Source organism: Choloepus didactylus, chromosome 6 (assembly GCF_015220235.1).
Source record: "Choloepus didactylus isolate mChoDid1 chromosome 6, mChoDid1.pri, whole genome shotgun sequence".
Lineage (NCBI taxonomy): Eukaryota > Metazoa > Chordata > Mammalia > Pilosa > Megalonychidae > Choloepus > Choloepus didactylus.
The window spans coordinates 81,838,588-81,910,676 of NC_051312.1; the positions used below are offsets into that span (position 1 = coordinate 81,838,588).

The 72,089-nt window shown below is 37.2% G+C and overlaps 1 protein-coding gene and 3 pseudogenes across 1 annotated transcript; 1 reads left to right on the forward strand and 3 right to left on the reverse strand.

Moving 5' to 3' along the window:
* Positions 1 to 12,830: 12,830 nt before the first annotated feature.
* Positions 12,831 to 25,919, forward strand: LOC119537118 (annotated as a pseudogene).
* A 2,091-nt stretch (positions 25,920 to 28,010) lies between these two features.
* On the reverse strand, positions 28,011 to 30,151 carry LOC119538527 (annotated as a pseudogene).
* A 1,572-nt stretch (positions 30,152 to 31,723) lies between these two features.
* LOC119537119 lies at positions 31,724 to 32,575 on the reverse strand (annotated as a pseudogene).
* A 13,890-nt stretch (positions 32,576 to 46,465) lies between these two features.
* Positions 46,466 to 47,425, reverse strand: LOC119537120 (olfactory receptor 51G1-like). The gene has a single exon (XM_037839709.1). It carries the CDS (start codon positions 47,423 to 47,425, stop codon positions 46,466 to 46,468), a length of 960 nt encoding a protein of 319 aa, XP_037695637.1.
* Positions 47,426 to 72,089: the final 24,664 nt, after the last annotated feature.

The following is a 72,089-nucleotide window of genomic DNA, read 5'->3' on the forward strand; positions in this document are numbered from 1 at the left end:
CTCTAAAGAAGGCAGTAGTGCTAGCTGTTAACTGGAAGGCTGGGTCACTTCTGTAGGCTCAGATGGTTTGGGAGAATAGGAATGGTCAAGATTTTGAATGCAGCAACTCATATGCCCTATCTTTTATGTTAGATTTCCATTATTCTAACTAAGGCCCTGACCTTGGCATTACAGATATGATTTGGCTGCAATATTAACATTTCTATTTTGTGATAAACTTGTTTATTTCATGATAATTTTAGATTTACAGAAATGTTTCACAGATAGTACAGAATCTCCCATCTGTCAAAAACCCAATTCTCCCTATTATTACTATCTTACATCAATATGATACATTTTCACAGTTAATGAACCAAAATAGATATATTATTATTTATTAAAGTTCATACTTTACTTAGATTTATCCAAATTAAAGGCAGATATTGTCAGATTGAATAATGAATCAAGTCTTTAAGAAACCCATATGCTGTCTTTAAGAAAGCCAATGTAATGTGAAAATACATGAATTAAATACAAAAGGATGAAAAACTTTTATCTGGGTAATACTAACCAAACAAAATCTAGAGATACCATATTAATATCAGAGAGAGTAGACTTTAGAACAAGGGATATTATTATGGCTAAAGAATTTATTTCATAATAAAGAGGTCATTTCATTAGAGTGACATAAGAATCCCATATGTGTATGAACCTAATAAGAGTGCTTCAAAGTTCATGAAGAAAGATAAAGAAAAGAACTGAAAAGAAAATTAGACAAACCATTGTTATACTTGCAGATTTCAACAATCTCTCTCATTAATCATTTGAATAAATAGAATATCAGAAGATCTGAACAATTCTAACACCAATTTTGTTATTAAGTTCTGTAATGTTTACTTTGTGTGAAACTGATAGAGCCACCTAGCTTTTGGAGAACATCGAGAATACCCTTTACCCCTTTCTCTGCTGTGGGTGCACCGCAGAGTCCTGGATGCCTCTCCTCCTAGCTCCATCTTCCAGTGGGCAGTTCCTTCCCTCTGTGGCTCCAGCTTCCATTTTTTTTATTTGACTCTTGGTCTCTCAGAACACCATTTCTTCCTTTTGTTTCTCCAACATTGGGTCTTTTCCTGCCATTGTTCTTTTCTGGATTGCCCGGCTATCCTCTATTTTCAGCTCATCCTACCTTAGTAACTAGTCATTTAAATGTTCTCTGACTGATTTGATTCTTGGTGAAAGAAGTGATCCTATGAAACAAATCTTCAAGCCAATATTTTGAGATTGAGTTGCTAATTCCTCTGTAATTTATAGCCCATGTTAAATGTTCTCTGTTAAAATAATTGGCATGGATTCTGTTTCATTGATGGGACCCAAATAATGTACCTACCTTTGCATCCTTTGTGGGCAGGTACACCCCACTCACTGGACTCTACAATTTATTAATTCATTCAGCCAGGAAACATTATCTGAGTGTCTTCTCTGTACCAGACACAATAATAACTAACGTGGGTATGTAAATGGAGATGGCAAATGAACACGGTGGGGGAGACTAATAAGAACAAACCAACAAGCAAAACTATATACATGTAAATGAATACATGTATACACCAGGTTATATGGAAATACAAAGTAATGCTACTAACTAAATCAAAGGAGGAAGTTTATGAAAAGCCTCTAGGAGACTGATGCATCAGCAGAGTCAATGGAAAATCAGTTTGTCAACTCGTTCCAAAACCTTGAAAATTTCAAACCATTAATTAGCATAAAATTCCATTTACATTTTCAAATCCTATAATGTGAGATTTTAATGAGGTCATTTATTTTCCTGTCAAAAATCATGCCTTGGATAAAGGAAGTCATTAGCCCATCTAAAGCTTTGATGTGTTATTCCCATACCTTTCTCATAGGTCATCTCTCAAGAGCCACATTATGAATGCTGTCATTATTATTAAATATAAAAATTCACATTCAAAGTTTCTTCAGTAATTTCGTTAGTAATTAAGTTTTTGGAGGCAAATTTCCCTTAACTAACATAAGTATAATCAGGTCATCAATCTTACCCTGCACTACTCTACTTATTACAAAGATTTAATTGAAACTGTATTTCTCCGTGGCTGGTTTTTCTTTATGTGCTCAAAGATCTCTCCTCTCTACCACAAAACACAGTACTAAAAAATAAACAGGATAAAGAGCTTAGGAAACCAAGCAAAAAGTTTTTCTCAAATTCTGTAACTAGGAAAATAATTAATGAAGACAAGCCTACATATTCAATAAGATAATATCCACACCATTGGGACTTAGTTGCATAAAAAAATCACTTAATTGATTTAGATTAATATCCTACTTTGGGAAAGAAATCCTAAGGGTAATAGAATCTTTTTGTCTTATAAAGAGTCAGAAGAAAATATCCACATGAGTTTTAACATGAATGTAAGAGAGGTCATGCAGATATGAAAACAATTCAAATGCATTTTACTCAGTGGTGGACTCTAGGGAACTACTCAGAATAACATTGTCTAAGCAAGCCAGATTCTCATGGAGAAAACTCAGGAGGATTCAAATGCAGGCTGGTAAATGCACACATGCATACCCACATACACACACAAAGATATATAGCTTCCTTCTCGCAGATATAAGTTTAGGAACATAACCTTTCTGTCTTTGGTCCAGAAGTACAGACCTACTATTTGTGGAGGGAAACCAGGCAGCTCTTTGGTTTCTAACTGAAGTGCCAGGAAAGGGATGGATTCAAAAGGTAATTGTTATCCCTAGAATTATTTCCTTTCCAAAGTCTGGTTATATAAGTTGTTAGAGGCATGTGGAAGGATGTTTCCTCTTGAGTCTTTGCTTCAGTATCCCTATTTCCAAAATAAGGAATGGGATGTTAAATGCAAATGATACATCTTCAGTAAATAGATATGGGATGCCCTGCTATTATGTTAGGTGAATTCGTGGGATTTTATTTAGGAAATGTATTACCTTAAAATGTTTCCTAATTGTTTCTGTAGTCAGCAACCATGGATTAAGGCAATATATTTGGTGTTTTAAAATAGATAAGAAATGTGCAGTTGTCATTTAAGAAATATTATTAATAACCAATGTTTACAAGAAGACACTATGTACCAGGTTCTGTTTTATATGCTTGATATGAATCACCTAGTGTAATCTTCCTGGTAACCATACACAGTAAATATTACTATTAAGTTACCCATAATTTATAGGCCTGAAGATGTTAAGTAAATCACCCAAGGTGACAAAATTACCGAACACAAGAAGATCATGTGCTTTTCTTTTTCATGTAGTGATATGACTAATTAAGGAATCAATATTATGTATGGAAAAATTCATGGGGTACACATTTTCCACTGAGTTAAAGTGTTAGTCCTCTAGCTTAATAGCTGTTTCTGGAGAGACACTTTACTTTTCTAAGCTCAAGACCTCACCTGAAATTAGGGGTCAGCCAGAAATTTTTACATAGGGGTTTCATAAATTTCATGGAGAGGATCTTGTAAAGTGTTAAAGTTCCAGTGCATAGTAATATTTCATTCAGTAATGCTAACTATTATTATAAATTACAGTTTCCTTGAGAAAGGAAAGGTATTATTGAAATTAATAAACTGCTCCCTTGCAGCCAATCCTCTACAATGTACCTAGAACTATCTTTTAAAATATAATTTTAACTATACCTTTGACCATTACACACATACATATATTCTCAAAATTAATATTCTCATATTTATTTTATTAATTTGAAATTATATAAAATTTGTTAAACACTGCTTATTTCTCTAGCATTATTTCATGCTACCACTCAAGCCAAGACTTTCCCCACATCCAAAAATTTTTCTGCAATATATTATAGATTCCAAAATGTGTCATCCTTTCTTGTGTCTCATGGATTCTCCAAATTTTTTCTCCATTATTTCTCACTTATTTAATCCCATATCATTTTAAAATTAAACTTAAATTCAGAAACTAGAAACAGTTTAGCCAACTTCACATAGTGAGGGTCAGAGGTAGAGCTAGGATATGGATTGCATGAACCTCAGTCTTATTTTACATTATTTGCTGTTAAGATTCAGTTGTGAGATTTAGCATTTCAGTGGTCTTGCTCTCTGCTTGTGGTGTCTCCGCCCTTCCCTGAGTCACAGCCCTGGAAACTGAAAAGGACTGGGGCTTTCTCCACTGAGCCAAAAAAGAAACAGATATTACCCTTCAGACCCAGTCCAAGGCGACCCTCCGGCTCTCCCAGAAGTCAACTAAAGGGTCCATTGTCCTTGACCACGTATTCCGTCACATAAACCTTGTGGAGATAGATTATTTTGGGCTGCGTTTCTGTGATAGAAGCCATCAGACGTACTGGCTGGATCCTGCAAAAACCCTTGCCGAACACAAAGAACTGATCAACATTACTCCTCCAGGAAAGTAGGTAAAAAGCCAGGAACTGCGTGGACTGGACACCACAGAGCAATCTGTCTTTGGGCATACTTCATACAACACTCATGAAAACGTGGAACTGCTGAGATCAGCGAAATCTGTAAGTTTTTGCGGCCAGGGGACCCGCGCCCCTCCCTGCCAGGCTCAGTCCCGGGGGAGGAGGGGCTGTCAGCTCCAGGAAGGAGAAGGGAGAATTGCAGTGGCTGCTCTTATCGGAAACTCATTCTACTGATTCAAACTCCAACCATAGATAGACTGAGGCCAGACACCAGAGACTCTGAGAGCAGCCAGCCCAGCAGAGAGGAGACGGGCATAGAAGGAAAACAACACAAGAAGCTCCAAAGTAAAAGCAGAGGATTTTTGGAGTTCTGGTGAACACAGAAAGGGGAAGGGCGGAGATCAGGCCTTGAGGCGCATATGCAAATCCCGAAGCAAGGCTGATCTCTCTGCCCTGTGCACCTTTCCTTAATGGCCCTGGTTGCTTTGTCTATTAGCATTTCAATAACCCATTAGATCTCTGAGGAGGGCCGGTTTTTTTTTTTTTTTTTTTAAATCCTTTTTGCTTTTTCTAAAACAATTACTCTAAGAAGCTCAATACAGAAAGCTTCAAAGAATTGAAATTTGGGCACGTCAAGTCAAGAGCAGAACTAAGAGAGCTCTGAGACAAAAGGCAATAATCCAGTGGCTGAGAAAATTCACTAAACAACACAACTTCCCAAGAAAAGGGGGGTGTCCGCTCACAGCCACCATCCTGGTGGACAGGAAACACTCCTGCCCATCGCCAGTCCCATAGCCCAGAGCTGCCCCAGACAACCCAGTGTGATGGAAGTGCTTCAAATAACAGGCACACACCACAAAACTGGGCATGGACATTAGCCTTCCCTGCAACCCCAGCTGAATGTCCCAGAGCTGGGAAGGGGGAGCAGTGTGAATTAACAGAGCCCCATTCAGCCATCATTTGAGCAGACTGGGAGCCTCCCAACACAGCCCAGCAGCCCAGAACTGCCCTGGGGGGACGGCACTCACCTGTGACATAGCACAGTCATCCCTCAACAGAGGACCCGGGGTGCACAGCCTGGAAGAGGGGCCCACTTGCAAGTCTCAGGAGCCATACGCCAATACCAAAGACTTGTGGGTCAGTGGCAGAGACAAACTGTGGCAGGACTGAACTGAAGGATTAGACTATTGCAGTAGCTTTAAAACTCTAGGATCATCAGGGAGATTTGATTGTTAGGGCCACCCCCCCTCCCCGACTGCCCAGAAACATGCCCCACATACAGGGCAGGCAACACCAACTACACACGCAAGCTTGGGACACCAATTGGGCCCCACAAGACTCACTCCCCCACTCACCAAAAAGGCTAAGCAGGGGAGATCTGGCTTGTGGAGAACAGGTGGCTCGTGGTCGCCACCTGCTGGTTAGTTAGAGAAAGTGTACTCCACGAAGCTGTAGATCTGATAAATTAGAGATAAGGACTTCAACTGGTCTACAAACCCTAAAAGAACCCTATCAAGGTCAGCAAATGCCACGAGGCCAAAAACAACAGAAAATTATAAAGCATATGAAAAAACCAGACGATATGGATAACCCAAGCCCAAGCACCCAAATCAAAAGACCAGAAGAGACACACCTAGAGCAGCTACTCAAAGAACTAAAGATGAACAATGAGACCATAGTACGGGAGACAAATGAAATCAAGAAGACCCTAGAAGAGCATAAAGAAGACATTGCAAGACTAAATAAAAAAATGGATGATCTTATGGAAATTAAAGAAACTGTTGACCAAATTAAAAAGATTCTGGACACTCATAGTACAAGACTAGAGGAAGTTGAACAACGAATCAGTGACCTGGAAGATGACAGAATGGAAAATGAAAGCATAAAAGAAAGAATGGGGAAAAAAATTGAAAAACTCGAAATGGACCTCAGGGATATGATAGATAATATGAAACGTCCGAATATAAGACTCATCGGTGTCCCAGAAGGGGAAGAAAAGGGTAAAGGTCTAGGAAGAGTATTCAAAGAAATTGTTGGGGAAAACTTCCCAAATCTTCTAAACAACATAAATACACAAATCATAAATGCTCAGCGAACTCCAAATAGAATAAATCCAAAAAAAACCCACTCCGAGACATATACTGATCACACTGTCAAACATAGAAGAGAAGGAGCAAGTTCTGAAAGCAGCAAGAGAAAAGCAATTCACCACATACAAAGGAAACAGCATAAGACTAAGTAGTGACTACTCAGCAGCCACCATGGAGGCGAGAAGGCAGTGGCACGATATATTTAAAATTCTGAGAGAGAGGAATTTCCAGCCAAGAATACTTTATCCAGCAAAGCTCTCCTTCAAATTTGAGGGAGAGCTTAAATTTTTCACAGACAAAGAAATGCTGAGAGAATTTGCTAACAAGAGACCTGCCCTACTGGAGATACTAAAGGGAGCCCTACAGACAGAGAAACAAAGACAGGACAGAGAGACTTGGAGAAAGGTTCAGTACTAAAGAGATTCGGTATGGGTACAATAAAGGATATTAATAGAGAGAGGGAAAAATATGGCAAACATAATCCAAAGGATAAGATGGCCGATTCAAGAAATGCCTTCACGGTTTTAACGTTGAATGTAAATGGATTAAACTCCCCAATTAAAAGATATAGATTAGCAGAATGGATCAAAAAAAATGAACCATCAATATGTTGCATACAAGAGACTCATCTTAGACACAGGGACACAAAGAAACTGAAAGTGAAAGGATGGAAAAAAATATTTCATGCAAGCTACAGCCAAAAGAAAGCAGGTGTAGCAATATTAATCTCAGATAAAATAGACTTCAAATGCAGGGATGTTTTGAGAGACAAAGAAGGCCACTACATACTAATAAAAGGGGCAATTCAGCAAGAAGAAATAACAATCGTAAATGTCTATGCACCCAATCAAGGTGCCACAAACTACATGAGAGAAACATTGGCAAAACTAAAGGAAGCAATTGATGTTTCCACAATAATTGTGGGAGACTTCAACACATCACTCTCTCCTATAGATAGATCAACCAGACAGAAGACCAATAAGGAAATTGAAAACCTAAACAATCTGATAAATGAATTAGATTTAACAGACATCTACAGGACATTACATCCCAAATCACCAGGATACACATACTTTTCTAGTGCTCACGGAACTTTCTCCAGAATAGATCATATGCTGGGACATAAAACAAGCCTCAATAAATTTAAAAAGATTGAAATTTTTACAGCACATTCTCTGACCACAATGGAATACAATTAGAAGTCAATAACCATCAGAGACTTAGAAAATTCACAAATACCTGGAGGTTAAACAACACACTCCTAAACAATCAGTGGGTTAAAGAAGAAATAGCAAGAGAAATTGCTAAATATATAGAGACGAATGAAAATGAGAACACAACATACCAAAACCTATGGGATGCAGCAAAAGCAGTGCTAAGGGGGAAATTTATAGCACTAAACGCATATATTAAAAAGGAAGAAAGAGCCAAAATCAAAGAACTAATGGATCAACTGAAGAAGCTAGAAAATGAACAGCAAACCAATCCTAAACCAAGTACAAGAAAAGAAATAACAAGGATTAAAGCAGAAATAAATGACATAGAGAACAAAAAAAACAATAGAAAGGATAAATATCACCAAAAGTTGGTTCTTTGAGAAGATCAACAAGATTGACAAGCCCCTAGCTAGACTGACAAAATCAAAAAGAGAGAAGACCCATATAAACAAAATAATGAATGAAAAAGGTGACATAACTGCAGATCCTGAAGAAATTAAAAAAATTATAAGAGGATATTATGAACAACTGTATGGCAACAAACTGGATAATGTAGAAGAAATGGACAATTTCCTGGAAACATATGAACAACCTAGACTGACCAGAGAAGAAATAGAAGACCTCAACCAACCCATCACAAGCAAAGAGATCCAATCAGTCATCAAAAATCTTCCCACAAATAAATGCCCAGGGCCAGATGGCTTCACAGGGGAATTCTACCAAACTTTCCAGAAAGAACTGACACCAATCTTACTCAAACTCTTTCAAAACATTGAAAAAAATGGAACACTACCTAACTCATTTTATGAAGCTAACATCAATCTAATACCAAAACCAGGCAAAGATGCTACAAAAAAGGAAAACTACCGGCCAATCTCCCTAATGAATATAGATGCAAAAATCCTCAACAAAATACTTGCAAATCGAATCCAAAGACACATTAAAAAAATCATACACCATGACCAAGTGGGGTTCATTCCAGGCATGCAAGGCTGGTTCAACATAAGAAAAACAATCAATGTATTACAACACATTAAAAACTCGAAAGGGAAAAATCAATTGATCATCTCAATAGATGCTGAAAAAGCATTTGACAAAATCCAACATCCGTTTTTGATAAAAACACTTCAAAAGGTAGGAATTGAAGGAAACTTCCTCAACATGATAAAGAGCATATATGAAAAACCCACAGCCAGCATAGTACTCAATGGTGAGAGACTGAAAGCCTTCCCTCTAAGATCAGGAACAAGACAAGGATGCCCGCTGTCACCACTGTTATTCAACATTGTGCTGGAAGTGCTAGCCAGGGCAATCCGGCAAGACAAAGAAATAAAAGGCATCCAAATTGGAAAAGAAGAAGTAAAACTGTCATTGTTTGCAGATGATATGATCTTATATCTAGAAAACCCTGAGAAATCAACGATACACCTACTAGAGCTAATAAACAAATTTAGCAAAGTAGCGGGATACAAGATTAATGCACATAAGTCAGTAATGTTTCTATATGCTAGAAATGAACAAACTGAAGAGACACTCAAGAAAAAGATACCATTTTCAATAGCAACTAAAAAAATCAAGTACCTAGGAATCAACTTAACCAAAGATGTAAAAGACCTATACAAAGAAAACTACATAACTCTACTAAAAGAAATAGAAGGGGACCTTAAAAGATAGAAAATATTCCATGTTCATGGATAGGAAGGCTAAATGTCATTAAGATGTCAATTCTACCCAAACTCATCTACAGATTCAATGCAATCCCAATCAAAATTCCAACAACCTACTTTGCAGACTTGGAAAAGCTAGTTATCAAATTTATTTGGAAAGGGAAGATGCCTCGAATTGCTAAAGACACTCTAAAAAAGAAAAACGAAGTGGGAGGACTTACACTCCCTGACTTTGAAGCTTATTATAAAGCCACAGTTGCCAAAACAGCATGGTACTGGCACAAAGATAGACATATAGATCAATGGAATCGAATTGAGAATTCAGAGATAGACCCTCAGATCTATGGCCGACTGATCTTTGATAAGGCCCCCAAAGTCACCGAACTGAGCCATAATGGTCTTTTCAACAAATGGGGCTGGGAGAGTTGGATATCCATATCCAAAAGAATGAAAGAGGACCCCTACCTCACCCCCTACACAAAAATTAACTCAAAATGGACCAAAGATCTCAATATAAAAGAAAGTACCATAAAACTCCTAGAAGATAATGTAGGAAAACATCTTCAAGACCTTGTATTACGAGGCCACTTCCTAGACTTTACACCCAAAGCACAAGCAACAAAAGAGAAAATAGATAAATGGGAACTCCTCAAGCTTAGAAGTTTCTGCACCTCAAAGGAATTTCTCAAAAAGGTAACGAGGCAGCCAACTCAATGGGAAAAAATTTTTGGAAACCATGTATCTGACAAAAGACTGATATCTTGCATATACAAAGAAATCCTACAACTCAATGACAATAGTACAGACAGCCCAATTATAAGATGGGCAAAAGATATGAAAAGACAGTTCTCTGAAGAGGAAATACAAATGGCCAAGAAACACATGAAAAAATGTTCAGCTTCACTAGCTATTAGAGAGATGCAAATTAAGACCACAATGAGATACCATCTAACACCGGTTAGAATGGCTGCCATTAAACAAACAGGAAACTACACATGCTGGAGGGGATGTGGAGAAATTGGAACTCTTATTCATTGTTGGTGGGACTGTATAATGGTTCAGCCACTCTGGAAGTCAGTCTGGCAGTTCCTTAGAAAACTAGATATAGAGCTACCATTCGATCCAGCGATTGCACTCCTCGGTATATACCCGGAAGATCGGAAAGCAGTGACACGAACAGATATCTGCACGCCAATGTTCATAGCAGCATTATTCACAATTGCCAAGAGATGGAAACAACCCAAATGTCCTTCAACAGATGAGTGGATAAATAAAATGTGGTATATACACACGATGGAATACTACGCGGCACTAAGAAGGAACGATCTGGTGAAACATATGACAACATGGATGAACCTTGAAGACATAATGCTGAGCGAAATAAGCCAGGCACAAAAAGAGGAATATTATATGCTACCACTAATGTGAACTTTGAAAAATGTAAAACAAATGGTTTATAATGTAGAATGTAGGGGAACTAGCAGTAGAGAGCAATTAAGGAAGGGGGAACAATAATCCAAGAAGAACAGATAAGCTATTTAACGTTCTGGGGATGCCCAGAAATGACTATGGTCTGTTAATTTCTGATGGATGTAGTAGGAACAAGTTCACTGAAATGTTGCTATATTATGTAACTTTCTTGGGGTAAAGTAGGAACATGTTGGAAGTTAAGCAGTTATCTTAGGTTAGTTGTCTTTTTCTTACTCCCTTGCTATGGTCTCTTTGAAATGTTCTTTTATTGTATGTTTGTTTTCTTTTTAACTTTTTTTTTCATACAGGTGATTTGAAAAAAGAAGGGAAAGTTAAAAAAAAAAAAAAAAAAAAAAAAAAGAAAAAAGACAAACAAGGGAAAAAAAAAAAAAGATGTAGTGCCCCCTTGAAGAGCCTGTGGAGAATGCAGGGGTATTCGCCTACCCCACCTCCATGGTTGCTAACATGACCACAGACATAGGGGACTGGTGGTTTGATGGGTTGAGCCCTCTACCATAAGTTTTACCCTTGGGAAGACGGTTGCTGCAAAGGAGAGGCTAGGCCTCCCTGTATTTGTGCCTAAGAGTCTCCTCCTGAATGCCTCTTTGTTGCTCAGATGTGGCCCTCTCTCTCTGGCTAAGCCAACTTGAAAGGTGAAATCACTGCCCTCCCCCCTACGTGGGATCAGACACCCAGGGAAGTGAATCTCCCTGGCAACGTGGAATATGACTCCCGGGGAGGAATGTAGACCCGGCATCGTGGGATGGAGAACATCTTCTTGACCAAAAGGGGGATGTGAAAGGAAATGAAATAAGCTTCAGTGGCAGAGAGATTCCAAAACGAGCCGAGAGATCACTCTGGTGGGCACTCTTACGCACACTTTAGACAACCTTTTTTAGGTTCTAAAGAATTGGGGTAGCTGGTGGTGGATACCTGAAACTATTAAACTACAACCCAGAACCCATGAATCTCGAAGACAGTTGTATAAAAATGTAGCTTATGAGGGGTGACAGTGGGATTGGGAATGCCATAAGGACCAAACTCCACTTTGTCTAGTTTATGGATGGTTGTGTAGAAAAGTAGCGGAAGCAAACAAACAGACAAAGGTACCTAGTGTTCTTTTTTACTTCAATTGCTCTTTTTCACTCTAATTATTATTCTTGTTATTTTTGTGTGTGTGCTAATGAAGGTGTCAGGGATTGATTTAGGTGATGAATGTACAACTATGTAATGGTACTGTAAACAATCGAAAGTATAATTTGTTTTGTATGACTGTGTGGTATGTGAATATATCTCAATAAAATGATGATTAAAAAAAAAAAAAAAAAAAAAAAAGATTCAGTTGTGAGAAACAGTAAAGAGAAAAATCAGTCTTTGCATTTTATCCTAACATGGCTCTAGGGTTCTGTATTCATGGAATCAGTTTCTAATTTAATCAGGTATGTTAGACTGCTATCCTCTTTGTAATGATGTGGAATCTGAATGGATGACATGCTTATCTCCCTTTGATTCTCTAGTTCAGTTTTCCTAATGTGCATAAAGACAGATACTAACCACTAAGAATAAAGGAGAGGTTTTCCACTCCCTACCTAACTCCCTAAGTTAGATTTTAATCTCCTAACTAGTTTTATATTGTCTTTTGAGAGCACATTTTCTATTGAAAGCTGTGAAGTTAATTTCAAACATAACAATTACCTATGATATTTCATGTCCTGATTAAATTGATCAAAAAAGGGGAAATTATAGTTCATATGAGTTTTATATTATAATTTATTGTATAAAAGTTAAGTAGGGCCTCTATGTTTCTCTTTGACTCTATCTTTGAAAAGGCAATGAAAAACATTTATGTAGTACCCACGATAAGCTCATGAGATAGAGGTTTTCATGTTAAAGGGTTATGGTGATGATGTGCTAATCTGGACTCTCTTACTCTAGGGGTAAAAGATGATTGACCCTGTGCACCTAATTAGACATGATGGACTTTTTCAACAGCAGTGACTACAGACCCTTCCTCCTGGCTGGTTTCCCTGGCCTGGAGGCTTCCCATCCAGTGATCTCCATTTTGTTTTGTGCCCTGTACCTAATTGCCCTTGTAGGTAATAGTGTCATTTTAGTATTTATCTGGGTGGAACAGTCACTCCACACACCCATGTACCTTTTTCTCTCCATGCTGGCTGGGAGTGACCTAGGGCTCTGTGTTGCCACCCTGCCCACCCTGCTCCAACTTTTCTGGTTCAGTGTGCATGAAATAAACTTTGATGTCTGCCTCATCCAGATGTTCTTCATCCATGTTTTCTCTCTTATGGAATCAGGCATCCTGCTGACCATGGCCTTTGACCACTATGTGGCAATCTCCACCCCACTCAGATACACTACTATGTTGACTAATGCCATCATTGCCAAGATAGGTGTGGGGCTTTTGCTATGGGCTGTGGCTGTCATCTTCCCAATATCCTTTCTCATTGAGTGACTGAAGTTTTATAAGGCCAATGTTCTCTCCCACTCATACTGCCTGCACCCAGATATCATCAAGCTTTCGTGTTCTGACCACCGCATCAACAGCATTTATGGCCTCATCATCATTCTCATCACCTTTGGCATGGACTCTGTGTTCATCCTCCTCTCTTATTTGAAGATCCTGATCACTGCGCTACACATTGCCTCATGGGAAGAGCAATTCAAGGCCCACAACACTTGTGTCTCCCACATCTGTGCTGTGCTGCTTGCTGGTCTACATCCCTATGCTGGGGGTGTCCATCATTCATCAATTTGGGAAGTGTGTTCCTCCTGTGGTGCATGTTATCATGGGCTATGTACACCTATTAGTGTCTCCTGTTCCCAACCTTGTTGTATATTGCATTAAGACCCGGGAAATACATACCCATATTTTGGGTAATCTACTGAAATTGTAGCAGAGATGACATTAGAGTCACATTCAGAATTCTTGATTAATCCCTGTGAAATTAACTGCTATCTTGGGCCACAGGAAAAAAAGTAAATCAGTGAGGAATATTTCTATGTTCACCGTTCATGCCCATGTTTTTCTCCCTCATTATTTTGATAGATTTTGAAGAAAGCAGCAATATCTTATGACCTTTCATTCACCCAAGTAATTTACCCAAAATAGATAATAATTGAACAAAGAAAGATTACCCAAACACATGGAAATGAGTGGATATATAGGAAGATTTGTAATCTATATACCAGGCCCTCCATTATACAACAGTATATGTTTTAAATCCCTGTAATCCACAATTTAACTCCTGAAGAATAACTTTTCCAAAGGTTTCTACTGTTTTTCTTTTGCTATCCTTCCTTACTATGCTGTTTAATTTCCTGAGATTTCACTTTTCAGAGTTTTATAGAGTTTAGATATTGCTTTACAAATTTATTCTAATTTTACTATTTACTATGTATATTTCCCAATTACTGATGGGCTACACACCTACAACTTATAAAATTAGGCAGCAAATTTTTAAAACAGGTTAAATCAGAGCTTACCTGGTGCAATGGCTTCCAGGTTTTACTCTTTGGTTGGAATTTGTAACTGCTGATTAGCCTCCTACTTATTTATGAAATTGTGTGTAAGAAAATGAAATAAAAGTAGCTTGTTTACCCCTAGTAGCTGTTGGAGAGTGTTTCTCTAAAAATATTTAGTAGAGGAAAGATATATTTAATTTGGAAAGCAGACACTGTAGATAGTTTCCTGCCTTCCTGAAGTAATTATAATGACATAAAAATGGAGAAATAACAGCATTGCTTCAGGTAGGTTCATGTGCCCCATGTCTGGCCAAGGATGAGAAAATTTGTACTTCATGAACCTGGACATCAGTATTTCAGAGGTATACAGGGCCTTACATATTACTAACTTTCACATTTTGCTGATTGACCCAGGCTTTCCTAAACCAACTTCAAAAATAAAACCAAAATTTGCATAACATATGTTTACAAGCATGTTTTTTGTGCATGCTTAAGAAATGCATAATATTTCTGAAGGATTGACAGTAAAGCAGGTGGTTATATATGCAATTCATCTCACCTGTGCCTCTAAACCATCTAGTGACTTTCCACCTCACCTCAGTCTAGACCCTTTGGAAAACAGATACACTTTTCTCCCATTGTTACTTTTATTTCCTCTTTCACATTTCTCTTTTTTTTTATTTCTGCAAAATCTTTGTTTCTGGAACTCACTCATCTTTTCTTACTTGGGAAAAAGTCCTTATTTTTTCTTTTCACTGTAGAGTTTCTGTTCCATTAGAAGAGGGAACATGTCCTTTCTGATCACTCTGGTATCCACTTCAACAAGGGGCTCAGCATATAAATGACCATGAAGTATGTGCTGAAAGAATAAAGGCATAAATAAATGGTCACAAATTCTAGGAGTCACAACCACAAAGTAGACAAAAATTCAGGACCATAACCCCAAGCAAGAAAAATGTCATCATTTTTTATGGGCACCAGGGACCAAGAATTGCATTTTTAAGGGGAGCAAGATGGGTATTTATTATAAAAGGGACATCTTGTGAGATCAACTACAAAGATGAGCCTGAAACCTTTACCTTGCACACAGGGAGTACCAGTTGTGTGTACTCTTAGGTGAATGTGTTTCAGTGGGAAAGGCAGTGTGCATTTTACATGATTCAATGTTTTCCAACTAATATTCAATAAAGTTTCCAATCCTGGAGATCATGGATGTCAATAGAAGGATTTCAGGATAAATTCAGATGAGTGAATTGGAGTAGGTAACTGCCTAGAGCTCTTCAAAATGAGGACTTATTGTTTCACATTCCAAGAGGAAATGGAGACACATACATAATTAATTTTGAAACTAAACATTACATATGAATGCAGTCTGCAGGGGTTTACATGTCCAACCTCTGAGTAGCATCATAATTAATCATGTATACCCACCAAAGGAATCTTCTTGTTTTACTACTCTTATCTTTACAATCACTTTTCTCACTTCTCTGGCTACTCTGCATTTAATAACTTTGTGACTCCATTTGACTACAAGGTATATAAACTCTCACAGTCACACACATAAATGCACACACATCCAGGAATATATTCTCACTACTGCTCATAACCCTTGTCACTAAATCATTACTTATAAAGATAGTTTGCCAGTGAACTTGTTAAATCAATGCCTTCAGAAAGGAAAGCTACTGCTACCCTCAAAGAGATATGGAAAAACATACTGCTAAAATCATATTCAATTTCCTCAAAAGAACCATTTTAGACTGGCTGAGACCACAAAATTCAAAAGAAGTTAATAAACGATATATGTTGGTGACTATTAGGGGAGTATATTTTACGGATGTATGTATTTTCTTCTACTTATCAGAACCAAATACATAATGTTTATTCAACTCACTTTGTGTTGATGATGGAATTTCTTTTAGTGTCCTTAGAAATTGATCATCTAATTTTTTTTACTATAGTATCTTATCATTTCTTCTTTTCTTTCATTGTATTAAAATTAGCAGTTGATGCAGTGATTCAGACATGACTAGTTTGATCTCATGTTAATCTGGAAAACCTCTTTATATTATTTTTGTCAGTGAATTATTTATTATGGTTATAGAAGCTGCATCTGTAGTATTCAATGTAAATAGCAGCTGCATCTGTATTATTCAATGTAAATTTTTCCTTGCCATCATGTTCCAATATTATTTGTATTTTTACTTTTTCACTTTTTCTGAAATCCACTTTGACTTAATGGTGTTATCTTAGAATCTGAAGGGAGTTTTCTTTTTTTCCAAATATTAGGTATATTTTCTACTACATTTTTTTCATTACTTGAGATATCTCCTTTATTATGTATTAAGAGATTCTGTATACTACTGTTGTATTCAGGTATAACTTTTCTGTTGTGTTTTTTTCCCCAGTATTCCATTGTTTTTACTAAGGAAGTATAATAATATGCTTCAATATTAAAAAGGCTGTTTTCCCATATTTGTCTCTATATATCTATTTAATTATTTTATTGCATTGATGTCTAACTATTATTTTTTTAATATTGAAGTCTGAGTATGTATTGAGCCATGTTTTCTACTGGAAGGAAGAAAAAACGCAATGTAATTAGATCATAGATTTTATAGGGTTTAGTTGCTTTCTTTGATTTTCCTTTTGTTTTCTTTCTGATGTTGCTACAAACTAATCTACTAACATTTCAGGGAAGAAGTCTGATTTTGAGGAGAGTAAAATATTTTAAGATCAAATAAACAGAATAAAAAATTTTGTAATTAAAAAAAAAGAAAACAAACTGGTTTTGCCAGGAATGTTGTTTTTGGAGACTCTGTATCAAGGTACAGACACAGAAAAGATGGATACTTGAATTTGCATGAGACTAAGGATTTGACAAGTGGATGCCACCAAATATATTTGTATGATAATGTATTTTAGAGTACTAGAATGACAGACATTTCAATGCATGAACTTAGAGTATTAGCTAAATGAAATATATTCAGGAAGAAATTATTTCATTACAATATTATAATGGCTTTTCTTTCAGGATTATAAAATTTCTCCACTGATTTAAATTTACATCATACAATGAAGGTAGCTATTTTTCTCAATGAGACAGAATCATTCTCATTATAGTCATCCTTATATGCCTATGTCCATAAAGAAACTGGATTTTTAAATCACAGTACAATCATAGAATATTTAAATATAAATGTATGTAATGACTTGGACTAAGGAGCAAAATCTTATACTTGGTATGACTTGACACTATCTAAGGTGACCCCTGGTGTTTCCCTACCTACTGTTGTCCACACCTTGTGTAAGCCCCTCTCCTTGAATGTGGTCAAACTGTGACAGGCTTCCATTCGATAAAATGGAACAAATATATGCAAAGGTGATGAGATGCCACTTCCTCCATCTTAGCAGATTGGAGGTACAGATTCTCCTCCAGGGCTTGATGAAATAAGGAGGCATTTTAAGGAAGCCCACATGACAAGAACTGCAGATGACCTCCACAAACTACCGGTCTCCACTAGGACATGAGATTGGCCTCTAGTGCCACCAAAAATAAACCCAGATCCTCAACCTCACAGCCACAGGTTATGAATTTTGACAACAACCTGAAAAATATCAGAATAATATTCCTCTCCAATAGAGCCTGCAGATGAAAATTCAGGCTGGCAAATCCATTGACTGCATTCTTGCTAGACCCTGAGCAGAGAACAGCACAAAGGAGTGCCTGAGAAACTGTGACAAAATAAGTGACAACACAACTGTGTGCTTTTTCACTTTGTAAATTCTTCCATGCCTCACCTACTCCATCACTGGAATCAGTTCTCTTGTTTTGTTCTAAGTTCTCATTTGTATCACAGTAAACACAGAGTGAACTTCTAGTTTGTGAGTCTCAGAGCTGACTTCCTTTGATATTCTCAAGGAGCAGATATTATAGAAGGATATCATAAGAAATTATAGCTAACAAGAAAATTGCATTCCCTTAAGATAAGTGTCTCTGGTGGCCTGGAAAATTCATCTTACCATGATGAATTGTATTCCTTAAGGATATAGTCACCACCACCCATGTCACCATTATGACCATCCTCTATGGTTGTGGTTCCATGATCAATAAGCAGAGTCAAGATTCTTAATTAAAATTTTTAGGCTCCAATTACAGGGAAGTTGTTTATTTCTGGATAAAAATTATATAGTTTTCCAAGAAAATAAGATTTCCCATTACATATAATAAATCGACATTTTGGTCTTCAAGTATAATATGAGATTGGCTATTAAGCATGACTTCTTTGAGTCCTACTAATTTAAATGTGAGTTTTAGACCCATAAATTGAAGTGATAGATACTATATTGTGCTAATTTACTCATGAAAATGGAAACTTGAATGCTGTGTGGGAGGCCTGGTTTAACATCCCTGATTAGAAATATATTATTATGGGAGCTCTAGTTTGATCACTCTAAAGACCAAAAAGAAAAATAGAAATACCTGCATTTGGAAAGTAGAAGTTCTTCAAAGTTCAGTCACACATTTCCACCAGTAAAACCTCAAAATATCATACTAAAGAACAACCGGTAATTTTATAGTATTCTCTTAGGACTAAATACTGATCTGAAAAAGAAGTGAAGAGTTGTTGCTCAGAGACTTGGAATGGAACATAAAAGTATCAGATGCAGTTCACAATTGGAAATTACAATTTCACAAGTGTGAAGGAGATGATTATTCAGCTAATCCAGATATGGAGGATGGAGTCTCAGGTGTAATTAAGCAACCACTCAGCACTTTTAATAAATGAAAGACTCTTAGGCCCAGAGGTTATTCCCTGGGTTGCTTTCTTCTTTTTCAATAGATATCAAGAAAGATGTATAAATATCCTCCTCTGAGTTCATATCAGCTGCTCATGACTTTTTCTCCAAGACCTGGGACTATCACTGTGGCAGGTACTAAGAAGAAATTCAAGACCTTCACTTTTTTTTTGTTCCTAATGGTTTAGAAAAAATATGCATCAAAAAGGTAAATTAAAATAGTTTAATAATAAGCAAATAATTAAATAATAATTAAAAAGGGTTAAAACTGGGGGTTTTGGAATTAGGATCCCTGAGTTTGAAAACAGTTTACACATTCATTAGTGATGTAACCTTGAGAATGTTTATCCTTCATTGCTTGAGTTTCCTGTAATGTAAAAAAAGATAATAACGTAGCTTCTTCATATAATGGTTGTGACCATTAAATTGGGTAATCAATGTAAAGTGCTTAGAATAGTATTTATGAAAATGTTTTTCACATTTTAAGCATTGGTACATTTTTTTAAATTTTAATACTTTTTTTAAACTGTTACTGCTGTTTTGCTCCTTACTCTATTGATAAGTAATATGTCTGCATTTTAACAAAATAACTCCAAGAGCTTTCATTAAAGGCAACACATGAATTGTATGTGTCTGCTTTTTCACCAGCAGTTTTGTCTTTTCTTCTCATTCAACTCTGGACAGAAGGAGAGAGAGAGAGAGAAAGAGGGAAACAGAGTGAGAGAAGATACATACATATTGATAACATGATTTTGTGTCTCCATTACTTCTTAAGGTTTGGGGGTAATCTGGAAAGAAGGATTTCAAGTTACATGAAGAATGATAGATATCTTGCAGCATAGTTTTAAGTCTATTTGGTGGTGTGACAGCCACTGTGAAAAGTGAGGCCTGTGCAATTTCCAGATTTTGATGGCTGGTTTATAAGGCAGTAGTGTTTATTATGCATAACTCTTTGAAACTTCCAAAGATTTTCAATCCAAAAGTTTTGATAGATACATAAAGTTACTTTGCATACTACTGCTTTGGATTGCAAACTTGGACAACTGAATTGAGGTTGTTTTATAGAACCCCCAAAATGTGTACTTTTATATTTAAAGCATTTTTTTACAGAAATGCTATTTTTATTTTATGATGCCATTTGGGATAGTAAAATAACAACCCCTGCTATAAAAATTCATAGGTTCAGATTCTATACTTCTGTTGGTGGACATGAAAATAGCAGTCATTCTGCTATGTATAAATCTCTTTCAATTATAGTTATTGAGTAATCATGTGATTGTCATGTTCCGAATGAGAACATTATGCCCTCTGAAATTTTCCTTGTCTTCTTTGACTCAATTCCACAATCCTAGTGAGTCAGTGCTTATTAGTGTGTCCAGAATATTAAAACTGGAGAAGAGCTAAGATGGCAGCATAGAGAGAGGTGGAAGACTGTTAGTCCCCCTAGAACAATTCATAAATTGCCAAAAAACTAGTAAATAACCTGGAATAACTCCAGGGAGACAAACATGACTGTCCACTAATCATCCAACAAACTGAATTGGGAGGAATGCCCAAGATTGCAGCATAAAATCTGTAAGTAAAAACTGCGGACCTGTGCTGAGAGCCAAAAGCCGAGAGCCCCTCCCTCATGGAAGCCTTGCAGTGCCAGAGAGGGGCACTCTCCAAACATGCTAGTGTACCTCAGCCCAGCTCCAACTTTGGTTTTAATGTTAATGGCTCAATACAGGCAGTGAATCCCCAAAAAGCAGACAGAGGCTTTTGGTGAAAACTGACCTTGGGAGAGTCAGAGGACATATCTGTCTCAGGACAGGGAGCCCAGAGGATCGGGTGCTATCTCTGGCTGATGAGTGAATCTGGGGGCTTTCTGTCCCTTTCTCTCTCTGTGGAGAAAACCTCAGCCATTTTCAGTCAGCAGTGTTTTGCAGTATAGAAAGCCTCAGCCATTTTAAAATCAAAACACTTTGATCAGCAGAGTCAGAGAAACAAAGAACTTATTGATATGCAGTGACACCTGTGGAGGGTGTATAGCTTCCTGAGAGGAAAGGGGAGGCCCAGCTCTACTGTCTGCCTTACCAGAACCAGGCCCTGAAGCCTGGGGGAGGAGAGCCACAGGCCACACCCCCTTACACCAGCCCATGGCAGGCTGACAGGTGCACCTGCTGGGCAGAAAAGCACAGGTGTGTCAATCCTCTGAGAAAAACCATCAGGGAAACCAGATACTGAATATTTCCTCCTTCTGTGACCTGAGCCTGTTCTCATCTGGGAAAACCCAATTGTGCTGGCCTAGGAGGTCAGATGCCTAGACAACAGAAAATTACAACTACAACCTACACCAAGAAAAACGAAGTTATGGCCCAGTCAGAGGAACAAATGTTCACTTCAACTGAGATACAGGAATTTAAACAACTAATGGTAAATCAATTCAAAAAGTTTAGAGAAGATTTTGCAAAAGAGATAGAGGTTGTAAAGAAAACACTGGGCATACATAAGGCAGAAATTGAAAGTTCAAAAAAACGACTAGTAAAATCTATGGAAATGAAAGGCACCACACAAGAGATGAAAGACACAATGGAAACATACAACAGCAGATTTCAAGAGGCAGAAGAAAACACTCAGGAACTGGAGAACAAAACACCTGAAAGCCTACACACAAAGGAGCAGATGGAGAAAAGAATGAAAAAATATGAGCAACGTCTCCGGGAACTCAAGGATGAAACAAAGTACAATAATGTACGTATCATTGGTGTCCCAGAAGGAGAAGAGAAGGGAAAGGGGGCAGAAGCAATAATAGAGGAAATAATCAATGAAAATTTCCCATCTCTTATGAAAAACATAAAGTTACAGGTACAGGAAGCGCAGCGTACCCCAAACAGAAGAGATCTGAATAGGCCTATGCCAAGACACTTAATCAGATTATCAAATGTCAAAGACAAAGAATCCTGAAAGCAGCAAGAGAAAAGCAATCCATCACATACAAAGGAAGCTTCATAAGACTATGTGTGGCTCTCTCAGCAGAAACCATGGAAGCAAGAAGGAAATGGTGTGATCTATTTAAGATACCGAAAGAGAAAAACTGCCAACCAAGAATCCTATATCCAGCAAAGCTGTCCTTCAAATATTGAGGGAGAGCTCAAAATATTTTCTGACAAACAGACAATGAGAGACTTTGTGAACAAGACACCCGCCCTACAGGAAATATTAAAGGGAGCACTACAGAGTGATAGGAGAAGACAGGAGTGTGTGGTTTGGAACACAATTTTGGGAGATGGTAGCACAGCAATGTAAGTACACTGAACAAAGGTAACTATGAATGCGGTTGAGAGAGGAAGCTTGGGAGCATATGAGACACCAGAAGAAAAGAGGAAAGATAAAGAATGGGACTGTGTAACTCGGTGAAATCAAGAGTATTCAACAATTGTGATAAAATGTACAAATATGTTCTTTCACGAGGGAGAATAAGCAAATGTCAACCTTGCAAGGGTAAAAAATGGGGAGGCATTGGGGGAGGGATGCAATCAGCATAAACTAGAGAGTGTAACTAATAGAATCATTGTATTATGCTTCCTTTAATGTAACAAAGGTGATATACCAAGGTAAATGCAGATAATGGGGGGGATAGGGGAGGCATGTTAGACACTTGACATTGGTGGTGTTGTCTGACTCTTTACTTTGATTTAAGGTTATTTTTCCTTTTGCTGCTTCCTAGCTGTCATTTTTTTTTTCCTCTTTCTTTTGCCTCCCTACCTTCTTTGACTCTCCCTCCTACCTTGTGGAAGAAATGTAGATCCCCTTATATAGATGGTGGTGAAGGTGGTGAACACATAAATATGTGACCATACACAGAACCATCAATTGTTTACTTAGGATGGAATGTATGGTGTGTGAACAAAATCATCTTAAAAAAGAAAATGGGTTGATGACAAAACCTCGAGGGCAATATGTTGAATGAAATAAGCCAGACACATGAGGACAAATATTGCAGGGTCTCACTGATAGGAACTAATTATAATATATAAACTCAAAGACATGAAATATAAGGTACCAAGATATAGGATAAGGCTTAAGAATGGGAAGCAGTTGCTTAGAATGAGCAGAATGTTCAAATAGGATGAACTTAAATGTTTGGAAATGAACAGAGGTGTTGGTAGCAAGATGTGAGAATAACTAACAATGCTGAATGGTGTGTGAATGAGGTGGAAAGGGGAAGCTCAGAGTCATATATGTCACCAGAAGGAAAGTTGGAGGTCAAAAGATGGGAATGTATAAAACTGAATCCTATGGTGGGCAATGTCCATGATTAACTGTACAAATATTAGAAATCTCTTCCATGAACCAGAACAAATGTATCACAATACAATGAGAAGTTAATAATAGAAGGGCATATAGGGAAGAAATGCATACCTATTGCAAACTATATACTACAGTTAGTAGTATTTCAACGTTCTTTCATAAACAGTAACAAATGTACTATATCAACACTACGAGTCAACAATTGAGGAGGGTTGGTTAGGGATATGGGAGGATTCGAGTTTCCTTTTCTTTTCTTTTTTTTTTTTATTTTTTCATCTTTCACTTTATTTTTTGTCTGGAGTAATGAAAAATTTCTAAAATTGAACAAAAATTAAGTGTGATGATGGATGCACAGCTGTGTGAGGGTGCCAGGGGCAACTGATTGTGTATTTTGGATCTTTGGATGATTGTATGGTATCCAAACAATCCGAATAAAAATTAAAAAGTAAAAACTAAAAAAGAATATTAAAACTTTTCACAGCACTTTAAATTTCAGAATCATTTCAACCATTATCTTCAAAGGTTTCAATGATAAGTAAAGGAGTCAAACTGTTTTATTTATTGTAGAAAAAAAATGAGCCAAAGGAACATAAAAATTAACACCCTCAGGATGAGAAGGAAGTCTTGGAAACTTCACAATGTCTCCAGTTCTTTATCAGTCTACTATCTAACACTTCTTCTGCCATTCAATTTGGCCACAGAAAACTGGAATATTAATTCTACCCTCTTTTTATACAGTGTTATTGAGAGAAAAGAGAGAAATAACATTTTTTGTAATTAAGAATTGATATCAAAATTGAGAATCAGAAATTACATAAATGAACAGTTACAAGTTATTGAATATATATATGTGTGTGTGTGTGTGTGAAAGAAGGGAGCCCCCTCCGCCCTCTGCATTCCTGCAAAAGAAAGTTTTATTCTACTCATTTCTACAGGTTTTTACAGTATACAAGGTAGGTTCCTACATGACTGTTTTCAGGTATTTTAGGGAGGGTTCATTTTTTCTAAATCCATAAGGTGTATTTACATATCTTTAATCTCAAGGGACAATTTTTTGGGGGCTAGACAGGAAACAGCAGGGACAGGAGACAGGAGCACGGAAGGAGCCCAGCAAGAGCTCAGAGAATATTCCCTTATCTAAACTGCTGTCTGCCTTCAGACATGCAAAGATTTTGGCCTTTTCCCAGCCTGGTGTCTGCCTTCAGGCTTCCAGATTTTGGGTAATGGGCCCTATGTATAATCTGTTGAGCCAGGGGACCTTCCTTGTCTCCACATATATATATATAAAATATGGTATTACCAAAAAAAGAATTCAGATGCTGATTTTTCTGATTCATAATTTTTTTTTTTCCAGAGAGAACAATGTACCCAACCAGAGGGAAGCTATTTGCCCACATCATTCAGTTTTCTAATAACTGACCTCTGCCTATTTTATTCTTGGTCCTCAGTCCTTGCAGTCCATCATGCCAAAATGAATGGTTAGGATTTGACTAGAAACAAACATCTATTTTTGACTATTGTTCACTCTAGCTCCTTTCTCTGTTTTTCATGTAACAGATTCTGGCTTTCTCTCTCTAAGGTCTAATTTTACATCTACCCAAATCATTGCCTTTCTGCTGACTGGTGTCCCAGGATTAGAAGACTTCCACATCTGGATCTCTTTTCCTTTCAGCTTCATGTACTTTCTGGCTGTGATGGGCAATGGCCTGGTTATAGCAGTGGTGACCTGGGACAGGAAACTCCATGAGCCCATGTATCTCTTCCTGGCCATGCTGGCACTCAATGATGTCCTCCTTTGTACTGTCACAGTGCCCAAAATGCTTCTCATCTTCTGACAGGGCCCTTCTCCATCAACATTTCCTGCCTGCCTCACACAGATGTTTTTTGTTCATGCTCTGTTCCTATCTGAATCTGCTGTTTTCCTGGCCATGGCTTTTGATCACTATGTGGCCATCTGTGCACCACTCCACTACACAGCCATACTTACAGGCTCTCTCATTGGCAAGGTGGGATTGGCTCTGGTGGCCTGAAGTGTGACTGTAGTCACCCCTGGAGTCCTCCTCATTCTCTGCCTGCATTTTTGCCAAACCAACATCATCCATCACACCTACTGTGAGAACATGGGAATTGCCAAGTTGGCATGCAATAGCATGACCCTTAATAGCATTTATGGGCTCACAGCTGCTCTCCTCACCACAGGGCTGGACTCCATCCTTATCTTCCTCTCCTACTGATTAATTCTAAGGACAGTACTCTGACTACCTTCAAGAGAGGCCTGGAGAAAGGCTTTTGGAAGCTCTGGAGCTCATATATATGCTGTATTGATATTTTATATTCTACCTTCTTCTCTTTCTTTACCCACTGCTTTGGGTCCCACATGCCCAGGCATACCCTTATCCTCCTGGCAAACCTTTACTTACTGGTACCATCTACCATGAACTCCCTTGTTTATGGGGTAAAGGCAAAGGAGATAAGAATGCAAGTACTATGATTCTGTAGGCAAACAAACCAAGATAAAAATAATAATAATAAAAAAATAAAAAAAAAAATTGACCAAAAGTTTACAAAGCAGTGAAGAATAGGGAAGCCCAGCTAAGTCAACAGACTTGAATGTCATGTCTGAATCAATCTAGGCAGATCTGAATAGAGTTTAAATATTCAGAATCCTTGATTTGAAGCAAACAAGAGGCAAGGAACTGTTCAGGTACCACCATGAGTGTCTGAATCTATTAAGTTAATAATCAATAGATTTCCTCTGTAGCAAAGTGAAGGATTTAAGTCACCTTTCTGTAATTCACAAGGCCTCTTCTTTGTCAATTTGCAATGGATAGGCCAAAATGTAAATCCCGTACATTAAGGGATTGCTTCCAAACCCAGGCTCACCAGTACATCCACAGAACCCAGAATATACAAATAAGTTATGAAATAATTATTGAATACACAAATGACTTAACTAATGTAATAATTAATGCTGATGTTTTTATATAACTCTCTCTCTCTTTTTAATTATACTGGACATTTTGGTAAAATATTTTTTTTCCTTTCCTCTAAAAAACCTTTCCCTTAGTTTTCAAAAAACATGCATTTATTATCTTTTTTAATGACTTAGTGTAACAAAGATTTTTTCATTACACAATAAAAATTGTCTTTAGTTAAAATAAGTAAATATTTCATGAAAATATTCTAAGTTATATCATGACATCCAAGGCTGAACTGAATATCCAAGACTCAGGAAGTTAAAAAGCCTGGCTGCTACATTACTTCAACAACAGGAGAGCCTGACTGTCTTTTCTGGAATTGGTGGCAACAAATGTTTCATCTCTAATGCCTTTGGAACAATAAGTATAATCACCTCAGATTGGGTCAGATTGCTAAACGTGGTTCAATCTGTTATCTGGAGAGTAGCATCTCTTTACATTCTTATTTAATAGGAACAAGAATGTATCCAGACAGTTCTTGGCAGGAGGAAATCACAGGAACTGGTCAGGATCATGAAAATTTGGTTCTTTGGCTCTTTTTATTAACACATGCAATTTTCCTACTTTAGCTCATTTCATGGGGTTGTTTTGAAGAAAGTGAAGTTTATATTGTTCATGTTTTTATATTGATTGACTAATTAGGATAATGAAGTGTTTTGTAGCAAAACTTTGTATGGAAGAAAATGCCAGCCTCTTGGATGCTGAAGGAATTAGTGGTCTTTTCTTCTATTTTTTTCTTACCATCCTGGTTTTTGTTTGCTGGTTTGAAGTATCTGTCAGGGTCATGATTTCATGGGAGATCAAAAGATAAAATATTTAGTCCTATTTTTATACTAAAGTATAGCTGTATTAAAATTTATGATAATCAAATCAAAACACAAAAGATAGTACTTGATAAAGTCTTCAAAGTATATTTTATTTTTACATTTCTTCAAATGATTGTGGAACTTTTAAAAATCTCTCCCAAATTTGACAGTTTAGGGACAGTTGTGGGAACATGGGTTCTTGAAAAAAGCAAATACAAATGCATTGATGTTTTGCTAGCTCACTGAGCTAATACCAAGAAGCCATTTTTTTCTATAATCTTAAAGAATCATGTGGGTATGTTTGTACAGGCCCTCTGAGAATTGCTGAAATAAAGGAAACATTATGGAAAATATATCAGTTTCCAAAATGTACAAAGCTTTGAAAATAAAGCTTCAAAATGTCTGAAAAAATCTGCAAAGCTTGGTACAGTGCTTATATATAACGAGAACCAATAAACCCCATGGACTTTAAAACCCAAAATATTCCAAAAATTAACTTAAATAGTATGGCATTAGTGACATTCTTTTCAAAGCATTTCACTTATAAGAAACCTGCTAAGACTGTTCTCACCCTTATGAAAAAGCCTAATCCATTTCTAAAACAAAAAATATGATTTGCAAGAGAAGCAACACTGTACAACTCACTGGTAAATTAAGATTCCTGAAGTTGTAAGAAATGGAGCCAAAACAAGTCACACTCAAAAAAGGATGGTTAACACAAGAAATGTGCCCTACATAAAGTGTATGAATGGAAGCCTGCCCAGCTAAATGAAGCAGACAGAAGTCAGAAGTCCAGGGTCATTCACCAAAGCAGCAGCAGTCTTGAAATCCACACTGCAAATTCTGGCATCCACTAGCATTATCAGCACTAAGACTGTTAATGTTGTCAAAGTAGTAAAATTATTCATCATTTAGAGATGGGCATGCTGAAACCAAATCCTGCAGACCTGTACCAGTTAGGGTAAGACAACCAGAGAGATTAATGTGCTTCAAATAAGGCAGCCCTCCTCCCAGAGCCAAAACCCTGAGACCATGGTCTTTGATTAGATGACATCCAGACAGGCTGAGGAACAGAAGTACACATCCAGTCTCTTGATCAGATTTTTCACTCTCAGAGTGAACTAACTCTTTTCCAATATGCAATCTAGTCCTTGATGTTTTTCTACATAATGCAGAAGACTCTAGGAGTGCTGACATCATTCTAAGAGCTGTCCCTGTTCAACAAAATGAATGACCACAATACGCAAAGCACATTACAGACCACAATATGGAGAAGCACAATGCTGCTGCCAACTGACACTAGTCCTTAGTCCAACAACATCCTTACTGTAACAACCAGAAGTGAGGCAAGTAAAGTGGGATGCTGTTTCCACTATACAAGGACTTTCAACATTTCTATGTCTCTATTCTACAACATCTTCAATGTCAGCCAAATCTTCAGAATCTACCATCCACACCTAAGCAGAACTGAAATTTTCAGAAACAACAGGCTGAGTCCAGGGGTGTTCATTACCTATTTTTTCTTCAAGGTCTCTGTTAGTTAAATTGTGCAAACAAACATCCTGCTTCATGGACGACATGGAAATGTCTTTATTCTTCCATGTAATCAAAGTAATTTTGCTTCTAGATGTTTTCAAAAGGCCACTCTGATGAGATGTCAGAATTCCAAGAGCTCCAGATATCTTCTCTAGAGCCACATCTGTGATTTTGTCATATCCAGACAGATCAAGATGCTGAAGACTCTGGCAGCAACCTAGCCAAGACCAATTGCCAAATGCAGAATCTGAAATGTCATTTTGGGTAAGATCCAGATGCTCCAGGTTAGGACAAAGCTCTAAAATCTGCCTAACCTTTTTGCTGGAAATGGCAGAGATGTATGCTAATGCTAAAGTTTTTACAGAAGTACCAACATAAGGTAGAACATTATGAATTAAGCCATTGGAGTAAACATTTTTCCATTTGTGCAATGCTGATAATCAGTTCCTCTGCAGACTCTTCAGATTCATCTCTATCAGCATCTTCATCCCACTCCTGAAAAGCACAACTTTCATCTTTTCTATTTTTCAACCATTCTTCATCAAGTTCAGTAACTAGTTCAGTTGCAGGACCACTGTGTCAGTCAACTCTAGCCCAATAAACAAGGTAAAGATGTTTCCAAAGTGATAGTTTTTGCCAGCTGAGACCATTTAGTGCTTACTTGACTGCATCGGCATACATCTTGAGGACTGAGATAAGTGAAAATTGATAGCATTACCTCAGGAGGAAGACGAGTTATACTTGTGGAGTGTTCTGACACTTCCTTTTCTTTTGCCAACTTTTTCATCCACAGAATATTTTAAAAACTTCTGTTGCTCTTCAGCTTAATTCCATAGGCTAAGACCTCTAAGGAGTTCAGCAGTATCCTTGTGAGAATAGTTTGTGCAATCACTTTCTGTTTAATATCCTTAAACTCTTCATAGGTAAAATATTTCATTAACATGGGCTGAAAAACCTCTTCTTCCTCTTTCATGTGAGGAGGAAAATCTCTTGTAAAAGCCTCCAATCTCTCTTTCAGATGTTTTGCATTACAATTTGACTGCTCTTAACATTCTTCATTCCCTGTTCAAAGAGGCTAAGCATCTCAGAGAGTTTACTGTCAGAATGTACAGTATAAATGGTCTGCTACGTTGTTGAAGCAAACCAATAATACATTCCTTTTCAATCTGCTTGTGCATTTTGAACTCCTTAAAAGTAGCATACAAAGACTGCAGTAGAGCTTGGAAATCCTTGTTGGAAAAGTTGATTTTAACAAGCTTGTTGTAGCAGAGCCCCACCTGCTGTTTCATCTGCCAGTGTGGGGCAGTGAAGATGTCCACTTCTTCAGGGAAGTGTGTCATTGCCACTACCTCCGCCTGGGCTTCAGAAGCCATGACCACCGCTTCTCCATAGATGCTCTCACCGTGGGGCAGAGACGGCGTGTCCCCCTGTGCATGCCCCAGGCTGCCAGGCCAGCCGGGGTGTGTGGGCTGCCGCCATGGGGTCCCAGCGGCCCTTGCCATCCTGTTTTGACACAAAGGGCTTTCTGAAGAAGAATGAAGATTGCCGGTACGTTATCTAAAGGATAGCATTTGGCATTATGAAAACAACTGCATTGCATTTTTGCCTAATCATAGGAGATCAGTATACAAAAATGAAGATTAGTTATTTTGGCCTCTGGATAGGGATCCTTTATAGGTTCCCCAGACAGGCAAAGAAGGCTTTCAGAAGGATTTTTTTTTTTTTAATATACAAACTAGCCATTCTTTATTCACTGATTGATTAACTTATTAATTATTCAATTATTATTATTGAGTGCCTCCTTTAAACCAAGTTACTAGTTCCTGCAGGTAGCAAACAGTTTGAGACACATTTCTGCTCAATAGCAATTAGATTAAGATATGTAATAGAATATTACTATTATGAAGATATATGCAAATATTGAGGGCCATAAAGCATTTTGAAAATCTTTTCATACCGTTTTATTTTTCTTTTGAGGAAACATAAGTATGTGACCTAAAAAATTCAATTAGATTTTCAGTTATATTTTTTAACAACTTTATGGAAACTCATGTGGTAGATAATTTCAGAGATATAAAAAGAGATAGTTTTATATATTGAAAAGAGTTCTGGATAAGAATTAAGAGACTTAGATGTTCTGTATCCTGCTGCTACCAACTTCTAAATAGGTACACCTAAGTGAGCTATATTTTGTTCAGACAGTATTTAAATGAACAGTGTAAAATTAAGTTACCTTTAAACCAACAGTCTGTAATCTTTGCCTACACATTGTATATATATATATATTTATATATATGTACATATGCTTTACAAAATTACTAATTCTCAATTTTCTATAAGATTTTAAATATATATATATCTTTTAATGTTAAAGGGGGATGCTCATTTTGTTTTTCTACCACTGAAAAAACTAGACCTCCTCAGAGGGCTGAGAACCTCATTTGTGCCTCAACATGCTATTATATCAAGATGATATTTTTCTAAGTTTAGGAAAGATAGAATCAACAGATCTACAAAGATTAGATTTATATAACAGAAAGGTAGTATAAGATTCAATGACAAATACTATAGAGTATCAGGAAATGAGGAAATATGTGTTTGATATATTCAAGGAAACTTCACGGATGAAGTTGTGAATAAGGGTGATGTTCTAGTTTATTTATGCTGCCATTAGGCAAAATACCAGAAATAGATTGGCTTTTATAAGAGATTTATTAGGTTACAAATTTATGGTTCTAAGTCCATAAATGTGTCCAAACTAAGGCATCAAAAAAAGAGGATACCTTCAGTGAAGGAAGGCCAGTGGCATCAGGAACATATCTGTGGGCTGGGAAGGTGCATGGCTGGCATCTGCTGGTCCTTTGCTCCTGGGCTACATTTCAAAATGGCTTTCTCCAAAATGTCTCAGTGAAGACAAATCACTGAGTTTATATCATTGGAAATTAAACTTCCATTGTCTTGAGAACATGACTATCTCACAGTAAATTGATTTTTGGGTGGAGAAGAATATGGAGGGTTCCTTGGCAAATCTGCTTGATGTTCACACTATAGATGATTGGGTTGAGCAGTTGAGGTCAGGTGGAATCAGTAAGTAGACATGAGCCATAAAAATATGAATGAGGGAGGAGGAGTGTTTGGCAAAACAATGGACAATAGACAGTCCGATCATGGACACATATAGAATGAGCACAGCACAGATGTGGGATGCACATGTATTGAGGACCTTAAGCCTCCCCTCTAGAGAGGCAATTCTCAACACTGAGTGGAGGATGAAAACATAAGACACAAAAATACCCAAAGATTCCATGCCCCATAGCACAGTGATGAGAACAAATCCACATATAGCATTAAACTTGGTATCAGCACAGGCAAGACAGATCATATCCTGGTGCAGACAATAAGAATGAGAAAGGATATGGGAGCAGCAGAAGGGGAAGAAGGCCAGTTGGACCAGAAGTGGAATCATGGCAAAGGCACTCCTGAGCAGGGCTGCAATTCCAATCTTGGTGATGAGTTTTGGGGTGAGAATGGTAGCATATCACAGAGGGTGGCAGATGGCCACATACCTATTCAGGGCCATGGCCAAGAGTACAGATGATTCAGTGAAGGAGAAAGTGAATGAAAAGCATGGCCAGGAAGTAGCATATGGGTTCATGAAGCCTGGGTTCTCTCTGGACAATATGTAGGATGGTGCAGTTACCCATTATTCCAACTGTATAGAGGAGACAGAATGGGATGGAAATCCAGCAGTGAAATTCCTCATAGCCAGGGTTGCCTATAAGGTAGAGTGTGGAAGAAAGAGCACTGCTGGAATTGGAGACTGCCATAGGGCTGACTTCTTGATCTACAGTCCTATTCCATAATCGCACTACTGTGGGTAGGATAGTCACAAATGCCAGATCTGTGTCAGGGAAAAAATATGTCAGCGCTTACCTGTAATCAGCCCTAAATCCTTCCCCACATTCCTGCTTTGTCTTTGTCTACTTCACTTCTGGGTGTTGTGAGTTACATAAAATACATACTTTATATCATGTGGATCTTCTCTCCTGCCCCCCAGATGCAGAACCTTCATCTTTATAAACCTGTGGTCATCTCCCAAAGACATACCCAGAAAGAATAGCTCACAACTTGTTCTAGGTTGCATTCTTAATCTGTACATTCTTCTTTAGGAATTTTCTTGGTCAGAGTTATTGTTCCTATTGGAAGCATTTTTTATTTTTGTTACTCCTACAATAATTTACATGAAATTCTTATAACTGCCTGATATTGAAAGTATCTTCAATGATTTTAGAACACCACACAAGATACCTTTACAGAATTTAGGTGAGCAATAGGCTGCAATATTCTTGTTCTTACTCACTTATCCCCATTGATATAATGAATGCCCTAGAGTGGGATCTATGGCTAGTCAGGTCTAATATAAATTTAGTTGTGCCTGCTACCTCAATTTAATCAACTGTTTTTTTAATAGTCCAGATCCTCTAGTGATCTCTATTATTGAATAAAAAATAAAAATTAAGAGTGAAACACCAGTTAAAATAGAATTAATTAAAGTAATCAGTTTGAATTTTTAAAAGAAAATTTTAATATAATAAAATATGTCTTTTAAGGAAAACCCATATGACTCTTGCTTTGATTTAAAAGATTCAGAGTTCTTTTCTTGTTACTTTTCACAAACGATCATTTGTTGAAGACTGGTTCTTTCTACAAAAAAAAAATACACAAAATTGGCTAGAATAAGACTGTTAGCTTCAACCCTCCTGGCACTAAATCATTTGTACTCAAAGTAAATGTGAAAATATTCCTTCCCCATTAGCTTACAGGGGTCAAGAAAAATATATCTGAAGTAACAAATATGAGCTTTCTCTCAAAACTGAACTTGTCCATTACTTTTATAAGCATTCGTGCACAACAAAATGTGGACATGAAAAATTTTATCCACAGGAGAATAGTAACTCCCATTGTTTTATGCATAATGGCTCTGTAAACTCACAACTTCTCTAATAAAGAAAAAAAAAAAATGCAAAAAAGTAAAAAAAAAAAAAAGAAAAAGGAATCTTAATTGCAGCAGAGCCAAAGTTGTTTTGTCACAATTAGGATCTGCAGTAATCATCTCAGCCCAGTTCTGTGGTGTGGTTCCAGCAGATATTCCTGGCAATGGGGCTCATGGCCCAATGTTTCTATGAAATTCTAATGGAATGGCTTAAGAAATTCCTTTCTGCTTAAACTATCTAAGGTGGAATCTGCTGACAGAAACTAATAATCCTGAATAATAAGAAGGAATAAGGCATTCTGCAAGGTGGTTGCATATTTAACTGGATTATAATATAGCTCCCCTCTACTAAGGAAAGGAATATTATGTATTTTTGTCTATTCTGTTACACTTACATGATATAACTTTTAATGCTCACTCATTGTCAATATGGAGCTAAAAGAATCATGCTGGAGGGGCAAACAACAGAATTGTAGTGCTATAGGTTTAGTACTATCCTTAAGAACCATGAGGAAATGAGGTTTCAGAAATATTACAGTTGTTTAGGAATTGTAAGATTCTAAATTCTAATCCCTGCTGCATGACTTTGATGATGTCACTTCTATGAGCTTCAGTGTATTCTTCTGTAAAATGAGGATAAATATTTCCTTTTTTTCTGTTACATTGGGACATTGTGATGAGAAGTAGCTTTCAAAGTATATGGTGTCTATGCAACAAAAGCCTGTTTCTCAAAGAAAACAAGAAAAGGGGCTGTTATAATAGAAACTTGCAGGAAAATAACTCATATTGTGTTTTGAAATGTAAATAATTTTTACAAGGATAAGGGAAAATGATATATTTACAGTAGAATTAAATAGTATTTATTTAATTCTATATAAAAACTGATTAGGGAAAAATCAATTTGTCTATAAGCAAACAAAATAAAACATAACAAAAGAAACAGAAGACGGGGGAGTTCTTTGATACTCCTATGTGATTTCAATGTTAAGATCATGAGCTAAAATAAAAACCTCCAATAAGCAAACAAAACAAAACCAAAAAGCCCTCTCATTGTAAGTTAATAAATTGGTATTTCCCTGTCTTGCTATGTCTATTTTGGTGCTTTGAGACACTTCAATTCCCTTCAATTTATCCCGTATGGATAAATCCTAAATGCAGCATACATTTGTCTCAGACTTTTAATAATGAAAATAGTCTAGGAAATGAAAGATCCATGACCAAGGATTCAAACAAGTAAAGTCTAGAGACAAACTCATTCTTTCTCATTATTAATATTATAACTAAATTCTATCTACATATTGTATAAATGGATACTTAAGACCCTGATGCTTTCCTGACTCTGACTGCTTTATCACAATCCCAAATCCCTGCTTATCTAACTTGGGACTTGTCCAACTCACGCTCCTTTCTGCACTTGCCTTTCCTTATGGCCAAAGGCAGATATGGGAAAGTGTGGCTCATGTGATATCTCCAGATGAAGAATGTAATTTTTTCTCTTCTCTTGGGCAACACTAGTACAAGATCAACCCTTCAGTCAGAGACTCTGCTGGGAAGAAAAGAGGGGTGCCTCTGTCCCTCCCTGCTTTTCCCCTCAGATCTGTTTTCCATGGTCCTTCACTGCCCTTCACTGGTCTATGTGTTGATGTCTCTTCTGTCCTTATTATTCCTCTCCTTTTATTTCATGCCTGCTTTCAGGCTATAATTTAAAGTCTGTCCTCACCATCTCCTTCAATCCCACCAATTTCAGATCTTCCTGTTGTTGATACCCTTCAAATTTCTCATCCATAATCAGACAAGCCACTCTTGGAAATCTGTCATCTTTTAACCTCACCACACAGGGAGTTCAAACCATTTCTCTGACACTATAGCCCCTCTCCCCCACTGTCAAGAATAAACACAAATTATACTTGTGTTTATGATTGAATAAAACAAAAAGCCATCAGATGATTCAGAAAGCCACCTGATTGGGTGGTGATTCTGAAACACCTTAATGATTGATCTCAATGGCTTTTTCTTGAGGCTTAAGATCACATCTGCCTGCCATCTCTTTGTTCACACACCTCTGTTTCCAGCTTGGCGATTACATACACCTATGTTATATCCTGGTCTCAGTGCATGTTTGTGCTTAATTTTAGACAAGTTATTTTTCTCTCTGTGTCTCTGTGATGATAATAACAATTCAACAGGATTGTATTGAGTTTTAAATGAGATATTCTTGGTCAATACTTAGCACAAAGCCTGATATACAGTGATAATAAAATGATGATGATGATGATGATGATGACAACAGCAATAACAACTGAAGTCATATTCCTTTAAAGCCAATGGTGGGGGAGAACTGGGGTGCCCCTGGAGTGTCTTCCCATAGAAGAAAATGGCATGAGTAAGGCAAGACATCTTACAGAAGTGACCTTCATAGGCTGTGGTGTAAGAAGCAGATTACATCAGATTCATCTCTATTTCATTCAGTGAAGACTCAGCACAGCCAGAGTTCTGAATTACTTCTTGAAACTTTACCCTCAAATCCCTCTGACAGTTATGTTTCCCCTGTCAGTGTGCTTCTCATTTTATTCAGTGCCCATTTGGAAAGAACAGAGTCTGTTGTAGAATGGGACGTGTTACCAGGAAAAGGAAAAAGATCCTTGGGACCTCAGCCAGCTAGGAATCTGAGCAATGTTGTTGGTTTTCTAAAGTTACCACAAAATACTCCATATTTGCAGTAGTATCTGATCCTCCTATTATACCACAGACCTTTACCTTGTAGCACTGCTTTGTTGGACAGTCTAACTAACTCCTATTGCTCCTGACCCTATCATTTGAAACTCATTCACTGACCATATGAGGAAAATAGTGATCACTGGAGCTAGTTTGTGAATTTGAAAGTCTTAAGGACTTTTAAAGTATGTTGAGATCACTGAGCTGAAAAAAAATCCCATTAAAAATCACTTGGCATACTTGACATTGGAAAGAACTTGAAAGTTATCTAGGGCAATGCTTATCTTATTCTGGAATTTCTCCTCTGTTATGCCTGAAAATGGTCTTCATCATGTGTGAACTACATGTTCATGGGGAGAGAGGATACCACCTGCCACAGAAGTCCAGGGAATCATAAATAAGTTCTGTCTATCTATAGATTCTCCCTTTTGTGGTTCTGCCTTGGAGGCTACCAGCATGGACCTGAACAACAAAGATACTTACAGTGAAAATTATGTCCTTCGCTGAATTGAGATTCTCTCCCTTCCTGAACCAGATCTATGTCCTTCTCATGTACTCGATATCTGTTCTCAACTCTCACTCTCTATTCTTCACCTTTCAAGGTCCCTCTTTATATCTTCCCACTCCCTCCCACTTTTATTTTTCCCATGTCTCATGCACTTGGTAGAATAATTCCCCTTGCTTGTAGTAAATGTTCCAGTTCTCAAAGCATGAGGGATGAATTAATAAGTCCTGTTCTGGTTTGTAGAGATATGAGGCCCGAAGATAACAACAGGACACTGATGGTAACCCTGTCAGTGTCAACATTTCAGTATATGGCCATTTCCATGATCTGCTTCCACCACATCCAGATTGCAGCAGAGTGCTATCATTTAGGAGCACAGTTAAAAGGACCTTATAGGGATAACCAAATATTTATTTACTGAATATCTGGAGCCAAATAGTAGTTTGGAGCCAGAATATGATAGGGTACTAAATAATTTTATACATTGTATAATTAATGAAGATTTATTGAGGATTTAAACTATGATGGGTCTAGATGCTGTAGCTTAAGTGCTTAAAGTGACTCAAATTCAGATCTATTATTATATACTGGAGTAAAATGATACATAGTTATATGACTTGCCTGCCTCAAAATCGTACAATAGGGAGAACCTAAGATGGCAGCTAGGAGAGACAGGGCAAAAAAAACACCTCTGTGAAAAATACTGGATAAAAGCCAGAAAGTGAACCAGAATACCAGTTCCAGCGATTTACCAGCTGGACAAGGTCTGCTGAATCCACAAGGACCGTGCACTTGGTGAAACCAGGAGTCTGTGTTCTGAAACGAGTGAGTAAGCCTGCTGAATATCCAGCAGCCATGCTGTGGTGTAGGGAAACCATAGGTTGGTGTTTGGAGGTGGGCTAGTTCTTTTTTAAAAAACCCAAAAGTGGCTGCTGATATGGCAGCAAAAACTGCACAGTGAAGCATGGCAGGAACAGGCTGTGCAAAAACCTCCATATCTCATGTGGAAGATAGCCTTTCACACACCCACTGCTAATTGTCTTGGAGCAAGAAAGACAGAGGTGAGCCAAAAGGGGAAAATAACCATGCCCCTTGCAGCCATCTTCCCACCAGGCTGGGAACACTCCTGCCCAGCACTGGTGCCACAGCCCAGAGCCCCACCAAAAAACCCAGTGTGATAGGAAGTGTTTCTGGCAATGCACACACATGCCACAATATAAGGCATGGACAATAGCCTTTTGCACACCCACAGCTAATTGTCCTGGAGCTGGGAAGGTGGAGCTGTGTGAAAAGAGGGAAATTAACACGCCCCATACAGCCATCCTTACAGCAGGCTGGGAATGCCCCTACACGGCCCAGCAGCCCAGAACTTCCCTTTAGGGATGGCATGCACTTGTAACATAGCACAACCTTTCCTCAGCAGAGACACTTGAAGGGCATGGCTTGGAAGAGGGACCCACTCAGAAATCCAGGGACCATACACCAATACCAAGGACTTGTGGGTCAGCGGCAGAGACAATCTGTGGCAAGACTGAAATGAAGGTTTAGACTCTTGCAACAGCCTTAAATCTCCAAGAATACCTGGATGGTTTGATTATTAGAGCTGCCCTCCCTCCCTAACCACTCAGACACATGCCCCATATACACGGCAGACAGCAGCAACAACACACCCAAACTTGGTGCACCAGTTGGACCCCACAAGAATCAGACCCCCACACACCACAAAGACAAAGTTGGGGAGAACTGACTTGAGGGGAATAGGTGACTCGTGGATACTATCTGCTGGTTAGTTAGAGAATGTGTATGCCACCAACCTGTAGATCTGACAAATTAGAGATTAGTCTTTGAGTAGTCCTACATATCCTGAAACAACCCTATCAAGTAAAGCAAATGCCAAGAGGCCAAAAACAACAGAAAATTTTAAAGCATATGAAAAAACCAGATGATATGGATAACCCAAACCCAAGAACCCAAATCAAAAGATCAGAGGAGACACAGTACTTGGAGCAATTAATCAAAGAACTAAAGACAAACAATGAGAGCATGGCACAGGATATAAAGGACATAAAGAAGACCCAAGAAGAGCATAAAGAAAAAATTGCAAGAGTAAATAAAAAATAGACAATCTTATGGAAATAAAAGAAACTGTTGACCAAATTAAAAAGATTCTGGATACTCACAGTACAGGACTAGAGGATGCTGAACAATAAATCAGCAACCTCAAAGACCACAGAACAGAAAATGAAAGAACAAAAGAAAGAATAGGGAAAAAAAATCAAAATAATTGAAATGGACCTCAGTGACATGATAGATAAAATACAACGCCCAAATGTAACACTCATTGGTGTCCCAGAGGCAGAAGAGAAGGGTAAAGGTATAGAAAGAGTATTCAAAGAAATTGTTGGGGAAAACTTTCCAAACCTTCTACACAATATAAAACCACAAAGCATAAATGCCCAGTGAACTCCAAATAGAATAAATCCAAATAAACCCACTCCAAGACATATTCTGGTCAGACTGTCAAATACTGAAGAGAAGGAACATGTTCTGAAAGCAACAAGAGAAAAGCAATTCACCACATACAAAGGAAACAACATGAGAATAAGTAGTGACTACTTAGCAGCCACCATGGAGGTGAGAAGGCAGTGGCATGACATATTTAAAGTTCTGAGAGAGAAAAATTTCCAACCAAGAATACTTTATCCAGAAAAGCTTTCCTTCAAATTTGAGGGAGAGCTTAAATTTTTCACAAACAAATGCTGAGAGATTTTGCTAATAAATGACCTGCCCTACTTTGTATACTAAAGGGAGCCCTACTGATGAGAAACAAAGAAAGGAGAGAGAGAGATAGAGAAATGTTCAGTACTAAAAAGATTCAATATTGATTCATAAAAGGACAATAAGAGAGACAGGGAAAAAATATATCTGACAAACATAAACCAAAGGATAGGATGGCTGATTCCAGAAATGCCTTCACAGTAATAACATTGAATGTAAATGGATTAAACTCACAATTAAAAGATATAGATTGGCAGAATGGACCAAAGAATATGAACCATCAATATGTTTGCATGCAAGAGACTCATTTTAGACACAGCAACAGAAAGAAATTGAAAGTGAAAGGATGGAAAAAATATTTCATGCAAGCCATAGCCAAAAGAAAGCAGGGGTAGCAATATCAATCTCAGATAAAATAGACTTTAAGTGCAAGGATATTATGAGAGACAAAGAAGGCCACTACATACTAATAAAGGGGACAATTCAACAAGAAGAAATAATGATCATAAATGTTTATGCACCTAATCATGGTGCCACAAAATATATGAGACAAACACTGGCAAAGCTAAAGGAAGCAAAGGATGTTTCCACAATAATTGTGGGAGACTTCAACACATCACTCTTTCCTATAGATAGATCAACCAGACAGAAGACCAATAAGGAAATTGAAAACCTAAACAATCTGATAAATGAATTTGATTCAACAGACATATAAAGAACATTACATCCCAAATCACCAGGATACACATTCTTCTCTAGTGATCACAGAACATTCTCCAGAATGGACCATATGCTGGGACATAAAAAAAGCCTCAATAAGTTAAAAAAAAAAATTGAAATTATTCAAAGCATGTTTTCTGACCACAATGGAATACAATTAGAAGTCAATAACCATCAGAGACTTAGAAAATTCACAAACACCTGGAGGTTAAACAACAAACTCCAAAAATAAATGGTTTATAATGTAGAAAGAAATTAATGAAGGGGGAAAGATAACCCAATAAGAACAGATAAGCTGCCATGGATGAATTTAATGTTCTGGGAATGCCCAGGAATTACTATGGTTTGTCAATTTCTGATGGGTATGGTAGGAACAAGTTCACAGAAATGTTGCTATATTAGGTTATTTTCTTGGGGTGGAGTAGGGACATTTTGGAAGTAAAGTAGTTATTTTAGGTTAGTTGTCTTTTTCTTAGTCCCTTGTTATGATTTGTTTGAAAATTTTTTTATTATGTATCTTTTTAAAAAAAATGTTTTGACAGTTAATTAAAAAAAAGAGCTAATTAAAAAAATTTTAAAAATATGCAGAGCCCCCTTGAGGAGCTGGTGGAGAATGCAGGGGTGTTGGGCTTCCCCACCTCCATGGTTCCTGATGTGCTCACAGACATAGGGGACTGGTGGTTTGATGGGCTGAGCCCTCTACCACAAGACTTGCCCTTGGCAAGACTACTGCTGCAAAGGAGAGGCTAGGCCTCCCTATACTTGTGCCTAAGAGCCTTCTCCTGAATGCCTCTTTGTTGTTCAGATGTGGCCCTCTCTCTCTAGCTAAGCCATATTGGCAGGTGAAATCACTGCCCTCCCTGCATCGACCCTGGCAACATGGAATATGACTCCCGGGGAGGAATCTAGAGCCGGCATCGTGGGATGGAGAACATCTTCTTGACCAGAAGGGGGATGTGAAAGGAAATGAAATAAGCTTCAGTGGCAGAGATTTCAAAAGGAGCCAAGAGGTCACTCTGGTGGGCACTTTTACACACAATATAGAGAACCCTTTTTAGGTACTAATGAATTGGAATAGCTAGCAGTAAGTACTTGAAACTATCAAACTACAACCCAGAACCCATGAATCTTGTAGATGATTGTATAAAAATGTAGCTTATGAGGGTTGACAATGTGATTGGGAAAGCCACATGGACCACACTCCCCTTTGTCCAGTTTATGGATGGAGGAGTAGAAAAATGGGGAGGGGGGGGAGAAAAAAAAAAAGGAAAGCACCCAGTGTTGTTTTTTACTTTGGTAGTTCTTTTTCACTTTGGTTTTTATTCTTACTGTTTTTATGTGGGTGGTAATGAAAATGTCAAAAATTAATTTTGATAATGAATGCACAACTGTATAATGGTAGTGTAAACAATTGAATGTATGCTTTGTTTTGTATGACTGCATGGTATGTGAATATATCTCAATAAAAATTAATTTAAAAAATTGTACAATAAATAATAAAACTAATGTCATTTCTGTATCCTGATTTTCTGGTGCAATAATTATTTCACTGTGCTTTAGAGGTCTTTTTGATCAAATATGAATACACTAATAGGTTAAATCTGGTCTGACTCTAAATAGAAACTATTGTTCAATGAATAAAACCCCTTATGTTTGTCAACAATATTGACATGAAAATATCTATTGGTAAATTGAGCCATGAGAGTGTTGTCATATGCACTGCTGAATGATTAAATAATAATCTCTAACCATATACACAAAAATTATTACATATATGCCATAGCTTACTAATGTACAGGGACTTTGCATTTACTACACTCAATTGAGACCTGGCTTTATCAGGAAGTGATTATATCATTGGAATAATAGTTCTCATAAAAAATGGCTAATTATTAAAGGAATTCACCATAAAACAATGGCCTGTGATAATGAGGCATTATTTTTATGTTTTATCACCTCCATCTTCTCACCTCTCCTTCTGAAATAACTAGAAAAAAGAAAAAAGGATTTCTCTTTATTGCCTTCTCTGATAATGCAGAATTCTCCTTATTTTTTAATTACTTTAGTATTAATTTAAATCACTTCACATCATCTCAATTTTTTATGATCAAAAATCCCAAACTTAGGGGATTACCATTAGATTTTAGGTTTTCCTCCATGTAAACTCTTTGCATGTGGTTTATACATTTAAGAGGTATATAATGGAAGGGAATAAAAAAGTAATTATACCTGCCTCTCTCAATCCCCAACTTGAAAAGAAAAAAAAATTCTTTGAGATGCTTATGTCATGAACTCAATCATTAATGATGGGGATAATGTGACAAGCAAATATCCACCTGTAGAAATAAGGTTAGATCACCAAGCCCAAGAGCGTATACACTTATGTATGTCAAGATGGTTTCTGAGAGAAAAGTGTGCTTGATCTACTTTCCAGATCCACCTTCTTCTGTACTCTGACCATAATGGACTGCATCAACAGGTCCTCTTGCTCTCTGGCTTCTGGTTAGGCTTGGCCCAAAAGAAGAACCGATAGGAAACTGAAATGCAGAAGAATGTGAGATTGGGGTATTTACCCCCCTTCTCCCTACCAACACACCTCATCATGGTGGCTGCATCCCTGTGGAGAAATTTACAGCTTATGACCAGTGTCCTTCTCCATATGCCCACTTGAACATGATATCTATTTCCTGACAAGACCTTAACTAATACAAGGGGAAAATGACTTCCTCATATAGAGGTATGCACCTCTCTCTATATTCCTGTGTTTATCACTCTTGCCACGTCTGTTTACAAGTTTATGACACTTTGAATCTGTGTACATTTTGAAAATGTTTTCTTTCAAAAATCTGGATGTTCATTTGTGTGTTTTTTTCCTCCAAAGTGAAAGCAAGGACTTCAAAGAAGCCAGTTGCCCAAGTATAACACATAAAACTTTACATACATCTTTGCATGCTTAGTTTTTCTTCATTCAACAATTAGAAAAAAACTGCCAGTTTCCACTGAAAGACAAGAAGAAGACACAGAAAAAGTTAGCCTAGAGAGGAAAAAGACAAAACGCCTCTCTCAATAAAGGAGATTGAATATGTTTCTTAGTGGGAATTTGCATGGAGCAGAGTTAATGTGAATCAACTGTGATTTCCCCTGGAACTTGGACAACTGTTATGAAAAATAAGACCACATAATCGGAATTTAAGAAATAATATCTTTATCATGTATGAATCTTAAACATATGAGAAAAGAGAAGGAGTTTTCTTCAGCCAGAGGCTGGATTACCATCGTATCCTATTTCCCTTACACATTGAAACTTTACAGGTTCTTTGTTATATTGGAGCAAAGCCTAAAGTCTTGTAGTCAGATTCGGAGAGACAGACTCATGAGTGGAGATAAGACCACCCACTTGTAACTCAGAAGGAAAGAGGAAGGCAAAGCTTGTGGTCATAAGTTAAATACCTCAAGAAGTACAGAATGGTTCTGATAGCACAGATTTTAAAAAATCCCAGAATCTGTTCAATAAACATTTAGAATCTGAATAGGGGATCAAGTTAGTTTTCCAGGAAACAAAAAGCCAGAATCCTTTTTGTTAGTTGAAATTTTCATTTTTAATTAGTTATTTATTTTTTAACTTTACATTAGGAAAATAATCTACATGTAAGTAAAGAGAATATTACAATAAATTTTCATATGCACTTCACCAAGTTTCAATAATTATCAACTGAAGCATGGGTTTATTAATTTTTATACCTGCACCCATTTCCATGCTTCTTAGATTGTTTAGTGATGGACTACATGCATTATATAACTTAATACACAAATATTTAATATTTGAGTCATACATTTTCCCCTAAGAAATAATCATACATTACATATTTTATTTTATTTTTATGAAAGAATCTGAGTCCATTCTGATTTAGTATTTCCCCATACTGTTGGCTTGATTTTTTCCCAAATGTTTATATTATTCTTTAATCATGGTTTTTAAAAAGTTCACCAGCATATGCCTGAATGTGAACTTTTTGTCACACTGTAAAATATTTTTAGCTTTTCTACTCAATTTGTGCTGTTCTCCCCTATAAGTATCCCCCATCACTGAGATCATGAATCTTCAAGGTCTGTCTTAATTATCAATTATTAACTATTTTACTATATTTAACATTTCCTCTCCTTTTATTTATGCCTCTCATTTTACTTCTTGAAATAAAATTATGCCATGCCAATTTTTTTCAGTATATTTACTTAATCTTTTTGCTATTCTGTAGCAATCATGGCTCCCTTTGCTCTAAAATCAGCCTTCTCATCTTACTTTATCTTTAAACTATTTTTTCAATAGGGGTTTTGTTCTTTTAAATTCATTTGCAACTGTAAAATTTGTGATCTTAGCCTTCCCTTCTGCTTCCTAACACAAGTTTACTTCCTGAATGATTTTTGAAAACCATGAATCTGTATAGATTTTTTTTTTCTTAACTCTTTCCTATATTCTTTCTTCTTTTTTGGTAATGCTAGCTATAGCATTATTGTTCTGGTTTGCTAATGCTGCCATTAAGCAAAATACCAGAAATGGATTGGCCTTTATAAACAGGACTAATTTGGTTACAAAGTTATAGTCTTAAGTCCATAAATTGTCCAAGGCAAGGCATCAACAAAGGGTACCTTCACTAGAGAAAGGCCATTGGCATTAGGAAAACCTGTTAGCTGGGAAGGAACATGGCTGGCATCTGCTTGCTCCCAGGTTGCATTTCGAAATGACATTCTCCAAAATGTTGCTTTTGGAGTGTTTTGCCCTCTCTTAGCTGCAGCTCCTCTTCAAAATATCACTCTCAGTTTCTCAAGGTCCTTGTCTGTGAACCCCTTTACACAACTCCAGTGATCCAATTAACACCCACACTGAATGGGCAGGGTAACACCTCCATGGAAATTATCCAATCAAATATTTCACTTACAGTTGATTGAGTCACATCTCCATGGACACACACAATCAAAAGAATTCCAATCTAATCAACACAAATATGTCTGCCCCCACAAAATTGTATCAAAGATTGGAGGACATAATACATTCAAACTGGCACAATCATATAAAATGCATTTGATTATGTTTTTCAACTTCCTATTATGTCACCAAGAGAAGATTTATTGGGATAATTTTTAACAGTGTTTGTACAAAAATAAATTGATTGAGTTCTCCTTGAATTCTCTTTCCATTTACCTAACCCCTGTTTCTATCATCCATTTAGTGCGTAGGCTTTGAGTACTGAAAATTCTTTTTTTTTTTTTTTTTTCCTTTTCTCTTCTGTACCTGAGAAATGGAGTGAGGCAGCATGGGATTTGGACAGTTGCAATTGATGATGATTTTATTTGCATTTTTTCCACTGTATTTTTCTACTTCTGCACATAGTCAGAGATACTGACCAAAGTGGTCTGATATATTTTGTTACTCCACTTCATGAGGCACATACAGCAATTTTGATATGAAGTCTTGTTTGGTCTAATGGATCTTCCCATTTGAGGATAAGTAATTCTATGCATTCATTGTCCAAACTTATTCCAGCATTCATTCCTATACACAGAAAGGGAAAAAATGCCATCTTTTCATTTACTCCATATCTAAGCTCAAATAGCTATCTGGCAATGATTTGACTCCAGAGTTTGCCTCACTCTTTTACCTAGTTGCCAATGCCAATGGTATTGCATGTTATCTCTGTGAACTTTGAGCAGTTAATTAACTTCTTTGTCTTAGTTTCAGTATGCAAAATTGGACTACTCTCTGCCTGAATCAAAAGTAGCTCCATAAATTATTTGAATTAAATAAATTTGATCTTATATCTCCTGACTCTAGGATATTCTAAAGCTAGGAAGTAATGATAGAAGCAATTGCAACATTTTCTGGTGGAGCTTATGAAGTATTATAGAATGATTATGTACCAAATGTGTCCAAGAAGTTCTAAAGAGGAGATCTTCATGAAGAAGAAAGAAGATTCAATGATCAAAATAATGGGGATTTTTTTTTGTCTTCTAAGTCTGAGCAAGCCCAACTCTTTTGGCTGCCAATAACCTTAGGAAACCTTGGTGAATCTGCTTTGTCTTGATGCTATAAATAATTGAGTTGAGTACTGGTGGGACCAAAAGGTAAATATTGGCCATGGTTATGTGGAGTATGGGGAAGGAGTGTTTTGCAAAGTGATGCACTAAGGATAGGCCTATCATTGGCACATACAGAATGAGCACAGCACAGATGTGGGAGGCACATGTATGGAGGGCCTTGAACTTCCCTCCTTGGGATGCAATGCTTAGCACAGAGTGGAGGATGAAAGCATAAGATAAAAGGATTCCCAGAGAATTTACACCCCAATAAAATGCAACAACAAATAAGCCATATACAATGTTGAAAGAGATGTCAGCACAGGCCAGCCGGATCACATCTTGATGCAAACAGTAAGAGTGGGAGAGAACATGGGAGTGACAGAAGGAAAATGTGGGAATACGAGTTAGAATGGCAGGGAGAACAATGGAGCAGCTGACTACAATGATGATCCCTATATAAAGAATGCATCGTGGGGTAAGTTTACTGGAATACCTCAGAGGATCACATATGGCAACATACCTGTCAAAGGCCATGGCTAGGAGCACAGATGACTCCATCAGAGAAAAAGTATGAATAAAATACATCTGGGCTACACAAGCATTGACCCGAATTTCCTGAGCATCAAACCAGAAGATTTTCAGTACAGTGGGCAGTGTGGAGATGGACATGCCCATGTCAGTAAGGGACAGCATGGCCAGGAAGTAGTACATGGGCTCGTGGAGAGTCTTGTCAGTGTGAATGATGTGAAGGATGGTGCAATTGCCCAATATTCCAACCAGGTAGAACATACAAAAGGGGATGGAGATAAAGTGATGCCCATTCTCATAGCCAGGAATTCCAGTGAGGTGGAATGAAGCAGACTGCCCAATACTGGAATTAGAGCCTACCATGATGATGTTCCAAGTGGCTCTTTACCTACCCCAAAACTGTGTGTTCCTAAAAGAGAGAAAAACACAGAAATAGAGAGAAGATAGCAGCTCATATTTTTCTTACTAGGTTTTCTCTTTACTCTTTTTGCTTTGTACAGAACCTATCTATATTCTTTATAAAATACTCCTTTGCCAAATGTTTTGCAAACTTACCCAAAATCACTCTCCCTTTCTTAAGATATTACAGTTTAATCCATTAAACAGTTGCTATCAGGTAGTTGTCTGTAATGCTTCTGGTCTTGGCATCATTTCTAGGAAGTTCTCTCTCTCTCACACACACACATACACATTTATAATATATGTACAGAAATGCTTCCCACACTCTGTTTCCAATTTGAATTATTTACATTTAAATTGTCATATTTGTACCATATTATATTTCTATGAAATCAATATAAAGGCATGTTATAAACAAGTAGAATAAAGTTTACAAACAGAAATGGTTTGCCCAAGGCCATGTAACTTTAATAACTTTAATAAATGCCAATATCAATATCTTATCATGTAGACTGAGGTTTCACAGAACAGTGATCCCTCACCTATCTGGTCACTGCAGCTGTGTGATGTCTTGCTCAGAGGTTGAAACTATATCCTTATGACTACCGCCTGCAATACCGAATGCCACAGCAATGTAAATACAAATAATAAATTTGCTTCCCTTAGATACTTAAACTATTTTACCACCACACTTTCTTCCTGTCAAAATAGCTTCTTAAGTCTGTTACTAAAGTCTTGCCTTTTAACTACATATGTCCTATCCCTCATGCTTCATTGACTTTTCATGCAGGTTTTTAAGCTTTGAATTAAGGTTTCTATGTAGTTAAAAAAAGGAGGTCCTACTAGACAATTCCTTAAACTTAATTCTGGACCTCTAATCACATCTTTTTTTTTTTTTTTTTCCTTGTTTTTCTTTTCTTTTTTTTTTAACTTTCCCTTCTTTTTTAAATCAACTGTATGAAAAAAAAGTTAAAAAGAAAACAAACATACAATAAAAGAACATTTCAAAGAGACCATAACAAGGGAGTAAGAAAAAGACAACTAACCTAAGATAACTGCTTAACTTCCAACATGTTCCTACTTTACCCCAAGAAAGTTACATAATACAGCAACATTTCTGTGAACTTGTTCCTACTATATCCATCAGAAATTAACAGACCATAGTCATTCCTGGGCATCCCCAGAACGTTAAATAGCTTATCTGTTCTTCTTGGATTATTGTTCCCCCTTCCTTAATTGCTCTCTATTGCTAGTTCCCCTACATTCTACATTATAAACCATTTGTTTTACATTTTTCAAAGTTCACATTAGTGGTAGCATATAATATTTCTCTTTTTGTGCCTGGCTTATTTCGCTCAGCATTATGTCTTCAAGGTTCATCCATGTTGTCATATGTTTCACGAGATCGTTCCTTCTTACTGCCGCGTAGTATTCCATCGTGTGTATATACCACATTTTATTTATCCACTCATCTGTTGAAGGACAATTGGGTTGTTTCCATCTCTTGGCAATTGTGAATAATGCTGCTATGAACATTGGCGTGCAGATATCTGTTCGTGTCACTGCTTTCCGACCTTCCGGGTATATACCGAGAAGTGCAATCGCTGGATCGAATGGTAACTCTATATCTAGTTTTCTAAGGAACTGCCAGACTGACTTCCAGAGTGGCTGTACCATTATAAAGTCCCACCAACAATGAATAAGAGTTCCAATTTCTCCACATCCCCTCCAGCATTTGTAGTTTCCTGTTTGTTTAATGGCAGCCATTCTAACCGGTGTTAGATGGTATCTCATTGTGGTCTTAATCTGCATCTCTCTAATAGCTAGGGAAGCTGAACATTTTTTCATGTGTTTCTTGGCCATTTGTATTTCCTCTTCAGAGAACTGTCTTTTCATATCTTTTGCCCATTTTATAATTGGGCTGTCTGTACTATTGTCATTGAGTTGTAGGATTTCTTTATATATGCAAGATATCAGTCTTTTGTCAGATACATGGTTTCCAAAAATTTTTTCCCATTGAGTCGGCTGCCTCTTTACCTTTTTGAGAAATTCCTTTGAGGTGCAGAAACTTCTAAGCTTGAGGAGTTCCCATTTATCTATTTTCTCTTTTGTTGCTTGTACTTTGGGTGTAAAGTCTAGGAAGTGGCCGCCTAATACAAGGTCTTGAAGATGTTTTCCTACATTATCTTCTAGGAGTTTTATGGTACTTTCTTTAATACTAAGATCTTTGGTCCATTTTGAGTTAATTTTTGTGTAGGGGGTGAGGTAGGGTTCCTCTTTCATTCTTTTGGATATGGATATCCAACTCTCCCAGCCCCATTTGTTGAAAAGACCATTATGGCTCAGTTCAGTGACTTTGGGGGCCTTATCAAAGATCAGTCGGCCATAGATCTGAGGGTCTATTTCTGAATTCTCAATTCGATTCCATTGATCTATATGTCTATCTTTGTGCCAGTACCATGCTGTTTTGGCAACTGTGGCTTTATAATAAGCTTCAAAGTCAGGGAGTGTAAGTCCTCCCACTTCGTTTTTCTTTTTTAGAGTGTCTTTAGCAATTCGAGGCATCTTCCCTTTCCAAATAAATTTGATAACTAGCTTTTCCAAGTCTGCAAAGTAGGTTGTTGGAATTTTGATTGGGATTGCATTGAATCTGTAGATGAGTTTGGGTAGAATTGACTTCTTAATGACATTTAGCCTTCCTATCCATGAACATGGAATATTTTTCCATCTTTTAAGGTCCCCTTCTATTTCTTTTAGTAGAGTTATGTAGTTTTCTTTGTATAGGTCTTTTACATCTTTGGTTAAGTTTATTCCTAGGTACTTGATTTTTTTAGTTGCTATTGAAAATGGTATCTTTTTCTTGAGTGTCTCTTCAGTTTGTTCATTTCTAGCATACAGAAACATTACAGACTTATGTGCATTAATCTTGCATCCCACTACTTTGCTAAATTTGTTTATTAGCTCTAGTAGCTTTATCGTCAATTTCTCAGGGTTTTCCAGATATAAGATCATATCATCCACACACAATGACAGTTTTACTTCTTCTTTTCCAATCTGGATGCCTTTTATTTCTTTGTCTTGCCAGATTTCCCTGGCTAGCACTTCTAGCACAATGTTGAATAACAGTGGTGACAGCGGGCATCCTTGTCTTGTTCCTGATCTTAGAGGGAAGGCTTTCAGTCTCTCACCATTGAGTACTATGCTGGCTGTGGGTTTTTCATATATGCTCTTTATCATGTTGAGGAAATTTCCTTCAATTCCTACCTTTTGAAGTGTTTTTATCAAAAACGGATATTGGATTTTGTCAAATGCTTTTTCAGCATCTATTGAGATGATCATTTGATTTTTCCCTTTTGAATTCTTAATGTGTTGTAATACATTGATTGATTTCCTTATGTTGAACCATCCTCGCATGCCTGGAATGAACACCACTTGGTAATGGTGTATGATTGTTTTAATGTGTCTTTGCATTCGATTTGCAAGTGTTTTGTTGAGGATTTTTACATTTATATTCATTAGGGAGATTGGCCGGTAGATTTCCTTTCTTGCAGCATCTTTGCCTGGTTTTGGTATTAGATTAATGTTAGCTTCATAGAATGAGTTAGGTAGTGTTCCATTTTCTTCAATGTTTTGAAAGAGTTTAAGTAAGATTGGTATCAGTTCTTTTTGTAAAGTTTGGTAGAATTCCCCTGTGAAGCCATCTGGCCCTGGGCATTTATTTGTGGGAAGGTTTTTGATGACTGATTGGATCTCTTTGCTTGTGATGGGTTGGATGAGGTCTTCTATTTCTCCTCTGGTCAGTCTAGGTTGTTCATATGCTTCCAGGAAATTGTCCATTTCCTCTACATTATCCAGTTTGTTGCCATACAGTTGTTCATAGTATCCTGTTATAATTTTTTAAATTTCTTCAGGATGTGCAGTTATGTCACCTTTTTCATTCATTATTTTGTTTATATGGGTCTTCTCTCTTTTTGATTTTGTCAGTCTAGCTAGGGGCTTGTCAATCTTGTTGATCTTCTCAAAGAACCAACTTTTGGTGATATTTATCCTCTCTATTGTTTTTTTTTCTCTATGTCATTTATTTCTGCTTTAATCCTTGTTATTTCTTTCCTTCTACTTGGTTTAGTATTGGTTTGCTGTTCATTTTCTAGCTTCTTCAGTTGATCCATTAGTTCTTTGATTTTGGCTCTTTCTTCCTTTTTAATATATGCATTTAGTGCTATAAATTTCCCTCTCAGTACCACTTTTGCTGCAACCCATAGGTTTTGGTATGTTGTGTTCTCATTTTCATTCATCTCTATATATTTAGCAATTTCTCATCCAACCCACTTATTGTTTAAGAGTGTGTTGTTTAACCTCCAGGTATTTGTGAATTTTCTAAGTCTCTGATGGTTACTGACTTCTAATTGTATTCCATTATGGTTAGAGAATGTGCTTTGAATAATTTCAATCTTTTTAAATTTTTTGAGGCTTGTTTTATGTCCCAGCATATGATCTATTCTGGAGAAAGTTCCATGAGCATAGAGAAGTATGTGTATCCTGGTGATTTGGGATGTAATGTTCTATATATGTCTGTTAAATCTAATTCATTTATCAGATAGTTTAGGTTTTCAATTTTCTTATTGGTCTTCTGTCTGGTTGATCTATCTCTAGGAGAGAGTGATGTGTTGAAGTCTCCCACAGTTATTGTGGAAACATGAATTGCTTCCTTTACTTTTGCCAGTGTTTCTCTCATGTATTTTGTGGCACCTTGATTGGGTGGATAAACATTTATGATTGTTATTTCTTCTTGTTGAATTCCCCTTTTATTAGTATGTAGTGGACTTCTTTGTCTCTCAAAACATCCCTGCATTTAAAGTCTATTTTATCTGAGATTAATATTGCTACACATGGTTTCGTTTGCTGTAGCTTGCATGAAATATTTTTTTTCCATCCTTTCACTTTCAATTTCTTTGTGTCCCTGTGTCTAAGATGAGTCTCTTGTATGTAACATATTGATGGTTCATTTTTTAAATCCATTCTGTGAATCTATATCTTTTAATTGGGGAGTTTAATCCATTTACATTCAACGTTATAACTGTGAAGGCATTTCTTGAATCAGCCATCTTATCCTTTGGTTTATGTTTGTCATATATATTTTTCCCCTCTATTAATATCCTTTAATGTACCCATACCGAATCTCTTTAGTACTGAACCTTTCTCCAAGTCTCTCTCTCGTTTCTTTGTTTCTCTGTCTGTAGGGCTCCCTTGAGTATCTCCAGTAGGGCAGGTCTCTTGTTAACAAATTCTCTCAGCATTTGTTTGTGAAAAATTTAAGCTCTCCCTCAAATTTGAAGGAGAGCTTTGCTGGATAAAGAATTCTTGGTTGGAAATTTTTCTCACTCAGAATTTTAAATATTTCATGCCACTGCCTTCTTGCCTCCATGGTGGCTGCTGTGTAGTCACTACTTAGTCTTATGCTGTTTCCTTTGTATGTGGTGAATTGCTTTTCTCTCGCTGCTTTCAGAGCTTTCTCCTTCTCTTCCATGTTTGACAGTGTGATCAGAATATGTCTTGGAGTGGATTTATTTGGATTTATTCTATTTGGAGTTCACTGGGCATTTATGACTTGTGTATTTATGGTGTTTAGAAGATAAGGGAAGTTTTCCCCAACAATTTCTTTGAATACTCTTCCTAGACCTTTACCCTTTTCTTCCCCTTCTGGAAAACCAATGAGTCTTATATTTGGAAGTTTTATATTATCTATCGTATCCCTGAGGTCCATTTTGATTTTTCAGATTTTTTCCCCATTCTTTCTTTTGTGCTTCCATTTTCCATTCTGTCATCTTCCAGGTCACTGATTCATTGTTCAACTTCCTCTAGTCTTGTACTATGAGTATCCAGAATCTTTTTAATTTGGTCAACAGTTTCTTTAATTTCCATAAGATCATCTATTTTTTTTTTTTATTTAGTCTTGCAATGTCTTCTTTATGCTCTTCTAGGGTCTTCTTGATATCCTTTGTATCCCGTACTATGGTCTCGTGGTTCATCTTTAGTTCTTTGATTAGTTGCTCTAGGGACTGTGTCTCTTCTGATCTTTTCATTTGGGTGTTTGGGCTTGGGTTATCCATATCGTCTGTTTTTTTCATATGCTTTAGAATTTTCTGTTGTTTTTGGCCTCTTGGCATTTGCTTAACTTGATAGGGTTCTTTTAGGATTTGTAGACCAATTGAAGTCCTTATCTCTAATTTATCAGATCTACAGCTTCGTGGCATACACTTTCTCTAAGTAACCAGCAGATGGCGTCCGCAAGCCACCTGTTCTCCACAAGCCAGTTCTCCCCTGCTTTGCCTTTGTGGTGAGTGGGGGAGTGAGTTTTGTGTGGTCCAATTGGTTTACCAAGCTTGCATGTGTAGTTGGTGTTGCCCACCCTGTATATGGGGTGTGTTGAGCCATGGTCTTTTAATCCAGTCTTGTTGGGTGGAATCTTTTGATTGAATGTTTCCATGGAGATGTGACCCCATCCATTCAGGCTGGGTCTTAATTAGATCACTGGAGTCCTTTAAGAGAGCTCATAGACAGAAGGAGCTCAGAGAAGCTGAGAGAGATGTTTTCGAGAGAAGCTTAGAAATGTTATCCAGAGTTTGCCCCTTGGAGAAGCTAAAGGCTGACACAGGCTCAGACTCTTGAAGATGCAGACAGAAGGACATTCAGAGATGCTAGGCTAAGAGATGAAGCCTAGAGTTTGCATCAGAGAAGCTAAGAAAAGACTTCCAGATGCTTAGAGAAACATTCCAGGAGAACCAAGAAGATAACAGAGATGCTAAGAGAGACAAGCCCAGAGACATTTTGGAGAAAATAATTTTGAAACCAGAACCCAGGAGCAAAGGACCAGCAGACACTAGCCATGTGCCTTCCCAGCTGACAGAGGTGTTCCAGATGCCATCAGACTTTCTTCAGTGATGGCATCCTCTTGTTGATGTCTTAGTTTGGATGCTTTTATGGCCTTAGAACTGTAAATTTATAACCATAAAAATCCCCTTTATAAAAGCCAATCCATTTCTGGTATTTTGCATAACAGCAGCATTAGCAAACCGGAACATCCTATACTCTATCCAAAGTATTCAATCAATATCTCACAGTATCCTCAGTTGTGCAATGATAACTCTCAATTTTAGACCATTTTCATTGCTCCCAACAGACAAATAGCATATAGACACACACACACAAAAGAAAACCCTAAACACCCCATATCCTTTATTGCCCCAATTATTTACCCCTAGTATTTGGGTGGTATTAATAAGATATTATTGTTAACTATAGTCCAAAGCATGCAGTAAGTAATTTTTCCTCATATACTACTCTATTGTTAACTCTTTGTACAAGTGCCATACATCTGAAGTAGTTCATGCAAGAACCTGCTTATTTTTATAGTGTTAATCAGCGAGATACTTGACTTTAAACAACCCCTTTCAAGAATATTCACCTTCAACACAGCACTTATAATCCCAATAACAAGCTACTATCTCCTCTATCCATTCCCAAAGAGTTAAGTTCAACCTCATTAACAATTCTGTAAGTATTAGGCAACTGCTTCCCGTTCTGTAGGTTCTATCTATCTCTAAGTTCCCCATATTCTCCATTTTAAGACTCTGAGTTTACATTTTCTAGGTGGTTCATATTAGTGAAATCATATTATATCTGTCTTTTGTGTCAGGCTTATTTCACCTGACCTTATGTCTTCATGGTTCATCCATGTTTTTGCATGCTTCAGGACCTCATTCCTTCTTACTGCTGCATAATATCCTATGGTATCTATACACTACATTTTATTTATCCACTCATCTTTTGAAAGACACTTAGATTGCTTCCATCTTTTGGCAATTGTGAATAATGCCACTATGAACATCAATGTGCAAATGGCTGCTGTTTCACTGCTTTCAGATCTTCTCAGTATATACTGAGTAGTGGAATTGCTGGGCCATTGGGCAAATCAATATTCAGTTTTCTGAGGAACTGCCTATCTGCAGTTCCCACCAGCAGTGAATAAGTGTTCCAACTTCTCCACATCCTCTCCAACATGTATAGATTCCTGTTTGTTTAATAGTGGCCATTCTTATAGTTATGAGACAATATCTCATTGTGGTTTTGACTTGCATTTCCCTAATAGCTAGTGAAGATGAACATCTTTTCATGTGCTTTTTGCCATTTGTATTTCCTCTACAGAAATCTTGTCTATTCATATCTTTTGCCCATTTTATAATTGGGATGTTTGACCTTTGGTGGTTGAGTCTTTGGATTTCTTTATATATGCTAGATATCAATCCCATATCAGATATATGATTTCCAAATATTCTCTCCCATTGAGTTGGCTGCCTCTCCACCTTTTTAACAGAGTCCTTTGAAGCACAGAAGTGTTCAGTCTTGAGGAGTTCCCCTTTAACTTTTTCTTTTCTTTTTTTTTTTTCCTGCTTGTGCTTTGGATGTAAGGTCTAAGAAGCTACCTCCTATCACTTAGTCTTAAAGATGTTTCCCTATATTTTCTTCTAGTTGTCTTATGTTACTGGCTCTTATATTTAGATCTTTGATCTACTTTGAGTCAATTACTGTATAGGGTGTGAGGTAGAAGGTCCTCTTTCATTCTTTGGATATAGATATCCAGTTCTCCTAGCCCCATTTATTGAAGGGACTATTCTGTACCACATCAGTGGATTTGAGGGCCTTTTCAAAAATCAATTGGCAACAGATCTGAGGGTCTATTTCTGAACTTTCAGTTCTATTCCACTGAATATTTCTGTCTTTGTGCCAATACCATGTTGTTTTGACCACTATGGCTTTATAATAAGCTTTAAATTCAGGAAGTGTAAGTGCTCCCACTTTGGTTTTTTTTTGGGGGGGTGGGATGTTTTTGGTTATTTGAGGCCCCTTTCCCTTCCAAATAAATTTGATAACTAGCTTTTCCAAGTCCGCAAAATAGGTTGTTGAAATTTTGACTGGTATTGCATTGAATCTGTAGATGAATTTGGGTATAATTGAAATCTTAATGACACTTAACCTTCCCATCCATGCACATGTGAAGTCTTTGCACTTATTTCAGTCTTCTTTGATTTCTTTTAGTAATGTTCTGTAGTTTTATGTGTACAGGTCCCTTACATCCTTGGTTAAGTTTATTCCTGTTACTCGATTCTTTTAGTTGCCATTGTGAATGGAATTTTTTCTTAATTGCTTCCTTAGGTCATTCCTACTGTATACAAACACTATTGATTTTTGCACATTAATCTTGCATCCTGCCACTTTGCTGGATTTTTTTATTAGCTCAAGTAGCTTTGTCATAGATTTCTCAGGATTTTCCAAATATAGATTCATGTCATCTGCAAATAATGAGAGTTTTACTTATTTCTTTCTTATTTGGATGTTTTATTTCTTTTTCTTGCCTAATTGCTCCAGCTAGAACTTCCAGAATAATGTTGAATAACAGTGGTGGCAGTGGGCATCCTTGTCTTATTCCTGATCTTAGGGAGAAAGCTTTCAGTATCCCACCATTTAGTACTATGCTGGCTGTGGGTTTTTCATATATGCCCTTTATGTATTTGAGGAAGTTTCCTTCAATTCCTACCTTTTGAAGTGTTTTTCTCAGAAAAGGATGCTGAATTTTGTTGAATGCCTTTTCAGTGTCAATTGAGATGATCATGTGATTTTTCCCTTTTGATTTGTTAATGTGCTGTATTACATTAATTGATTTTCTTGTGTTGAACCACCCTTGCATGCCAAAGGTAGTTCAACACCTCCATGATGGAGGCCATAAAGTACCCAATATTTAGTGGTAAAATTGTGGCCACATCCTCATTTGAGAGGATGGGAGAAATAGTTACATTTATTCATTGTTGGTTGGGATGTAGAATTGTGTAGCCACTCTGGAGGGCAATTTGGCCATTCCTCAGGAAGCTAAGCATAAAATTGCCATATGATCCAGCAATCGCATTCCTAGTTATATACTCAGAAGAAATGAAAGCAGGAACACGACTAGCTATTTGCACACCAATGTTTTTGGTGGCATTATTCACGATTTCCAATGGATGGAGGCAATCCCAGGGTCTATTGACTGATGAATGGAAAAGCAAACTGTGGTGTATACATATGATGAATATTGTGCAGCTGCAAAAAGTAATAAAGTTGTGATGCAGGTAACAACATGAATGATCCTTTAACATTATGTTGAGTGAAATAAGCCAGAAACAGAAGGACAAATATTGTGTGGTGTCACTAATATTAACCAAATATAAGAGCAAATCTGAAAGTTAAATTCAAGAGCATAGGTTTTCAGGAGATTGAAAGTGGGCAGAAATTGGGCAAATGATGCTTAAGGAGTACAGAATGTTTAATAAGGTTGATTGTATAAGTTGAGAAATTGATAGCACAACACTGTGTGATAGTAACACAATATCATAAGTAGTAATTAACAAAGCTGAGTGTGCATATTGCTGAAAGAGGAAGGGTAGGGTCATGTATGTCACCAGGAAGGAAAGCTAGAGGATAAAAATTGGGACGGTATAACTTAGTGAAACCTATAGTGGATGATGATGGTGGTTAATTATACAAATAATAGAAAATGTTTACATGAACTAGAACAAATACCACTATACAAGTTGTTGAAAATGGGATAGTATATAGGAAAAATACAATTAATACAAATGAAAGTATATCATTAACAGTAACATCATAATATTCTTTCATTAATTATAACAAAGATACTATATAAAGCTAAATGTCAATAATAGGGGAATATAAGGGAGGGTATGAGTTTTTTTTTCTTTCTTTCTGGAAGTAATGGAAATATTCTTATATTGATTGTGGTGATGAATGGATAATTTATGTGATTATATCAGAATCCATTGATTGTACACTTAGGGTGGATTGTATGGTGTTGAATAAAACTATTTTAAAAAATTAAACACTTTTGTTCCTCACAGGATTTCATTATGAAAGTAAAATGAAAACTAACACAATGGGAGGAAATAGTTGGAAACAATACATCCAATAAAGTATTAAAATCAAGAATATAGAAAGGAATCCTTCCACTTAACAACAAAAAATACAAACAATCCAATTAAAATGTGGGCAAAAGATTTGAACAGACATCTCTCCAAAGAAGATATGCAGATGGCCAGAAAGCACATGAAAATATGCTCATTATTAGCCACTAGGGAAAAACAAATCAAAAGCATAATGAGATACCATTTCACCTCCATTAGAATGACTGTTATTTAAAAATGGAAAATAACAAGTGTTGGAGAGGATGCAGAGAAATAGGAACACACATTCATTGCTGTTGGCAATGTAAAATGATGCAACCAGTATGGAAGACAGTTGATCTCAGGGAGCTAAGAATAGAACTACCACATGACATGGCAATCCCACTACTAGGTATATACCCCCAAAATTGAAAGTAGGGACTCAAATATGTATTTGCACACTGATGTTCATAGAAGCATAATTCACAATTGTCAAAATATGGAAGCAACCTAAGTGTCCATTACCAATGAATGGATAAATAATATGTGGTATATACATGCAATGGAGTATTATTAGGTAGTAAAAACAAATGATTGTATATTGTAACAGAATAAAAAGTTTAAAAAATCCATGGAACTATATCTCACAATCAAGTCTAAGTTAAAACGTGGATTTTAATTAATAGTACAATCATAAAATGTGTTGTCATCAATTGTAAGAAATGTTCAACATCAATGCAAGTTGGTGTTGGTGGCATGGTAAATGGGAATCTTGTATTTTATGTACTACTGTTTTGTAATCCCAAAATTTCTCTAGTAAAAGAAAAATTCTTAGGGAGAGTGTAATATAGTAACAGCAAAAGTAATAATAATAATGACAAAAACAGCAAACATATCAAATGCTTAAAATGGGCAAAAGGTTTTCCTAAAACCAGTTTTAATCACTTTACATGTATTAACCAATTTTATCCTCACAGCTCTCATATGATGCAGATATTCCTTTAATCCTATTTTATACAAAAGCATCTCAGCCACTGAATGATGTTCTTACTGTCTTGGCTTAAGTACTACAGGCATTATGATTATTCAGCAGATTGTGAATGCTGAAGGCAAAGGGGAATTTTCCCTCTTTCTATTTATAACTCTGGGAAGGCACCAACCTCCAAGTTACAACAGAACAAAATGTGTCAGCCTCTCTGTTTTAATAGAGTGAAGGAATCAAGTTAGCTCTCCCTTGTCATTCTTGGTTCTCATGTGACATGAAACAGATCAAGACATTTCTCTGAGCACCTTAGCTGAAAGGCAAAGCTAGCCCAGGAGTTCCCTATAGTGGGGAACAAAAAGACAGTGTCCATAGATTTCATAACAGAGGCTTTCACAGCCTAGGATCAAGAGAGAAGGGGTTGAGTTTGACAGCCTTTTCCCTGAGAGATGATAAGGGGAAGGCCAGGGGAAAGATTTGATATTCTTCCTTGGAAATGTAAAAATAATTGTTTCACTGAAGCTGAAGAAGATTCAAGATTTTATTCTCCAGCCACTGAAATTACTGATCTTCCTTGTTACTACTGGAGAGGGGGTAAATATCAAGGAGAAGAAGTGAGCTTTTAGCTAAAGAAAGGTAAATAGGGATCAAGGACCATCCCTTGAAGTCTTCAATTCAAATATGGAAAGACACATTTTTCCCAAGGTATTTGAATATAAACCACATATGGTTTTGCAGGTTTTCCAGGGATTGCTGTACTCTCTAGTAATGCCAGTGCGTACAGTGAAATGATTCAGGATACCTCAACCTCTATGTGTCAGGATGAAAATAAACCCATGTGTTGTAAAAAGGGATCAGTGTTGTTTAAGAGAGCTCCTTGAAATTGAAGTTTTCCCTAGCAAGTTCTGTTGTCACATTTGTTAGCCTCAACTAACAAATGCTAGATACAAAATGAAATAGATCGGTACTGAAGATGGTGACGAAACAAAAGGACTAACAATCTGATCATAGTGTCGTGGAAGGAACTTTCTTCTATTATCTTTTTTTTTTTTTCCTACTTCACCCTCATCAGCAGCACTGCCACAAGAGTAATCACAGTTTGAGATAGGTTGACTTAAGTATGCCAATTAAGACATGTTCTTAACCTCAAGCCCCATTCCATTGTAAATAGAATTTCTTGCATATGTTATTTTCATTAAAGTGTGTCCTGAATGAATGAGGATGGGTCTTAATCCAGTTAACTGGAGTTCTGTATACACAGATGAAATTCACGTACAATCACGGAAAGCCAACCCGGAGGAGCCAAAGCCAGAACGGAACCGGAAGTGAAAGGAGATATCGTCTCCACGTGAAGCGGGTCAGCGTTCCAAGGCAAAGGATCCCAAGGTCTCCTGAAAGCACCACCAGAATGTTATACGCTTTGTGAGAGAAAGCATCTCTTTGCTGACACCAAGAGACCTTAAAACTGTGAGTAACAAATTCCTGTTTTTAAGCCATTGTGTTTTTTGTCGTAATAGCCTGGCAGACTAACACATGATTGAAGAGGGCTAGGGCACATTAGAGAGTAATCTACTGCCAGCTTCTACTAAAAGAATAACAGAGTCACACACGTGTACTTATTCTACACTGAGTTGGTGGCATCACTAGGCAGGGTGGTGTTAAGGGGAGTAAGACTGCTGTAGTAAAATCTGAAATTAGTTTGAATTTGACTGGTCTAACCATTATATTCAAAATGAAATTGTGTTAATAAGAGAAAATAGTGAAAAGTTACAGAAACAAAGATATTGTTAGAGAAGCCTACTACCCAAAAGGGGTCTAATTTAATATTTACTGGCAAAGTGATACTCTTCAATCTAAAATGTTTTACTCTCTCTATATATTTATACATATCTATGTATACATATAAATGTATATAAAATATGTGTTTGTGTATGTATGCATATATAAATATCTCATGCTGATACTAACTTTGGTTATAGCTTTTTATTTAATATTATATTCTGAATATTTGGTCCTTTAACCAGAAACTTTAAATGTAGTTTTATTGCATACAAAGTACACTATTACATAGGTGTTCTGCAGTTTGGTTATTCCATTGCATTGATAAATTTAATGATTATACAAGCACAGTACATAGTACTGTGGCAAACCTTAGCGGTTATTGTGTTTCAGATATTATATTAGGATATAAAAATAATGCAGACATAGTATGTTCCCTTCGGGGCTACAGTCTAGCTGGGAATCACTTCTATAGAGTATATTCCTTGATGCTAAATCCTTAAGTCCCAGGGTAGGAGAGGGGTTGCTAAATGTCTACCTTAACATTGGTTGAAAACTCTTCTTTAGGTAATACAAGTTGCAGTTTATTGTTGGTTATGTGGTGACTTTAAATACTGGTAATGCTTGCCGGGCATCACTGTGTCAAATGTGTTTGTATGACTAATTCTGGCCAATGATATGTGAATGGAAATGTTGGGTGTGACTTCCCATTATGTCCTTTTATGCCCCTGCTTCTCCTACATCTTTATTCCTGCTTATGGAATGCATACTTGATTGGGGTGGCTTATGTAGCTATTATATGTATGTGGCAGCAGAAAACAGTTGGAATGGATAGTAAAAGGAATCAGGTTCATGGTCACATGGAATAAATATTTGATCCTTGTATTTTTTTGGGGGGGGTGGGGTTGTGTCAAAATTTTTAACTTCTGTATTTTGTAAACTGATAATTTGGTTTTGCTTGTTTATTGCATTGGTTTTTAGCTAATATAAAGACTACAGACATTTTTGAAAACAGTTGTTGCATTACACCTGTTTTCCAAGGTTGTACTAATCAGTATCTCATAAGTTGGTATGTAAATGAACCAATATCACCAATACTCTCACTAGTTGTAAGGATTATTCTTTTAAAAGATTTTGTCAATTTGATTACCAAAGTGTTTTTTCTTAATGAGGCTTTAATTGGGATTTGCAAAGTGGAAATACTGAATTTTTTTTAATTTTATGAATGATATGTATTTCATGTCCATGAAATTTTCAGGCAGTGTCACATTTCCTCATTTATTCACTGAATTGAAATATTAACAATTTAAATGAGTTATTTTAATTTAAACATATTATGATTTCTTTTCCTAACATTGTTGTGGAAAATATTTCCCCAATGTATTCATATTTATTTAGATTATAGTACTCTAGCGATACGTATTTTGTGGTATGATATTTTAAATATAATTTTTCTGTATGTACTAAGTCACTAATGATGCTTTCAACTATGAGTATTAAATGCAAGCCAAAAACTATCTTCAACAGTAAGGAAACCATTAATTGACAGAATTATAGGAGGATGGGTAAGAACAGGGTTGGTGAATTCATTGTTCTACCACCTTATTAAGAAACTTCTGTTATTCCATCTTCAATTTCTTGGCCTGAGTACCATCTGGCATTCTTTTAAACTCTGTTTTCAAGCATCTGCAATGTGGTAGGCACTGTTTTAACTACTTATGATACACAAGCAAAATGAACAGTCACAGCATCTGTGCTTTTGGAGCTTCCATTTTAGAAGTTTCCAAAGCGGTTGGATCACTTGCCATATGCTTACATACCTAATGTACTTATCATCTCCCAAAGCAAAACAAAACAAAACAAAAAACATGTGCTTTTCAGAATTATTTACCAATCTGATGTTATAAAATTTTTAAATTATTATTTTCTACAATTATTTTAATTATTTCCTTCTCCCTGTTTTTCATGGCTTTGGTTGCTCTTTTGCTAACATATAAGATCTTGAAAATGTGTGTAATCTCTTCATTCCAATTTTCAAAATGTTTAAAGCACTCAAGTCCATTTATGATGGAAATCATTTTCTTTTATTGGGAGCAACATATCTTAATATGTGACTTTCAATTTGACTAAACTATAATTATTCTTTAATGGCATCACAGGTTTCCAAGTATTTTAATAAATATTATGTGAAGAATATTATTTTTAAGTAGACATGTAGAATAAAAAAAATGCACTCATTAGGATTTGTACTGATTCAACTTATCCCAGTTAAATAAATTTAAGTTTCTTGTTTCAGTTCCATCATGTTGGTCTGTAAAGAGATTAAATTTGGAAAGGAAATGTTGTATCATGGTTCTATGCCAGGAACTGATATGAGTTTGACCCTTAATGAGTGAGAACTGTAGAAAGCTACACAAACGGAAAGGTAATACACCCGTTACGGGAAGAGTAACAGCTAGATGGTTGGTTGGCCTGTTCTCCAAGATGTCTGGAAGAACTCAGACATATGAGACTTAACACTTAGGAGCTACACAGAATTTATTCTTGCCCACAAACCAACTCGGAGGTATTTGATGGTCCTGAGGGGATCTCACAGACCATGATCATCATAGCCAATAACTACACAAGTGACTGGCACTTTTAAATGTGTGTGTTGATGGCAGTTTAAAAGGATAACTTTCCTTTCCAAGATATTTTCCTGATTCAATTTAATATGGCATTAATCAAGGCAGTGATTTTGCCAAGTTTAAACATGTGGTTCTGTTCTCAGTGTTTTTACTGTGCTTGCTGTAGAGCAGGAAATGGAAAATTTTTGTTGAATAAATGTTTATCATCTAACATTCAGTTCACAGGATAATGATTTAATTGTCCCAGCTTTTGAATATCCTGTAGTCAAATTCATACAGAATTTTTCACATCTGAAAAAGACATAACACAAACAAGTTAAGTCATAATGAAATTTCAAAAACTGTTTTAAACATAGTTCATTTAGAATCAAAATAGAATTGGCTCAAATAAAGGTGTATTCATTTAGAAATTGAACTGTTAACACAGGAAGAGTTCTGTTAGCTTATTGACTTTGACTTTGAATTCTTATCTCTATGGCATAGAATAATTAGGATTAGATGTTATTTTGTTTTATTCCTAAATTTTTATTTACCTTTAGACTTTTTCATCATTTGCATGTGATTAACAGATAATTGTGCATTCTCTTGGCCTGAATATTTATTGTTCGATTGTTTAGCAGAGATATTTTGTAGTAGAGGCAGGTCTCAAAATGAATACCAGACCAATTAAAATCCCAATTAATGTCTCCTGTTTGATATTTTCTTGAAAATCCCTAGAATGTGGGTATGTTGATCACAGTAGCCACCATGAAGTAGACATAGCCCATGTGGACATGAACCACTGCCGGTGCATGCTTCCCAACATGGTTAATGATGGGTATACCCAACAGGAGGATGTAGACCAGTAGTATAGCACAGAGGTGGGAAACACAAGTGTTGAGCACCTTGACTCGTTCCTCATGGGAGACAATGCCCGACACTGTGGTCAGGATCTTTACACAGGAGAGTAGATGAGCACAGAATCAATGCCAAATGTGCTGATAATGACAGTGAGTCCTAAGAAGCTGTTAATTAGGTGATCAGAGAGGAAGAGCTTAATAATATCTGGGTGTAGACAGTAGGAATGGGAAAGCACATTGGCCTCACACAGTTTTAGTTGCTTAATGAGGACAGGGGTTGGGATGAGAACAGTGATCATCTGTGATAAAATCCCTACAGGAATTTTCACAGTGCAGGCACTGTTGAGGATGGCAGTGGATCTGAGAGGATTGGAGATGGCTACATAGCAATCAAAAGCCATAGACAGTAGGGTACCTGACTCCATCATGGAGAAAGTGTGGTTAAAGTACATTTCAGCAAGGCATGAGTCAAATTCTATTTCATGAGCATTGAACCAGAAAAGCTTAAGAATTGTAGATAAGGTAGTTGCACAGAGGCCCAGGTCACTGACAGCCATGTGGAAAGAAATACATGGGTTCATGAAGTGATTGTTCTGAGCCAAAATAACCCAAAGATCCATGAAGGGGGCACATACCAGCTCCAGTGTGTCCTGTGGAGGAGATCAGGATGGGCCCTGAGAGCTTCTTTCACAGCTCCCCAAATGTGAGTTTTCTTGGCCTGCCTAGCAAATGCAGCCCTTCAACTAACTGTCCCCCACACCTGAGGAATAGTAAGTCACCTATACTGGGACCATTTTCTGGAGTGGCTTGAAACAATGGTAGCCCCTCAAGCCAGGCCCCAGCAATAGGAAGTCACTAATCAAAAGCCTTGATCAGTGATCAGACTTGCTCACCCTTCGTCTTGGGGAAGAGAACTTTCAAGTTACCTTCTGTCATCAGAAAGCTACCCATGGGCTGGACCCCACTGTGGCCTGCCACAAGAGTGGGTAATGGGTATCAGGAGTGGTTGCACAGTAGGAACAATTTACAATTCTTTACATTAATTCATCAGCCCCTTCCTCCCATTCTTCCATGGTTGCTTCAGTGTTCTTCTGGCCTTCAGAGTTTAAAAATAGTTGCTTCACAGAGTTCCTTCCTGTTTAAAAGATGTCATGGTAGAAGGACTGAGTCCTGGGGCACCTTACTCCACCATCTCCCCAGAATCCCTCTCCCCATTGAATTTTATATCACACATTTTTTATGCTTGTTATTATTATTATTTACAGTTTTTCTAAGGAGAAGAAATATCATTTGTGCATTTTATTATAAGGTGTTTTTCAAATGCATTTAAAATATTATGTTCATGGAAGTCATTTAAGATATATGCTATTACCCCCATTTTAAATATGAGGAAAACAAGGTTGAAGCATATTAAATATTTTAAGTTATCTACTCATAACACATAGCTAATAGATAATATAGTTAAAATTTAAGCCTAGGTTTCTCAGAATATAATAACTATGATCTTAATCTCTTCAATTATTGTTTCCTTAGGTAGAATTGCTTAAGTATAGGGAAAGATGAAAATTATTTTGACTTTTGAGCCTTGCATACTGTATGGTACAAAATGAATTGTGATTTAAAAGGAAGTGAATAAATAGGTTATGGGATAAATACATGAATGTATATCACCTTCTATTGGTCTAGATGATCAGGTTTTTAAGGAAAATTGAAAGTGCACTAATAGTTTCTTTATCTATTCTAGTATATTCCATACCTTTGTTTGAGAACAGCTGTTTTATACTATATGCAAACGTGACTCATTTGGTATACCTTTGTGTATCTTTTTCTTAAATATTTCTGGATGGAGTTTTTATCCCACAAATATATATAGAATAATCTTATTCCAAATGTTCTTTTAGGCAAGCATAAGAATTTGATCCAATTTGTGTCAGTAATGTTGGTGAAGACAGGCAACATGGCACAAAAAAAGGATCCTGCTCCTATTGTATGTCTCTGGCAAACCAAGGACACACCCTACCTCCCAAAAGAAAGAGCTATAACAAAACTCAACATTCCATGGGGCCAGGTGACCTCCAAGCCCTCCATATATGGAAAGTGGGTGTTTCTCATTGACACTCTATACTCCTATTACATTTAGAATGTTTGTCGTAAAACTCAGACTACTTGGTACCCGGAGAAAATAACTGCATTCTATCACAAGGCTACTTTCATAGGGGATGAATACTATTTCCCCTGGATCATAGCCCATGATGTGATCGACAGTGCCCTAGACCCTCTCAGTTTATGAGATCAGGAATGTCTTCCTCTTGCCTATCAAGTTTTTAGATGTTTCCTCCCAAAACAATTTTTCTTTCATTTTAGTTGCAGTTCTAAAACCTGTCCAGAGGTTGCCTTAACTCAGTCACTGTTCATGCCTATGGCTTCCCATATGTCTTTTTTGGACAGCATTCTCTGATTCGGGGAACATGCTCCGTACATTAGTAGAACCTGTAAGAATTGTTGGGAAGCTGATATTTCAAGAGAGACAATAGACAGTAAGGGATGAGAATTTCTAGATAAAACTCAGATGTCTAGTCCATCATTGGGACAATTTGGAGGTGTTTTTCTCAAAGATTTTCCTGTATTCCCAGCAGGAGATAGCTCTACTAAACCATGGAAGTAACCTTCTCAGTAATGCATACTTCCTTAGCTTTCCTCTCTTTACCATCTTATTGCTCATTCCCTCACAAGTTTCTTCTGGATCATTTCTCAAATAATCCACATTCAGTAAAATCATTGTTTTGCTTTGTTTTTGAGAAATATCTAGGTAAGGTGTCTGCTCTAGTTTGCTAAAGCTGCCATTACACAAAATACCAGAAATGAATTGACTTTTATAAAGGGAATTTATTAGGTTACAAATTTATAGTTCTAAGGCCATAAAAGTACCCAAAATAAGGCATCAAGAGGATGCCTTCACTGATGAAAGGCCATTGGTGTCCAGAATACCTTGGTCATCTGGGAAGGCTGGTGTCTGCTGGTCCTTTGCAGTTTGGTTCTGGTTTCAAAATGGCTTTCTCCAAAATGTATCTGGACTCCTATCTTTCTTAGCTTCTTTCTCTCAGCTCCTGTGAATCTTTGCTTGTTCTCCCAGGGTGTTTCCCTCTAAACATTTGAAGGTCCTCTCTTAGCTTCTCTGGGGCAAACTCTGGGCTTCATCTCTAAGCTTAGCATCTCCAAAAGTCTTTCTGTCTGCATCTCCAAGCATCTCCAAGCATCTGGGTCAATGTTGACTGTCAGCTTCTCCTGGGAGCAAACTCTGGATTACATATCTTAGTTTCTCTTAAAAATGTCTCTCGGCTTCTCTGAGCTTCTCCTTTCTGTGAGCTCTTTTAAAATACTCCAGTGAACTAATCACTGGATAGGTGGGGTCAAATCTCAATGGATATTATCTAATAAAAAGGTCTCACCTACAGTTGGGTTGGTCACATCTCCATGGAAACAACCTAATCAAATGTCCTACCCTAATCAAAAGACTAATAAGTCTGCCCCCACAAAACTGCATTAAAGAACATGGCTTTTGTGGGTGTATAAAAATTTGAGCCAGCACTTTCCACCACCTCGACCCCAAAAAGACCTGTTCTTTCCAAACGCAAAAATACATTTATTCCATCACAACATCACAAAAGCGTAAATCATTTCAGTAGCAATAGATGAGTACAAAGTCTTATCAAAATAAGTTATAAGCATGGTTTGTCCTAAACAGAATTCTCCTCTGGCTGTGTACCTGTGAAACTTAGAACAAGTTATCTGCTTCCAATATACAAAGGAAGGACAGTCATAGGATATGACTCCCTGCTGCTGTAGGGAGAAACTGAAAGGTTAATGGGGGTCATGCGACCAAAACAGTTCTAAAAACCTGCAGGGCAAACTTCAGTAGATTTCAGAGTCTGAGAGTCATTAATAGAATGATGTTTTATCATTGGGGCTTGAGAAAGTGGGAGTCCTACCCTTTCCAACAGCTTATACCACACTTTTTTCTCTCCAAATGCTGGGATGATTGCACCAGCATATCCAGCATGTTGGGGAGATCACCTTCTTCTTGCCCCCACCCTGCTCAAGCATCAGTGCAGTACCCACACCCTCTTCCATCTCTTGGGTACATGCTCAATCCTTTCAGAACAGTGCAGTTGTAGCCAGGGTCTCCCCAGTCTCTGAGGAATATGCTCCACCCTCTCTGAGGCCTGGGGTGGCAGCACTCTTCCTGAGCATCGAGGCAAACTCACCCTTATTTTCCTGGCCTGTGGTTTCCTGGCTTCAGACCTTGGCTTTCCTGGCTTGGTCTTTGAAGAAATTTTTCTTGCAATCTGTCCCTTTTTTCTTACTTTTAGTCCAGACTGTCAGTGGTTCTATTTAGATAGATATCACAAAAAAATTGTTGGCTTAGCATGAAGCACAAAGGGTTCAAAACCATCAGGCATTAGGACTTTCCACAAATCCTTTCTGGATAACTCCATTTCCAATCCTGGCTTGTACTGAAATGGCTGGCTGGTTCCAGGTTCCATTAAATCGTCACATGGCACGCTATTCTCTGAGGTCTCATTTTCTGGAAGATCAGAGTTTTCCAGACCATTAATTTCTGGCTTCTTTGTACCCAAGAGTTCAGTTCTCAACATATCTCTTTCATCTCTCATTTTACTATAAGCTGCAAGGAGAAAAACAGGCTTTATTTTTCACATTGAAATTGGAGATTTCTTCACTGGGTATCCCAGCTCATCACTGTCAAATTCTGCCTTCCATCTGACACCAGGACACAATTTTTCCAAATTCTCTGCCACTTTAAAACAAGTATCTCCTTTCTTACAGTTGGCAATGATATTATGCAAAATACCAGAAATGGAGTGGCTTTAATGAAGGGGATTTATTCAATAACAGATTTACAGTTCTAAGGCCATAAAAGTGTCCAGACTAAGGCATCAATGAGAGGATACCTTCACTGAAGAAAGGCCAATGGCATCCAGAACACCTCTGTCAGCTGGGAAGGCATGTGGCTGCTGTCTGCTGGTCCTTTGCTCTTCCATTCTGGTTGCAAAATGGTTTTCTCCAAAATGTCTCTGGTCTCCTGTCTCTCATAGCTTTTCTTTCTCAGCTCCTGTATATTTTTTCTTATTCTCCCAGGGCATTTCTCTAAGCATTGGGAGTCCCCTCTTAGCTTCTGTGGGTCAAACTCTGGGCTTCATTTCTTAGCTTAGCATGTCCAAACATTTTTCTGTCTGCATCTCCCAGCATCTCCAAGTGTCTCAGTCTGTGTCAGCTCTTAGCTTCTCCCAGAGGCAAACTCTGGATTACAAATCTTAGCTTGCACAGTGTCATTATATCATTATCCCCTGTTTACAGATTGAGACCACCAAAAAGTAATCTTTTTCTTCCCTTCCTATTTTAGTAGTCCAAGCATTAGATTGACCATTAGGGCTAGGAGACAAACTTCTGTAGGAAGTGGAGAGACTAGCTGAGTTACAAACATGATGTTCATTTGGTGGTGTTGGTGCATAGGCTCTCAAGTCATAGAGGCCCTGGAGGGGAAGGCGTGCCATGGAAAGGAGACTAAGGGGATACGGCTACAATTCAATGTGGCAACTTTTATTCACTAGCTTAGAATTCCTTCTGTGTTGTTAAGTACAAGAAAGAAAGGAGAAAAGAGGTGGTTTCATGGTCCTCTTTAGAGCATTGTCTCAGTTAAATGGATTAGATCATAAAACATTTAAAAGTATCATTAAATCTCTCAATCACCTTTTGGGAAACAAAAAAAGATAGGTTCATAGTGAATTAAAATACTGTATATACAGAGAATGTTCTTCTTTCAAGTCTGTCACAGAAGCACCAGTAAATGGAAGCTCTGAAAATTTGATTTGCTTATACAGACAGACATAGCTCATTTTATTGTGCTTTGCTTAATTCATAGATATCACTTTTTTTTTTTTTTTTTTCAATTTGAAGGTTTTTGGCTACCCAGCACTGAGCACTGAGCACCTTTGGCAACATTTTTTCCAACAATGTGTGTTCACTTTGTGTCCCTGTATTACCTTTTTTTTTTTTTTTTTATTATTAAATTCAGTTTTATTGAAATACATTCACACACCATACAATCATCCATGGTATACAATCCACTGTCCACAGTGTGATAACATAGTTATGTATTCATCACCACAATCTATCTCTGAACATTTTCCTTACATCAGAAAGAACCAGAACAAGAATAAAAAATAAAAGTGAAAAAAGAACACCCAAATCATCCCCCCATCCCACCCCATTTGTCCTTTAGTTTTTGTCCCCATTCCTCCACTCATCCATACACTAGATAAAGGGGGTGTGATCCACAAGGTCTTCACAATCACACTGTCACCCCTTGTGATCTACATTATTATATAATTGTCTTCAGGAGTCCAGACTGCTGGGTTGGAGTTTGGTAGTTTCAGGTATTTACTTCTAGCTATTCCAATACATTAAAGCCTAAGAGGTGTTATCTATATAGTGCATAAGAATATCCACCAGAGTGACCTCTTGACTCCATTTGGAATCTCTCAGCCACTGAAACTATTTTGTCTCATTTTGCATCCCCCTTTTGGTCAAGAAGATACTCTCAGTCCCACGATGCCGGGTCCACATTCATCCCCGGGAGTCATACTCTGCATTGCCAGGGAGATATACACCCCTGGGAGTCGGGTCCCATGTAGGGGGGAGGGCAGCGAGTTCACCTGTCGAGGTGGCTCAGTTAGAGAGAGAGAGGGCCACATCTGAGCAACAAAGAGGTACTCAGGGGGAGACTCTTAGGCTCCATTACATACAAGTTTAGACTCTCCTTTGTGGTAATGAGCTTCATAAGGGCAAGTCCCATGCTCGAGGGCTCAGCACATCAAACCGCCAGTCCCAGTGTTTGTGACAACGTCAACACCAGTCCAGGTGAGGATGTCCAACACATCCGCACCTTCCCCCAGATTCTCGGGGCTGGGGAGGGGGAGGCTGTAAATATAATTTTTATTATCTGCGCAAATTACTCTAGGATGTGTCACTATTTCACTCCACCCTATACTAACCTACCGTATCTCACTTCCTATTCAAAGTTCCATGCAATTGTGGTGTTTGAACAAATCGACTGCAGAGTTGTACTGTTTAGAAAATTTAGATCCTGTACCAAATAGATATCTATTCCCTTGGTCTCATATGAAAGTTGAAGTTTTAAAACACAATCAGTTTCAGCCTTTACCCTTTGGCCTGGCTTGCCCTGGTCTTAACCAGGCCTGCTTCATTCATTTCACTAATTGAAGTCTGGGCTCTTTTTCAGCTTTTTTTTTTTTTTTTTTTTTTTTTTTTGACAGTGGCTGTATGCACTAATACTGACATTCATATCTGCTGAGCTCTAGCTCTGAGTTT

Coding starts and splice junctions, on each gene's coding strand:
- LOC119537120 (XM_037839709.1), bottom strand. CDS start 47,425: ATGGTAGGCTCTAATTCCAGTATTGGGCAGTCTGCTTCATTCCACCTC.